The sequence below is a fragment of the Bufo bufo genome, chromosome 6 (genome assembly GCF_905171765.1).
Source record: "Bufo bufo chromosome 6, aBufBuf1.1, whole genome shotgun sequence".
Classification (NCBI taxonomy): domain Eukaryota; kingdom Metazoa; phylum Chordata; class Amphibia; order Anura; family Bufonidae; genus Bufo; species Bufo bufo.
In genome coordinates, this window is record NC_053394.1 from 105,207,227 (window position 1) to 105,275,595 (window position 68,369).

The 68,369-nt window shown below is 44.0% G+C and overlaps 1 protein-coding gene across 1 annotated transcript; it reads right to left on the bottom strand.

The window, feature by feature from the left end:
• Positions 1-5,122: 5,122 nt before the first annotated feature.
• LOC121005356 (hexokinase HKDC1-like) lies at positions 5,123-53,457 on the bottom strand. Its single transcript, XM_040438046.1, has 18 exons — positions 53,317-53,457; positions 48,659-48,821; positions 38,669-38,817; positions 38,070-38,186; positions 37,371-37,466; positions 37,056-37,155; positions 35,643-35,826; positions 34,057-34,212; positions 33,740-33,973; positions 31,007-31,311; positions 29,985-30,133; positions 28,992-29,111; positions 14,250-14,345; positions 11,741-11,840; positions 11,178-11,361; positions 10,368-10,523; positions 9,289-9,522; positions 5,123-5,692 (listed from the first exon to the last, which is right to left on the bottom strand). Exons 1-18 carry the CDS (start codon positions 53,377-53,379, stop codon positions 5,539-5,541), a joined length of 2,760 nt encoding a protein of 919 aa, XP_040293980.1. The 5' UTR covers positions 53,380-53,457; the 3' UTR covers positions 5,123-5,538.
• Between the last annotated feature and the right edge of the window lie 14,912 nt (positions 53,458-68,369).

Genomic DNA, 68,369 nt, shown 5'->3' on the forward strand with positions numbered 1-68,369 from the left:
TCCATGCTCTGGACACTACGCTGGCAGACACAGCAAACCTTCTTGCCACAGCTCACATTGATGTGCCATCCTGGATAAGCTGCACTACCTGAGCCACTTGAGCCACTTGTGACCAAAACATCAGCCAGGAAGCATAGGAACTGAGATGTGGTCTGTGTTCACCACCTGCAGAACCACTCCTTTATTGGGGATTTCTTGCTAATTGCCTATAATTTCCACATGTTGTCTATTCCATTTGCACAACAGCATGTGAAATTGATTGTCACTCAGTGTTGCTTCCTAAGTGGACAGTTTGATTTCACAGAAGTGTGATTGACTTGGAGTTACAATGTGTTGTTTAAGTGTTCCCTTTATTTTTTTGAGCAGTGTATATCAAAGGGCTCAATATACATAGCAATAAAGTATCTATGCGATATTATAACGGAACTGGACATCATTGTTTTAAAATTTTAAGCTTTTTATCATTTTTTATTTTTATTTTTTCATCTATTTAGTTGATCAACTAATATATTTTTATTGGGGTCCATGTATAGGAAGCAATTTCTGATGCAAAGTTAATGTTATGGTCTATTTATGTAATATAGGAATACATTTATTTTTTCATTTTGGTATAATCACCTGACTGGTTCATCCGTACACTACTAGATATTAGAGTGCCCCCCAACAGTTTCTTTTTTTACTATTTTTCCTATCGACTACGGGTGTGTCGTGGGGAGAACACCGTACCATTGTTTCTCAGGTTGGTTGAGCCACTGTTTTTCTATTCTTTTCATTTCTGAAACAGCTGATCATGATGGCACCTATGAGTGGGTCCCTATGTGATCATCTTGATCCACAAGGGGTTTTCCAAACCAGTTAAGATCTGACATTTACATGTTATAGAGTATTGCATAGCATACTCCCAGCATAGGCACTAGAATTAATTCGTGTATCATCCAGGGCTATGGTATCTCATCAAATATTATTAATAATATAAAACACATGTGCACTTACCTCCTCAGGCATGTGATGCCGTTTCGTGCACAGAGCTGCTGACTTACAGGTCACTCCCTGCTTTACTGCTACAGTTGTCTACTGGAAATCACATTTTGTCTGTGTCCCATGAGCTGCCTTGAAGTGACCTTATTAAATAAGCACAATTCCACTGTTCAGCCCTCTGCTTGGAATGGCATTTTTCTTTTTGTATAAAATAAATGACCTTGCAAATTATCCAAATTTCAGCCTCGCTGTGAATACATTTTATAACAACAAGATCCATGCCTGTGCTGAGGAACTCTACTGGGCCTACGTGTTCTCTTTTCTGACCTATGTAATATTTAGTGATGAAATCATTGAATAATTCTGGTGGCCAAACACGCAGAGAGGTATGAATGGTGATATCTATTGTCTATATGGGATTACATTTAGGCTACTTTCACACTAGCGTTTTAGTTTTCCGGTATTGAGATCCGTCATAGAGGCTCAATACCGGGGGAAAAAAACGCTTCAGTTTTGTCCCCATTCATTGTCAACAGGGACAAAACTGAACTGAACAGAACGAATTCTCCAAAATGCATTCCGTTCCATTTATTTTCGTTACCATACCGGAGAGCAAACCGCAACATGTTGTAGTTTACTTTCCGTCCTGGGATGCGGAGCAAGACGGAATGACCCCCAATGCAAGTCAATGGGGACGGATCCGTTGTCTCTGCCACAATCTGCCACAATAGAAGACGGATCCGTCCCCCATTGACTTTCAATGTATTTCATGATGGGTCCTTCATGGCAATGTTAAAGATAATACAACCGGATCCGTTCATAACGGATGCAGATGGTTGTATTATCAGTAACGGAAGCGTTTTTGCTAAACCCTGCCGGATCCAGTAAAAATGCTAGTGTGAAAGTAGCCTAAGGATGATGGAGTTTAGAATTAATCTGTGCCAGTTGGGTCACATCCATGATCAGCTCTGCCAAGTCCTGCACATTAGTTTCCTCCTCAATGACAATGCTGGCACTCAATGGAAAATCTGTTTTGTGATTATATTAATCTAACCTGTTAGCTTTACAGGCCTGACTTACACAAGGAAACCAAGACTGGTGGCCAAAGTACATACTAGAGAGTGTTTTATACATTGTGTGCATAATCTTACCATATTACTAGCTACTGATTATTGAAGGCAAATTAGATTCGTACGTCTGGTCCGTATATATCAGGGATGCTCAACCTGCGGCCCTCCAGATGTTGTAAAACTACAACTCCCACCATGCTCTGCTGTAGGCTGATAGGTGTAGGCTGTCCGGGAATGATGGGAGTTGTAGTTTTGCAACAGCTGGAGGGCCGCAGGTTGAGCATGACTGGTATATATAAACAGGTACAGTCTGTAGTCACAGTGCAAAAGTTAAGGCCTCCTTCACATATCTGTGTCCATGATGACACCTGTGACAAGATGGTCAGTAGTTCATCTGTGAAGATATTCGTGAAGAATATGTTTTTGGTCCATGTGTCCATTTATTGCCATCTGTGGGTCATCTGTATTACACAGATACTGTTAGGCTCAAAATTTTAGGTTTCCAGAGTATCTGCTAGAAACGATTGATTAAAACCAGGGACCAAACACGGAGGGCATCTGTGTTGTGTCTGTGGTTTTCACTGACCCATAGACTATAATGTGCATGAAGGATCCATAATTACAGATACAATGGTGAGTGCTTCCATGGTGTCATCACAGACCCACGGTCTGTGGAAAACTATTGATATGTGAATACTTACATTATGGATATGTAAGCGGTCCATGGAGACCATGTCTGTGAGTCACAGACGTGAGACAGAGGCCTAGCAGGTAATGATTTAAATTAGTAATTTTTAAAAGTTGTCATACCCCCAGTACCCCACACCACCTACATACAGTGTTGCTGATATCTAGCAGTAGGAACCTATGGAAATTTGTGAGCGGTTATCCTTGCTGGTGTTGCTTTTCTTATTCCTACACCACTTCTTGTGGTCAAATTTCCTTCACAGAGTAGATCATACTATTCTCATCTGGCCACTCTGTTAGAAATTTAGTATTGGGGCTCAGAAGCTCCAATCTACGTCTGACAGACACAATGTAGCTCAATCAATACATTCTTTTATTATTGCTGCAGCGAAGATGATATTTCTAACTCATAAGTGTGTTATTTCAGCTGCAATGTAGTCATCTGTCTGCTTAGCCCACTAATAGTATTGTCTGAATGAAGACTGATACATTATCCTGTTCTGCTGCTTACCCAAACTCGCCTTCATTGACACTGGCTGCATCCATTAAGACGATTATACTATGAGAATATATGTATTCTTCTTTAAAAGGATTTTCCAGGATTCATATATTGATGGCCTACGCTCATCAATCTGATCGGTGAGGGTCCAACTTCAGCGGTTCCTACAAATCAGCTGTACAGACTATATAGATATATAGATACACAATCTATGTGATTTCTCTACCTACCCCTGATGACTGCTCTGTGTGCACTTTCCTCCTAATCTACAGTCGTGGCCAAAAGTTTGAGAATAAGAGAATTACATAAATATTCGAAATTGGAAAAGTTGCTGCTTAAGTTTTTATAATAGCAATTTGCATATACTCCAGAATGTTATGAAGAGTGATCAGATGAATTGCATAGTCCTTCTTTGCCATGAAAATGAACTTAATCCCAAAAAAAACTTTCCACTGCATTTCATTGCTGTCATTAAAGGACCTGCTGAGATCATTTCAGTAATCGTCTTGTTAACTCAGGTGAGAATGTTGACGAGCACAAGGCTGGAGATCATTATGTCAGGCTGATTGGGTTAAAATGGCAGACTTGACATGTTAAAAGGAGGGTGATGCTTGAAATCATTGTTCTTCCATTGTTAACCATGGTGACCTGCAAAGAAACGCGTGCAGCCATCATTGCATTACATAAAAATGGCTTCACAGGCAAGGATATTGTGGCTACTAAGATTGCACCTCAATCAACAATTTATAGGATCATCAAGAACTTCAAGGAAAGAGGTTCAATTCTAGTTAAGAAGGCTTCAGGGCGTCCAAGAAAGTCCAGCAAGCGCCAGGATAGTCTCCTAAAGAGGATTCAGCTGCGGGATCGGAGTGCCACCAGTGCAGAGCTTGCTCAGGAATGGCAGCAGGCAGGTATGAGCGCATCTACACGCGTAGTGAGGCGAAGACCTTTGGAAGATGGCCTGGTGTCAAGAAGGGCAGCAAAGAAGCCACTTCTCTCCAAAAAACAACATCAGGGACAGATTGATCTTCTGCAGAAAGTTTGGTGAATGGACTGCTGAGGACTGGGGCAAAGTCATATTCTCCGATGAAGCCTCTTTCTGATTGTTTGGGGCATCTGGAAAAAGGCTTGTCCGGAGAAGAAAAGGTGAGCGCTACCATCAATCCTGTGTCATGCCAACAGTAAAGCATCCTGAGACCATTCATGTGTGGGGTTGCTTCTCATCCAAGGGAGTGGGCTCACTCACAATTTTGCCCAAAAACACAGCCATGAATAAAGAATGGTACCAAAACACCCTCCAACAGCAACTTCTTCAAACAATCCAAAAACAGTTTGTTGAAGAACAATGCATTTTCCAGCACGATGGAGCACTTAGTTATCACTTAGTCCCCGAGCCACTTAGTTATCACTTTTGCCTTATGGCACATAAGGCAAAAGTGATAACTAAGTGGCTCGGGGACCAAAACGTTGACATTTTGGGTCCATGGCCTGGAAACTCCCCAGATCTTAATCCCATTGAGAACTTGTGGTCAATCCTCATGAGGCGGGTGGACAAACAAAAAACCACTAATTCTGAAAAACTCCAAGAAGTGATTATGAAAGAATGGGTTGCTATCAGTCAGGAATTGGCCCAGAAGTTGATTGAGAGCATGCCCAGTCGAATTGCAGAGGTCCTGAAAAAGAAGGGCCAACACTGCAAATACTGACTCTTTGCATAAATGTCATGTAATTGTCGATAAAAGCCTTTGAAACGTATGAAGTGCGTGTAATTATATTTCACTACATCACAGAAACAACTGAAACAAAGATCTAAAAGCAGTTTAGCAGCAAACTTTGTGAAAACTAATATTTGTGTAATTCTCAAAACTTTTGGCCACGACTGTACAGTCTGATACAAGACAGTCTATGCCTTTGAAAACTTAGATGCTTCCTCCCAATCCACACACTGATCTGCTATGATATATCTTCTACCTCCTCCCTGGTGGTACCTTGAACACTAAGAGAAGGGAGCAGACAAGCAGAGAGAGATAACACAGCCAGGAATAGTTGATCTGTGTCAGAAAGCAGCAGGGCCAGTATGTGAGGGCGTTACACAGACTATACAGCATCAAAATGGTAGGTAATTTTTATTGAAAATTTAGCAAATAGAAAGCAAATGAACAATAAAAAAGTGGAACAGTGTTCATATATTTTTCATTATTATCCTTTACAATGTCCTAACAGTTCACACTAAACTTCAGAGCACCTGCAGAACCTCAATAGTTATTATTGTAACTCTTTGCCTTCTCTTTTGGTAACCTGTTTTTAATTCTTGCCTGGTTCCTCTTGACTGTGGAAACGTTTGGCCACTGCAGTGATTAGAGCTGCTCCCTTCCCACTGCCATCTTCAGATAGGATAAATGTCACATCACATTGTGGTGACAACTTCTTCACGGTTTCTTGTAGGATTCTAGAGAAACTAAAAAAAAAACAGAATAAACATATCAGAAAATGGTAAATGCTATTGAATCTGATGAATATTTGATATCTTGGGTAGTTGTACCAAAGTTAAAAGTTGTAGCCAAATCTATATGCACATCACAGAGCTCAGCTTCTCCACCCATCATATTCTACTCTCATGACAGCAAAAATCACGTAAAAAATGTGCTTTAGAGCAAATCTGTCACCAGTTTTATGGTGTCCTAACTAAAAGCAACATAAAATAGTGACAGATCTCCTTAGCAAAATACTAGCTCACTTTCTTTAATTGACCCTGCCATTTTGCTAAAATCTTGTATTGAACAGCTCCAGCGCATGCCAATGGATCCTGTATATTCATGAGTGTTTTAACGTGAATTTGAATATTTTAGAATAAATAGGGTTACTCAGACTAAGTGATAAAATATTTACTAAGTATATACAAATCACATCCAGAATAGTAAAGTAAATAATAATCAAATGGCCTACAACACAATGGGGGAGCTCACGCCGCCAATCTACCCACATAACACATAACCGATGCTCCATGGTAATACAAGAAAGACACCGTAACCTACAGCATCCTACCTGGATGCTATTTTCATTGGAGATGAGTTTTTTGTCTTTGAAATAATAACTAGAAGTAAATATTTTTATCACTTAGCCTGTGAAAGCCTACTTATTCTCAAATCTTTGAATTCATGTTAACACACAATGTCAGAAGCGGGATTTGAGTAACTAAATACACTTATTGTTAATAAGGTGATATATAGAGAGGGTAGTAGAGGTAGCACCACTCCGAATGGCATCACAGGGATTGTCACATTGGTTATGCAACTCTGCTACAAGCTGTGAGTGGGGCTGTTGTAGAAGGTCTGTAGAAACTAGCTGTCACAGAGGAAACAAGTGAACCCTAAATTCCACCTGCACCTCTGTCCCTACCTACTTGCATGACTGCCGTATAGTGGTGGACCACAACTGATAAACGTTCCCTGTTTAGTTACATGATGGGGCTTACCAGGAAAAATCAGAGGGAAAAAACAATAAACAAAGCAACAGGCAGGCACACAAATACTGAGGAAAACCCAGAACCAAAGTACTCATAGTCAAATGTACCAGATCAAAACCAAGAGGGAACAATGAAGCCAAATCAGAAAGCAGATCACTAACCAATATCAAGCCAAGGTCATACACGAGTGCTCAAGTCCAGGTCCAAATACGTCAGGGAGAAGTGAGTCCAAGAACCAAGCCAGGGTCAAACCAGGAGATGCAGGAAAGCCAAATCAGAATCCAAGAATAAGGGTCAAAAGGAGTAGCCAAAGTCAGAAGTAGGAGGTCAGAACAATCCACAATCCAAAGCACTGGTGAGGTATATAGAACCATTTACAATCCGTTTGTGACCAGCAGATTGCCTGTTTAAACATCCCACACTTTCTGGTCATGTGACATGCCCAGCATCACGTTACCTACGACATCAGGATACCTGACATGGGAGATCAGATTGTCTCTATGGCAACCGGACAGTACGGGGAGATTCGCATCTGCCGGCGCTGGTAGTGACACTAGCAGGGTTCTTTTCAGTTATAGAACCAAGCAGGGTTCGAGTAACAGTAATAATTTGAGTAGTGAGAGATTGCAGATTGTAGATATCAGAGCTCCTTTGATGCTAATGGTGTTTTGATAAGTAGATATGTAGCAGTGCAGTATCAAAAACTGTATGGCACTAGCAAGAGAAAAGCACCCATGTCCCTAGAACAATCATAATGGTACCTTTGTTGCCCTAATGCTGTGTGTTTCCAAGTAGGAAAGAGTTAAGTTCATAGCATTAGAGCCTGTTTTGAAATCGTAGAAGTAAATATTTTTATCACTTAGCCTGTGTAAGCCTATTTATTCTTCAATTTCACATTAAAACAATGAGCTCCTGGATTCCCCCTTCTGCTAATACATTTGGATAAAACTGTCAATCAGTGGCAGGAGGGCAGAGAAAGCCAGTAGCTCATGAATATCAGGACTCAGCATGTGTTGCAGCTGTTAGAACCTAGCAGCAAAAAACTGGTAACAGATTCCCTTTAAAGACTTTTCATGGCTGTTAGTGCCAAAACCATAGTTGTTCCTGGGACAGCCTGCTGAATCCAATCAGGACACTCTAAGGTGGTGGTGCTGCCTTAACAGATCTGTATACCTTCTGTTGCCATGTACTAAGGGCCTTGTGACTGTTTTCATGGTGGTTGTATAGATTCGTTATTCATTTGCACAAAAAAGACTGAAAGAATGGGCGCGAGTTGTTATTTGTATAAAATATATTATTGGTATGTGTCAGTTTTTAGACACAAATAAAGTAAGCCAACTAAGAGTTGGTGAAAGTAGGGAAAAGTGTCTGATGGTCCTATTAGACCACATGATTTTTGGGCCTATTATCCTTGTTAATAGAAACGTTTGTTCCTGATAACTTACCTGTATAATCGATCAGCCGGTCAACAAGCAAACTCTGGTTTGTCAGCTGATGGGCATCTTTCATCAGGAGGAAGGATGCCTGATTATTAGCAGCACATATCGATATGTAATCAGGGATGTGCTGCCGATAATTAACATAACGGAATGAGGGAGGAACGACTGTGGTAGTAATCGTTCCACCCACACTTAGTTTGCATTAGCCTGTGTAATTATCAGCCATCAGCCAAACATTGGGCAGTGTAATACAGACCTAAGCAAGGTGTGGCAAATCTATCATGCAGAATGAGGTAAGCTGCAATTCTCACATAATCCACTTGGAGTTATTACTGTTCATTGCATTATTCACTGAGCCTACTCCTCTTCAGTGAGTAGGCTCCATGTACTAATGTATCATTTAGTCAGACTCATATGTATAAAGGGAATCAGACACCAGTCTTATGCTGCCCTATTTGAAAACAACATAATCTGGTGACAGCCATCGTGAACAAAATGTTATGTCACTTTCTTGACTTGACCCATCCATTTTCCAAAAATCTGTATTGAGCAGCTCCAGTATGAGCCAAGCACTGAAGTCCACCCAGGACATTGCAGAAGCTCAGGAGTCCTCATATTTCTGAGCTCTGGGCTCTCCTCACGCCTTGGCAACTCTCTCCCTATAGCAATCAGTAGCAGGTATTGGGTAGAACCAGGAACTTGTGAATATGAGGGCTCTCATACATGCACAGTCCATTGAGCAGACTTCAACATTCAGTATTGGGGAAAACCATAACTTCACATAACCAATATTTTTGATTTATCTCTTTTGGCTGGGTTGAGCAAAATGCTGGGTCGCTTACTTGGACTGATGCAGTGTTTTTCAGATCACTGTCGCACCCTCTCCACTTTGATTGACAGAGCCAGGCAGTCAAAACGTCATCACTGCCTGGCCTTGTCAATCAAAGTGGAGAGGGGGTGACAATGCCAGAGAGAGCCCCCGTTGCTCCTAGAGGCTCATTTGCATATATTAAAACATTTTTCTCAGCGGTCACATATGAACATGGGGCCAACACAGGTGCCTTCAGCTGCTAGGCCCACGTGCAACAGGTCAGCCAGTTTCAGTGACAGATGCCCTTTAACTGATATAGTAATACTGTGATAACTTACTGAGGGTGTAACTTGTACAAAGTCCCATCAACACCGACTGTAGTTTTAAGATAGTCCAGACCACGGTTTTCTCGGATTTTATCCACAACGGCAGCCAAGCCAGCTCCACATAACTTTGCTGCTCTTGTTGACACTGCACCACAAACTTCTTTCACTATAATACTATCATCACATGTACTATCTAAACCAAGCTGTTGAAGGATCTTCCGGACCTGGAGGAGAGCTAGACGATCACTGTGTAAAGAAAAAAGTAGCGATCAGTGGTATATACACAATGTAAATACAAAAATGACATTCTAGGATGGATCCTTAGAGGCAGGTGAAGCAGGGGAAGTGGCTGCTTTGGCCCCAAACTCAGAAGGGCCCCCTCAGGAGGAAGACTAAAAGATTTTATTGTCAGGGCCCACTCAACATTGACATTATATACAGTGACACTGTAGGAAACGGAAGGATTAGCTGCCAGGCCTCGTCTGAGAGCGCGATCTTGACTAGCCTCAGGAGTGGGGGTTGCACAGGAGTTGGGAGTTGCGACAAAGTTGCTGGGGGAAGGGGGTCCGTTCAAAAATTTTCTATGGGGCCTGATCATTTCTAGTTACGCCACTGCGTAGAGGTGTTCCATGAACATACAAAAGTATGACTATGTGTGGACCACCGTTGCATTGCTACTGGAGCAGCGGGGGATTTAACTGTTGATTTTTTTTACTTTGTCATATTTCCTACAATTAGCCTAATTTTTTTAACTCCTGTAAAATCCATTAAAAAGCAAAAGTAAGCTGATGACAACCCTGTAGTGATATGCTGTATCCATGAAGAATTACTATTGGAACGCTTTTGCTAAGAGGCCAGCTATAGGAAATTGGACTATTTCACTATAATCCAAACAATTTGTCCTCCTAAGACACATAATGCCCTTCCCTTGTATCTAATTTAAAGGGGTTTTCTAGTTTCATGATATTGACGATCTATCTAGGCCATCAATATTATCAAACCAGACAACCTCTTTAATATTGCGTTTTAAGGTGCAGTTTTGTTTTATTCATATATGGAAAATTTAGTAGATATGTACAGACATGTATCACCTTTCTATTTGAGAGATAAATTTTGTTTCAAATATTCCTTTTGTCCTCAACCGTTCAGAAATCTGTCCTCGGAATAAGAGGCCACGTTTGGTTAGGTCAATCAGTATCTGTCTCACAATTTCTCCAAGGTACATTCCACTGGTCATCTTCTCATATCTGGTGGTACATAGGCATAGGTAGATTAGATATGTGCAAGTCCTTTACAAATTATTTAGTTATTGGTATTTTCTACAATTATCAAATGAAATATTTTTAAAATTCAGACATCATAAAGTACATGACAATCTTTCTCCCAGGGGCGTAGATATAGTGGAAGAAGGGGATGCGGCTGCTTTGGGGCCCAAACTCAAAAGGGGCCTATCTAGGAAGAGGACTAAAAGATTTTATTGTTAGGGCCACCTCTACAGTATTATACAATGGCATTACACACAGTGACAGTATATACACTGACATGACATAAAGTATATACTATACGTGCAGGAAACAGATGGAGTGGCTGCCAAGCCTCGTCTGAGAGAGTGATGCCCTTTCTGCTGCAGCTCTCTCTCTGTGTCACAGCATCTAATAGTAGATTGATGGGATGAATTATGTAGTCTAGGCCTCCCCCTCACAGCTATTATGAGACAATTAAAGAGTCAATTCTAACTCCACAACTGACTGCTTTGCAGCTGCTGGCCAATAAAACGGAAGAGCTTCTTCGGGTGACAATACAATGTTTACTTTTTGGACACAAAACATTTTGGAGAGATATGCTGAAACTAGCGGATAGGTAAGGTAGATGTTGCATCTTTCATTTTCAATCAATTTTACCTTTGTTTGCCAGAATTTAATGATTTTTCATCAACACGTATATCATATTGTGTCTGAATGTCGGATAAACAGTCATTATCCCCAAATCCTCCCCATTCTGTGTTAATACACATTTTCTCTTCATCTCCATCTATGAATTCAATGTTCTTCATTTCTTCCATATAACACACATTGCTCCCAGTACCTGCGGCAGAAACACGTACCTCAGATTATATACTTTTTCATGTTTTACTGTATAAAGCACCTGGATGTATGGTGCCACATAGAGTTCCACTGGGAACGGCATGTGCTTGAGAGAAGTTCTGTATTCTCCCCTAGAAACATGCATTTTAAAGATGAGAAAAGCACTCTCAAGCTCCATCCATTTTTGGAAACCAAGAAACGGCAAGGTACCGTAACTCTGTGGGCGGTTGGGTGGTATGACAAGTAGTGACGACCTGTTCTCCGTTCTTGTGATGGGTGGAAAGTGGCTTCCATACACGTTGATTTCAGATTAAAATAGAGCTTGCTTCCACACAACTATACAGCTGTTCTATTATATTCTGTTTCATATAAATAATTACCTGCAATGAGCCCAATCTCACAGTCTGGATCTTCATATCCACAGGTCATCATGGTTCCCACAGTGTCATTGACAATAGCCACAATGTCTAAGTCAAATTCCTTCAAAACAGGATAGAATATAGATGTTGGTGTACATAACATAATACATGATTTAGAAGCCAACACATGGAACATGTACTATTATAATGCGCAAGTCATGTTACGACCATGCTGAAGATATTATCCCCAGACACATCAGGATTTTACAACCTGATCATTTAAACCAAAATCCAAGCAGATCTATTGTGCAGCATCCTGGATGTCACAAGTGAGGAAACAATATATAATAAAAATACAAAAATTAATAAGAAATGTATCCTTCAAGAACATTTACTTATTTAATAAAAAATAGTCCAGCCATAAGGTCAGACTTAAACATGTAATTAAATGAGTGTGACTTACCCCTCCTTCTAACAAAGGGGCCGTGAGTACCCACAAAGACATAAACAACCAGATGACACTAATAAAAAAAATGGACGAGTTGGAACTAAAATTACAGAAGTTCAGACAGCTCCAAAACCCCAAATCCTTATTTTTATACCAAAACAGGTGGGTCACATAGATTTTACCAATTCAATGACCCACAATTACTGGGCTACGGAAAAAAACATCACTAACCTCTATAACCACATTGAGCAACCATCCAATCAGCTGACCATTACCAGCTAAGAAAAATCAGGAAAACCAACACCAAAAGGTGGGGAAAACACCAAAAAACCTAAGGAGAAATCGACATAAGTAATTATTCCACATGGAAGTGCAGTACTCCAGATCTGGGGGTATCTGCAAATGTTTGGTGTTTAATGTTATCTTATATTTGCACTGAACACCAGCAGGTGAGCTATTGTTGGCTTAGGGATGGGGCTAACACCCCATTCCTCCTCTCTTGGTAGGGTATTGTTAGGACAGTGCGTAAGTGGGTCATTTTGCTCCTTCTCCATGGGCCTTTGGGATCAGAGTGTGAGCTCATCTGTGAGACCACTACTGCAGAGAGACAAAAGGATAAAAAAAATACAGATATCTTCAAAGCTACAAAGTTAAAGCAGAGTGACCAGCTACCACAGCTATAAAGACCCTGCTGCAGGCGATGGACTACAGGTCAGACACCCATCACCTAGAACATATTCAGGTCAGGTCAACTTATAAAAGCCTGCAATACACACTGGACACCTACAGCCAAAAGTGCCAGCTATCAGCTGTTAATCAGAAGTTCGGGAGAGAAACATTAGCAAGATAGCATACCAGAAGTGCTGTTATCTGTTACTTTGCCAGCCATCATACCGTATAATCTGGGAAGAGAACTTGCACTGTATACAACTACTGCTGGATGTACTACAACTCTTATTTTGCACTTAGTAAAGAAAGAATTTTAGTCTTCTACTTCTTGCCTGATCCTTATACCAACTTTTCACTGCACAGATCCCAAGGGAGCAACGGTCTGAGGGAGTACAATAGGATACAACATCATCAGGGCCATTACCGCTCCCATCCTCGGCGCTGGCTCCTCAGGGGCTTGTTACGAATGCCTACTTAAGGTCTGGGATCATCCCATTATATATTGTTTTCACACAGACACAAAACATATTGCATTTTAATTTGTAGGAACACAATAAGGGCTCTTTCACACCTGCGTTATTGTCTTCCGGCATAGAGTTCCGTCGTCGGGGCTCTATGCCGGAAGAATCCTGATCAGGATTATCCTAATGCATTCTGAATGGAGAGAAATCCGTTCAGGATGCATCAGGATGTCTTCAGTTCAGCATGCTGCGCTTTTTGCTCCGGCCAAAAATCCTGAAGACTTGCCGCAAGGCCGGATCCGGGATTAATGCCCATTGAAAGGCATTGATCCGGATCCGCCCTTAAGCTAAACGTTGTTTCGGCGCATTGCCGGAGCCGACATTTAGCTTTTTCAGAGTGGTTACCATGGCTGCCGGGACGCTAAAGTCCTGACAGCCATGGTAAGTGTAGCGGGGAGCGGGGGAGCAGCATACTTACCGTCCGTGCGGCTCCCCGGGCGCTCCAGAGTGACGTCAGGGCGCCCCAAGCGCATGGATCACGTGATCACATGGATCACGTCATCCATGCGCATGGGGCGCTCTGACGTCATTCTGGAGCGCCCGGGGAGCCGCACGGACTGTAAGTATACCGCTCCCCCGCTCCCCGCTCCTACTATGGCAACCAGGACTTTAATAGCGTCCTGGGTGCCATAGTAACACTGAAAGCATTTGGAAGACGGCTCCGTCTTCAAATGCTTTCAGTACACTTGCGTTGTTACGGATCCGGCAGGCACCTCCGGCAACGGAAGTGCATGCCGGATCCCAACAACGCAAGTGTGAAAGAGGCCTAATTTGGATCATTACCTCCATGTTGGAAGGTGTTGATGTCCATAGATGTTTTTGCATAAACCCCACATAGCCACACATAAAACACATGATATCATGATCTTTCTTACAGTACAAAAATACTTACATTCCTTCTCTTAATGGCTTCTCTCAACATGTCTACTACATCCTGTCCTTCACAGTCAGTGGCTTTGAAACCTTTTGTCCATCCAACTAATGTCCCCTGTGAACACAGCATAACTCAGTGCATGGGCATATTACAATGAGTATTTGTTGCATACCAGTCTCTATACTCTGTTTTCTTTTCAGATCTAATAAATGTTTTGCCAGACTCCTAAAGGAATGGCTCCTAAAGTGCTGTAGACAATGCTGTAGCCATATATATATATATATATATATATATATATATTGTGACAGGACCAGGGGGAAAGTGGTGGAAGGAGTCTACATTTCACCTAGGTTCCTGTCCTATACGTTCTAAAAAGCAGCCAGGGAATTGACAGCAAGGAAAACTAGGTTTTCTCTTTGCAAGGGTTTTGTTAAAAACCTGGTTAGAAGGGCCTGGCTGCTTGGAGCAGGGAGAGTTGGGTGGGTCCCTGCTCCAATTAGCCACTCCAGGTATTCAGTGTAACTGTGGCTAATCACCTTGCAACCTGAGTGTGCTATAAAAGGGCAAACAGCTCACTAGCTGATCTCTCTGCTCCTGGGAAGAACCCTTATGTGTGAGTAAAAACAACAGTGTGTTTTGTTGATGGAGCTGGGCACAAGGCTCAGTTTCATGTAGTTAGGGACTACTACCTGTCTAGAAGTAGTGGCCAGACGGCCAGGTATTTCATTTGTTTTGAACTGTTTTGTTTAATTCTTTTTCTGCAAAAGTCAATAAAACTGGCTGAGGCCAGTTGCACCATACTTGCTTGGACTGGACTGTGTTTTATGTGCCTATAGCGCCCGTCTATCCCAGGAGACGGCGGTCCCGTGAGCTAATCCCGCTACATATGGTGGAGGCTGCGCTGGCACAAAAATCCAGCAAGTTTTATGTCCTGGGTTAAGTCTGCTGTTCTGAAAAAAAACAAACAGTGCAGATATGGAGGAAGTGCTGAAACAGCTGATCCAGGCTAACATACAGCTCCAAAAGGCGAATGCTAACCAGCAGGAAACCAATCGGTTGTTCATGGAGACTACGCAAGCTGGTTTCAGAGAACAGCAATCGCTTAATAAAAGTCTGGTGGAGCAGATAGCGGTGCTGGCTGAAAGGCCCCATGTCCAGGAGGAATCCATCTCTGTGGGGAGGAGAGTGCAAGCTTCCCTTCAAAAAATGGTAGCAGGGGATGATGTGGAGACCTACCTCACCATTTTTGAAAGAGCCGCTGAAAGAGAGAAACTCCCAGCCGAACAGTGGGTAGACACCCTTGCTCCTTTCCTGAGTGGGGAGCCACAGAAAGCCTACTATGATTTGAGTGAGCAGGATGCCAGACAGTACCCAAAACTGAAAGCAGAAATTCTCGCTCGCTTGGGTGTAACATCTGCGGTCAGAGCCCAGCGAGTGCACAACTGGACTTTCCAATTGGATAAACCAGCGAGGTCGCAAATGTATGATCTTTTTCACCTGGCTAAAAAATGGCTACAGCCAGAGGTATCTACAGCCACTCAGGTGGTAGAAAGAGTGGTCCTGGACCGGTTTGTTTGTGCTCTACCAGTTCGGATACAGCGCTGTGTGGGACAAGCGGACCCCAGGGATGTGGATCAGCTCGTCGCCCTAGTGGAGCGGTATCTGAACACCGAGGAGTATCTCCAAGACCTCTCTCCTACTTGGCCGGCCCCAGGGAGCCAGAAGTCTACTGATCGCGGTAAGACTGTTCCTAATCTAAAGGGGGCGAGGGAGGGCCGTAAAGTAGGAACTGAGACCGACCTATTAGCCAGACCTCTTAAGCCAGTTAGCCCTAGACAGCCTTGGGCGTTCAAAAACATTGTTTGCTGGCGATGTCAAGGACTGGGCCACGTGGCTGCCAACTGTCCTTTGGCTGAGCCTATGGAGTGTGACAGTGGGCGGAGGAGGTCATTGTTTGCGGGACCTGCCTACTCTGCCTTGCCGACCCCAGATATGGAGCGACAAACTTGCAGCTTGGTGATTGAAGGACACTCAGTTCAAGCTCTGTTGGACTCTGGTAGTCTAGTGACTCTTGTGCATGGCAGCCTGGTGGACACTAGGAAGCTGCAAAAGAGACAGATGGGGGTCATCTGCATACATGGGGATACAAAAGAGTACCCCACTGCTATAGTCTCTTTTGAAACCCCGTGCGGGAAAGTAACCCATGAAGTGGGGGTTGTAAACAGTCTGTTGCATACTGTCATTGTGGGGTGTGATTTTCCTCTGTTTTGGAAAATGTGGAATATGCTTGATAAGTGTTTAAGTGGGTCTGCTCTAGATCCCATTCCCCTGGCTGAGACTGAAAATGTGCAAACAGTAGGGGTGACCCAGAGTGAAACCGAGAATTTTCCCTTAGCAGTGCTTGCAGGTGATACTGATGATGTCCCGGAAATTGGTCTCCCTGACTTGCCAGTCTCCAATGATAACTTTGGGACAACTCAACTCAGGGACCCAACATTAACCCACGCATGGCAAAGTGTGAAAGTAGTCAATGGGGTACCTCAAGATACTGGGGTAGAGAAAATATTTCCCCATTTTTCTATAGAGAATGAACTCTTATATAGAGTTGATGAGCAAAATGGGCAGGTTGTGGAGCAACTTGTGGTCCCAAAATCGCATCGCCAAAAGGTGATGGATCTAGCCCATTCACATGTGCTAGGAGGGCACTTGGCCTATGAAAAAACCAAAGACCGGATTTTGCAGAGGTTTTATTGGCCCGGGGTACATAAAGAGATAAAAGAATACTGTGATTCATGCCCAGAGTGTCAATTACACAACCCGGTAGCGACCTTTAGGAGTCCGTTAGTACCACTCCCGATTATTGAAACTCCCTTTGAGAGGATTGCAATGGATTTGGTGGGACCTCTTGTTAAGTCTGCCAGAGGTCACCAATACATTTTGGTTGTCCTTGATTATGCTACCCGCTATCCTGAAGCAATACCTCTAAGGAAAACCTCTGCAAAAGTGATAGCCAAGGAGTTGTTCCAGATGTTTACTAGAGTGGGCATACCTAAAGAAGTACTCACTGACCAGGGGACACCCTTTATGTCAAAGGTTACAAAAGAGTTGTGTAAACTGTTGAAAATAACTCACTTGCGTACCTCAGTTTATCATCCCCAAACGGATGGATTAGTTGAAAGGTTCAACAAAACCTTAAAAGGGATGCTCAGAAAAGTGGTGGCACAGGATGGGAAAGACTGGGATTGTCTTTTACCATATCTTATGTTTTCTGTACGGGAGGTGCCTCAAGCATCTACCGGATTTTCTCCGTTCGAGCTAGTGTATGGTCGGCACCCTCGGGGTCTTTTGGATATTGCCAAAGAGACCTGGGAGAGTGAGGCTACACCCTACAAAAGTGTGATTGAACACTTGTCCCAAATGCAGGAAAGGATTGGAAAAGTAATGCCCATTGTAAAAGAACACTTGCTGCAGGCCCAGGAGAGTCAGTCCCGGGTTTACAACAGGTCGGCTAAAGTAAGAAACTTCAACCCTGGGGATAGGGTATTAATCCTTGTCCCCACAGTAGAAAGTAAATTTTTGGCCAAATGGCAAGGACCTTATGAAATAGTTGAGAAGGTCGGAGAGGTGAATTACCGGGTTCACCAACCAGGTAGACGTAAGCCCTACCAAATTTATCATGTGAACCTAATCAAACCCTGGAAGGACCGAGAGGTGTTAGCAGCTTACAGCAGTGGGAAAAAGGAATGTAGCTTTGAGATACCAGAGGTAAAAATTGCAGACACTTTGTCAGGATCTCAAACCCAAGAGGCAAAGGAGTTTGTAATAAAAAATAAAGATGTATTTTCTGAGCTACCTGGTCGAACAGATATAATTGAACATGATATTGTAACCGAACCAGGGGTCAGAGTCAACCAAAAGCCTTATAGAATACCTGAGGCTAGACGTAAAGCTGTCTCCCAAGAAGTCCAAACAATGCTTCAGTTAGGGGTTATAGAGGAGTCCCATAGTGACTGGTCTAGTCCTATAGTCTTGGTTCCCAAACCTGATGGCACCATACGTTTCTGTAATGACTTCAGGAAACTGAACACTGTCTCAAAGTTTGATGCTTACCCAATGCCTCGAGTGGATGAGCTGATTGATAGGCTTGGTAATGCTAGGTTCTTTACCACATTAGATCTTACAAAAGGTTACTGGCAAGTACCGTTGACCGAGGGGGCCAAAGAAAAAACTGCTTTTAGTGTCCCTGATGGCCATTTTCAGTATGTAGTCCTTCCCTTTGGTTTGCATGGGGCCCCGGCCACATTTCAGAGGATGATGGACAAAATTTTAAGACCACATCGTAGATACGCAGCTGCCTATTTAGATGATGTGATAATCCATAGCACGGATTGGGAAAGTCATCTACCCAGGGTAGAAGCCGTCCTGAATTCTATTAGGGAAGCAGGGTTAACAGCGAATCCAAAAAAATGTGCCATTGGGCAAGAAGAGGCAAAGTACTTGGGGTACATGATTGGGCGAGGAGTTATAGAACCTCAAATAAACAAAGTGGAAGCCATCCAGAGCTGGCCAAGGCCTTTGAACAAAAAACAAGTCAGAGCATTCCTAGGTTTAACTGGTTATTATAGGCGTTTTATTGAAAATTTTGCCAGCATTGCGAGCCCTTTAACAGACCTTACAAAAGGGAAGGATTCAACCATGGTCAAATGGACCACGGAAGCGGAACAGGCCTTTCAGAACCTGAAGCAGGCTCTATGTGCCCACCCAGTGTTAGTCACACCAGATTTTAAAAAGGAGTTCATTGTGCAAACAGATGCCTCGGATGTTGGTATAGGGGCTGTGTTGTCGCAAGTAAGGGCTGGGGAAGAGCATCCTGTAGTATACCTGAGTAAAAAGTTAAATGAACATGAAAAGAAATACTCCATTGTAGAAAAGGAGTGTTTGGCAGTTAAGTGGGCCATAGAAGCTCTCAGGTATTATTTGGTAGGGAGAACATTCAAACTGGTAACTGACCATGCCCCCCTTAAATGGATGTGCCAAAACCGTGAGAAAAACAGGCGAGTGACCCGATGGTTCATGTCTCTTCAAGATTATAGTTTTACAGTTGAACATAGGCCCGGGCGTCAGCTTGGAAACGCAGATGCCCTGTCCAGGATGTACTGTTTAAGGGCACAGAGTGTTCCTACCCCAAGGTCGAAACAGGGGGGGAGGATATGTGACAGGACCAGGGGGAAAGTGGTGGAAGGAGTCTACATTTCACCTAGGTTCCTGTCCTATACGTTCTAAAAAGCAGCCAGGGAATTGACAGCAAGGAAAACTAGGTTTTCTCTTTGCAAGGGTTTTGTTAAAAACCTGGTTAGAAGGGCCTGGCTGCTTGGAGCAGGGAGAGTTGGGTGGGTCCCTGCTCCAATTAGCCACTCCAGGTATTCAGTGTAACTGTGGCTAATCACCTTGCAACCTGAGTGTGCTATAAAAGGGCAAACAGCTCACTAGCTGATCTCTCTGCTCCTGGGAAGAACCCTTATGTGTGAGTAAAAACAACAGTGTGTTTTGTTGATGGAGCTGGGCACAAGGCTCAGTTTCATGTAGTTAGGGACTACTACCTGTCTAGAAGTAGTGGCCAGACGGCCAGGTATTTCATTTGTTTTGAACTGTTTTGTTTAATTCTTTTTCTGCAAAAGTCAATAAAACTGGCTGAGGCCAGTTGCACCATACTTGCTTGGACTGGACTGTGTTTTATGTGCCTATAGCGCCCGTCTATCCCAGGAGACGGCGGTCCCGTGAGCTAATCCCGCTACAATATATATATATATTTATATATATATACACTGTATATACACCCACCTAAAGAATTATTAGGAACACTATACTAATACGGTGTTGGACCCCCTTTTGCCTTCAGAACTGCCTTAATTCTACGTGGCATTGATTCAACAAGGTGCTGATAGCATTCCTTAGAAATGTTGGCCCATATTGATAGGATAGCATCTTGCAGTTGATGGAGATTTGAGGGATGCACATCCAGGGCACGAAGCTCCCGTTCCACCACATCCCAAAGATGCTCTATTGGGTTGAGATCTAGTGATTGTGGGGGCCATTTTAGTACAGTGAACTCATTGTCATGTTCAAGAAACCAATTTGAAATGATTCGAGCTTTGTGACATGGTGCATTATCCTGCTGGAAGTAGCCATCAGAGGATGGATACATGTTCTCATTCTGTTTACACCAAATTCGGACTCTACCATTTGAATGTCTCAACAGAAATCGAGACTCATCAGACTCATTTTTCCAGTCTTCAACAGTCCAATTTTGGTGAGCTCGTGCAAATTGTAGCCTCTTTTTCCTATTTGTAGTGGAGATGAGTGGTACCCGGTAGGGTCTTCTGCTGTTGTAGCCCATCCACCTCAAGGTTGTGCGTGTTGTGGCTTCACAAATGCTTTGCTGCATACCTCGGTTGTAACGAGTGGTTATTTCAGTCAACGTTGCTCTTCTATCAGCTTGAATCAGTCGGCCCATTCTCCTCTGACCTCTAGCATCCACAAGGCATTTTTGCCCACAGGACTGCCGCATACTGGATGTTTCTCCCTTTTCACACCATTATTTGTAAAGTTGTGCGTGAAAATCCCAGTAACTGAGCAGATTGTGAAATACTCAGACCGGCCCGTCTGGAACCAACAACCATGCCACGCTCAAAATTGCTTAAATCACCTTTCTTTCCCATTCTGACATTCAGTTTGGAGTTCAGGAGATTGTCTTGACCAGGACCACACCCCTAAATGCATTGAAGCAACTGCCATGTGATTGGTTGACTAGATAATTGCATTAATGAGAAATAGAACAGGTGTTCCTAATAATTCTTTAGGTGAGTGTATATATATATATATATTCAGACTACACATATGGAGGAGAGTTGTACTTATTATTTACCTGCTTTCTGTTAAAAGGAAGCAGAATCCTTATATAACATTACAAGCACTATACTTAGACACCAACTTTTAACGTTACATGCCTTATGGACTCACAGGGTACCTTGCAGAACCTGGGTTGGTAAAATGGATTTGTGTCATGCAGTAATCATCTTCAATTGACTGAATCATTACTGATGGCAAAGTATGCACGGATATATTGGAGGGTTGCATGGCTGACATGGAGAATGTAAAGTGGGCACCTGACAACCTACTGATTGAGACTCAAAGTCTACACCAGAGGTCCCCAATCTTTTAGAGGTTGCGTGTCTCTGTGACACATACGACAGGTAAGCTAAGTTGACTATGAAAAGAGAAACTACCTGCTACAGAGGGATCTGGATAGATTAGACGCTTGGGCAGAGAAGTGGCAGATGAGGTTTAACACTGATAAATGTAAGGTTATGCACATAGGAAGAAATAATACAAATATACCGTCTATACTAAATGGTAAAACACTGGGTAACACTGACATGGAAAAGGACCTAGGAATTTTAGTGAACAGCAAATTAAGCTGTAAAAAACAGTGTCAGGCAGCTGCTGCCAAGGCCAATAAGATAATGGGTTGCATCAAAAGGGGCATAAAAGCCAGTGATGACAACATAGTCCTACCGCTTTACAAATCACTAGTCAGGGGACTACAGTACCCTGAAAGATTATCAGCATTAGGGTTATTCACTTTAGAAAAAAGACGACTGAGGGGAGATATAATTACTATTGTAAGAAGGTACAAGGAATCATCATGGATGATAGGTACGTGTCACCGAGGTTCCTGGCCTCAGTGGAGTTAGAGAAGGTTTTTTTGTGTCAGCAGCAGTTGCTGTTTGACACCTTAATACTTGGTATGGCTGTATAGCTGATCCAGGACAGCTCTAACTGGGATTAGTGACACAGTGCTGCGTGGGTGACTATTCCCCATGTTCCAGGCCGGGTTTTGCCAGGCCTAAAAAACAGTCAGCACTGCCAGGTGAGGAGGATTACCTCAGTCTGAAAGTGGAGCTCAGGAGGTGTGTGTGCTGGGATCTGTGGCTTGTGCCGTGCTGGAGGGCTGAGACCAGTCTGTAAGGGAAACGGGCCCCCTAAAAGCCTGCTATGGACTGCTGGAGGCAGAACTGCCAACAAGGTGATTTTTGCTATCTGGACTTTCCATAGTGTGTGAACTAACACCAAGTGACGTTTTGTTTTTGCTTTATGTGTGAATAAACAAGGAAGTTTGATTTAAGAACTGGTATTTTCCTCTGTACTGCGTCCGCCCACCCTGTCTACCAGAGTGAATCCCCACAATTGGTGGAGGATGCAGGCAAGAGCAGTGAGGCTGGCTGCATTTTTCCAGGCACGGTTATATGTTGTACATTAAACTAGCTGTATTACAACCAGTGCCCCACGACAAAATGGAGGCTGTTGTGAAGGCCCTCATTGAGGCTAATCTGCAGCAGCGAGAGACAAACCTGCAGCAACGCGAGGCTAATAAGCAGCAGCAGGAGACTAACCAGTTGTTGCTACAACATGTGATGGCTTTGCAGACAGCAGGAGCAACCCCGAACGTCCACGATGCCCGGAAAGCAGTCCGTGCCGCGATTCCTAAGATGACCCCCGCAGACGACATCGAAACCTACCTGGCTATGTACGAGAAAGTGGCCATCAGGGAGAAGCTACCCCGAGACCAGTGGGCTGAGGTCCTCGCTCCGTTCCTGGCATCCGATTCCCAGCAAGTGTATTTCGACTTGCCGGACGATCAAGTGGCCGACTACCAAAAAGTAAAGGGTGAGATTTTGGCAAGACTGGGGGTGAATGTGTTGGTCTGGGCCCAGCGGGTACATCAGTGGGGGTTTAAGCCGGCGGAGCCTGCGAGACCCCAGTATTATGACTTATTCCACCTCTTGCAAAAGTGGCTACAGCCTGATGTGCTGAGTCCCACGGCTATGCTGGATAGACTATTGGCTGATATGTTCTGGAGGGCTCTGCCACCCCCTCTCCAGCTCTGGATCAGCCAGGTGTCTCCTGGCAATGCCCTGGAAATTATGGACCTGGTGGAGCGCTACGAGGCTACTAAGAATCTTACGACGGGTTATTTTGGGAGGGGGGCAGTCAAACCCCATAAATCTCCATCCCAGACCCGGCGACTTGTACCAACCAAACCCACCCGGGATGTACCCCCTACGAACCTGGCTCCGATAGTCTGCTGGCAATGTCAGAAGCCTGGCCATGTAAGAGCTGACTGTCCACATCAGGTGGAACCCATGGATACCAACTATGGCTACCGTCAGTCGTTATATGCCAGGAAGCTGTGTGCAGCAGGTACCCCAGAAACTCTAAACCACTTGTGCCGGGTGGAAGTGGGACACACTCCAGTGGAGGATCTGCTGGAGACAGGGAGTCTGGTGTCCCAAGTAAGGCTTCTTCTGGTACGGTCCACAGAGTATACTGGCCGGAAAGTCGGGGTCATGTGCATCCATGGAGATTTAAGAGACTATACCACCGCCCTGGTGTCTCTAACCACAGGGGCCAGCAGGTTGCCACAAATTTACACGATGAACCTATAATAGGGAGAGACTTCCCGGCACTGTGGCCTGCTACGAGAGTGACTGATACCTATGAGACAGGGGTAACCCCAGCAGAGTGGCCTGGCTCCAGGGGGAGACCAGAACCCTGGGAACCCGAGGCCGAAGGGCCAGCAGTAGGGATGACAGCCACTTCGGTGGAAGAGGGGGGGACAACCCCACTGAATGTAATGGTGGGAGATGTAGAGGACTTGCCACCGGGGTCTGAGCTGGCTGACCTTAATGTCTCTGGGGATAATTTTGGTACTGCACAACACCGAGACCCAACCCTACCACAACAACCAGGGGCAGAGTCGTGTTTCCACGTTTTGTGGTTCATCAGGATATGTTGTATCGGGTAAACTAACTGCGGGGTGAATATATTGAACAGTTGGTGGTGCCCCAGGCTTATCGCAAACTTGTGTTAGAGTTAGCCCACCAAGATGTTCTCAGGGGGCATCTGGGAATGCAGAAAACACAGGACCGGATACTACAATGGTTTTACTGGCCCAGTGTGTTTAGAGAGGTGGACGAATTCTGTAAGTCTTGCCCGAGCTGCCAGGCAACTAGCCCCCAGCAACTTTTTCGCAATCCGTTGGTACCTCTCCCGATCATCGAGGTACCGTTTGAGTGAATCGCAATGGACTTCGTAGGCCCAGTACCACTAAAGGACACCAACACATCCTGGTCATCCTAGATTACGCCACTCGGTACCCAGAGGCGGTGCCACTGCAACATACATCGGTTAAACTGATAGCTAAGGAGCTAATGGAAATGTTTTCCCGAGTGGGGCTACCTAAAGAGGTTCTGACTGACCAGGGGACCCCTTTTATGTCTAAGGTCATGAGGGAGCTCTGTAAGTTGCTGCATATCAAACAGTTATGGACGTCCGTTTTACATCCGCAAACAGACGGTCTGGTTGAAAGGTTTAATAAAACATTAAAAACCATGTTAAAAAGGGTGGTGTCTAAAGATGGGAAGGACTGGGACCTTCCTCTGCCCTATCTCATGTTCGCTGTGCGAGAGGTGCCCCAGGCCTATACTGGGTTCTCGCTCTTCGAATTGCTATATGGCAGACATCCTTGCGGTTTGTTGGACGTAGCCAAAGAGGCGTGGGAACAGCAACCCACTCCGCATAGAAGTGTCCTTGAGTATGTTACTAAGATGCAACAGCGGATAGAGACCATTTTGCCTCTTGTCAGGGAGCATATGGAGGCCGCTCAGCGAGCCCAGAGTCGGCTCTATAATCGGCAGGCTCGGGTCCGGATCTTTAACCCGGATAATCGGGTTTTGGTTCTGGTGTCGACCGTGGACAGTAAGTTCCTGGACAGGTGGCAGGGGCCCTACGAGATACTGTACTTGAAAAAATTGGAGAGGTAAATTACAAGGTACACCAGCCAGGGAGGCGAAAGCCGGAGCAGGTGTACCACATGAATCTACTCAAACCGTGGAAAGATAGGGAAACCTGTACTGAAGACAGCCCATGGCCAGGTTTTCTAGGGGAAGCGGTTTAGGCCCCTCTGTCTGAAGCAAGGGAAGTGGCTGCCACAGTGAAAATTGCTGACAGCCTCTCCTCTAAGCAGGCTCAGGAGGCCAGGAGGTTTATTAGCCGGAACACGGATGTGTTTTCGGATCTCCCTGGACGCACTTCCGCAATTCGGCATGACATTTTCACTGAGCCTCAGATGCAGATGATGCTGAGGCTAGATGTCATTGAGGAGTCTAAAAGTGAGTGGGCCAGTCCTATAGTGCTAATACTTAAGCCGGACGGGACACTTTGGTTCTGTAATGATTTTCGTAAACTGAGCGAGATTTCCAAATTCTATGCCTATCCCATGCCCCGGGTGAATGAGCTTATCGAGAGGTTAGGACAAGCCCGGTATTTTTCTGTTTTAGACCTCACGAAAGGGTACTGGCAGGTGCCCTTAACGGAGGCTGCCAAGTAGAAAACTGCCTTCATCACATCTGAAAGGCTGTATCAGTATATGGTGCTACGCTTTGGTCTGTATGGTGCCCCCGCCACTTTTCATCGGCTTATGGACATCGTGCTGCGTCCACATCGTCGGTACACTTCGGCTTACCTGGACGATACTGTCATCCACAGTACCAATTGGTAAAGTCACCTACCCAAAGTGCAGGCTGTAGTGGACTCCCTTCAGAAGGCGGGACTAACCGCTAACCCAAAAAAATGTGCGATAGGGTTAGAGGAGACTAAATACCTGGGGTATGTCATTGGGCGCGGAGTGATCAAACCCCAAGTAAACAAAATAGAGGCGATAAGAAATTGGCCCTGACCTGTCACCACTAAACAAGCAAAGTCATTCCTAGGTATGATAGGCTATTACATGAGATTTATTCCCCACTTTGCTACTGTAGCCGCGCCATTGACAGGGTTATTGAAGGGATGCAAGTCAATGATGGTTCACTGGAATGACTGGGCGGAAGAGGCTTTCTCCGCTTTGAAGTCGGCCCTGTGTGGGTCCCCGGTTTTGGTGACGCCCGACTTCAAGCGGGAATTCATAGTGCAGACAGACGCCTCCGAAGTAGGCCTTGGTGCTGTACTGTCTCAGGAAGTCAACGGGGAGGAGCATCCCGCTGTCTTCCTAAGCCGCAAACTCATCCCAGCCGAGAACAGGTAGAGTAGTGGAGAGAGAGTGCCTGGCTATCAAGTGGGCACTCGAGTCTCTCCGCTATTATTTGTTGGGGATAACATTCTGCCTGGTGACTGACCACTCCCCTCTCAAGTGGATGAGCCAGGCCAAAGAGAGAAATGCCCAGTCACCAGGTGGTTCCTGTCCTTACAAAACTTTAAGTTCTCTGTAGAACACAGGGCAGGCCGGTTTCAGGGAAACGCGGATGCCCTGTCCTGAGTATACTGTATGGCATGTGTTCACCCCCTCAGTGTTTAACAAAGGGGGGAAGTATGTAAGAAGGTACATGGAATCATCGTGGATGATAGGTACGTGTAACCAAGGTTCCTGGCCTCGGTGGAGTAAGAGACGGTTTTTATGTGTCAGCAGCAGTTGCTGTTTGACACCTTAATACTTAGTATGGCTGTATAGCTGATCCGGGGCAGCTCTTACTGGGAGTAGTCAAAGTGCTGGGTGGGTGACTACTCCCCATGTTCCAGGCCGGGTTTTGCCAGGCCTAAAAAACAGCCAGCACTGCCAGGTGAGGAGGATTACCTCAGTCTGACAAGGGAAACGGACCCCCTAAAAGCCTCCTATGGACTGCTGAAGGCAGAACTGCCAACAAGGTGATTTTTGCTATGTGGACTTTCCATTGTGTGTGAACTAACACCAAGACTGCAAAGTGACGTTTTGTTTTTGCTTTATGTGTGAATAAACACGGAAGTTTGATTTAAGAAATGGTCATTTGCATCTGTACTGCGTCCGCCCACCCTGTCTACCAGAGCGAATCCCCACACTATGTATAAATTTATCAGGGGTCAGTACAGAGATCTCTCCCATCATCTATTTATCCCCAGGACTGTGACTGTGACAAGGGGGCATACTCTGCGTCTAGAGGAAAAAAGGTTTGCACACAAACATAGAAAAGGATTCTTTACGGTAAGAGCAGTGAGACTATGGAACTCTCTGCCTGAGGAGGTGGTGATGGTGAGTTCACTAAAAGAGTTCAAGAGGGGCCTGGATGTATTTCTGGAGTGTAATAATATTACAGGCTATAGCTACTACAGCTGAGTTGTTGATCCAGGGAGTTATTCTGATTGCCTGATTGGAGTCGGGAAGGAATTTTTTTCCCCTTAAGTGGAGAAAATTGGCTTCTACCCCACAGGTTTTTTTTTTTGCTTTCCTCTGGATCAACTTGCAGGATAACAGGCCGAACTGGATCGACAGATGTCTTTTTTCCGCCTTATATACTATATGACTATGTTACCTATTAAATATTTAGTATCGTGATTAAACTTACCCTAGTGCAGTGGCATACCCGAGTAAAATTCCCATGGGCCTGCTGTGCAGATACCAGTTAAGCCCCCACAGTAATAATCCTCCATTATGAGGTGAGTCTCAATCCATATTTAGCTCCCCCACCACACTCCACTCCCTAAAATTCCCCCTGAAACAAAAAAAAAAAACTTACTGCAAGGCCACTGAGCAGTACTCATGCAGTAAAGTTTGTGTTTGTAATGTAATGTTTGTAATTTATTTTACATTCTATGCACTGTTACACCAGCATAATGCTTATGGGTGGCACTGGGAATGGAACTAACCCCTCCATTCCACTCCGCCCCCCTTGATAGGAGTGGGCTTGCCCGAATTCCTGTAAGGAGGAGGAGTTAGCTTGGCAAGCCTGGAGTGAGGAAGCATGTCCATCTGCTCCTGCTCCAAGGGCCTTAGGGACTAGAAATCCAGCTTTTCCTTCTGTGAGGACCACTAATCCAGGGAGATTGCATGGTCCCAGGCCACAGATATTCTGCAAGCTAAAGCTTTTACAATTAGCAGAGTGATCAGCACTATAGTTATACAGACTCCACTGCAAGTGAGGAGAAACATGTTAAGACACCCATCACCACAGTTCAGGACAGGAAAACTCACAAGCCTGCATTTCACAAGTGCACACCTATACTCACAAGTTCCAACTTATTTCTATTAGCAAGAGAATCAGGAGAGAAATACTTCTGGTTAGTGTATTCATAGTGCCAACTGCTGCCACCATATCTCATCATCTGGGAAATGAAATTGCACTTTGTACAAACAACTGCTGGATGTACTACAACTTAGGCTTTGCATTTAGTAAAGAGAGACTTTTGTTCTTTTATGCACCATCTTTTCACTGCACCAATCCCCAGGGAGCGACAGCCTGAGGGAGTACACTGTGATGCAACATCTCATTAAGCCACTCAGAGACTGTAGACTGGCGCAATGCACAGTCTGGTTTAGGCCTTGAGGAGGCACAGCCTACGAGACAGTCTGGCATGTCCTCTGATGACTAATCAGTGCATGCGCATCCGTTGCTCCTTTGGGCTGCAGGCCTGAGCCAGTCTGTGTGCAGTGCACAACATGCGACTGAATGAATAGCATTGTCTGTAACAGTGTCACAGCGGCTCCCTTGCAGTTTGGCACCCGGGGCAACTACACCCACCACACACATGCTATGCCACTGCCCTAGTGTTACTTACAGTTATAAGGTTTAGTACCAAGTTCTAGCAATACCATGACCTTCCTAATGCTACTACAGCACCATAGTACCAACAGGTAAGTAATAGAACATGTAAGACAAAACTAGATAACCATACCTTGTCAATACGATCTTGTTTACATGGGAAGGAAAATGTAAATCCCAGGGGCAGTGGGGCACCTTTAATTCCCATGTAGTCTAGGAATTCTGCGATACATTCCACAATGTGGTCAAACAGCTGGAATACAATAGGATGAAAGACATAGTAAGGCATCCATTACATTCAGGGCTGGCCTAAGGGGTGTTCCACCTGTGCCGTTACACTACTGATGTCATTGTGCCAGATTATCGGGGTACCTGGAGCTAGTACCTCAGTTCCACACTTGGTTTCTGAATCTATAGAAAGGCAACTGCACATGATTCATTCCTTGCTTTGTTGGGTGTCATTTAATCAACTGTCTGGCACTGCCTTTTGAACACTTATGACAATGTTTGCAGGTACTGTACTATTGTTATTTGGGCACTGTATGGTATATCTAAGAGGGGGCATCTACAAAAAGAGGTATCTCCCAAGGAAGAGAACCATATTGCCAGCACCACCTCTTGGAAGTGACTCTCTATGAGTCAAAATCCAACTTTCCAACAAGCCACGGGATTTGACAAGGCAATATAGCCGATCCATCCATTGACACGTATCTGGCTTGGCTATATTCCCTTGTCAAATCCCAAGGTTTGTTGTAAAGTTGGATTTTTACTCATAGGGAGTCAGTTCCAAGAGGTGGCACTGGCGAGATAGTTCTCTTCCTTGGGAGATACGTACCTCTTTGCATATTTGTTTCCCATGGAGATTTGCCAATAAATCTCCATACAGGACTGGTCTATTTAAGGAGATTCAGCACCTTGCCTAGGGTGTATCTACAGAAGCTTCTGCACACGTCAACATCCAAACTAAGGCCAGCCCTTGTTACATCAACCTTGGGTATTAACTGACCTTTTTAAACATTTAAAACCTAAAATATACAGTCACCTCCAATATTCCATTCTCTACCTTATATTACAGATTTTGAGATAATTTTAGTATGGGACATGCTGTTGCCATGTGAACACTTACCTCTTCCCCAGTGCCTTGCATTATTTCTAGTGGGATAGCAAAGATCTTGTTGTACATCCTTACATAACGTCTTCTCCCACTCCTGATTTTGACTAGCAAAACCCGAAAATTTGTTCCTCCTAAGTCCAGAGCTAGAAATTTTCCATGCTCTACAATACAGATTGGAAATTTTAGATGATCAACCTATATTATGTATAGATTGACTTTAGTCTCTAACACTACCCAGGAGGAGGAATTGTACTATGCCTTTCTAATGGATGAGATGATTTTCTTATATAGAGCCCCGAATCTTCTGCTACTACCTGCAACCATTACAAGACTGTACTATCTGCATACAGATTTATATAGCTCCCTCCCTTTAAAACTTGTTGAAAGTAAAAGTGGAGGTCTTGCCTGCGGCAATCAATCAGGGTGGCGCTTTCATTTTCCAAAAGACCTTTCAAATATGAGGTGTAGAATCTGATTGGTTTTCATCAGTTACAAAATACGGTGGATTTACTAAGTTAAATGCAACAAAATTCTGGGTCAATTTGGTGTACATGCCTTGCTCCAGATTTATTATGTATTTTAGACACTGCTGAACCTTAACAGATATTGCCTATAAAGGGTTGTGGTTCAGAGGAAAAAATAATTTAAATTGGAAAGCATGATCAGACTAGGGTTACTTGGCCTCACCACAGGAAATTATTTTCAGGGCTCAACCCCTTTATCAACAACAGTCTAAAAGCTTTTGAATCTAAGAAATAGATCCAAGTGTCAAATGATTAGCTCCAAAGGCATCTCCAAATAGACCTTTAGGGCCCACTATGGATTCAGAGATTGGGTCCATTGGAGGATCCTCTGGAACTTTGGTTCGCCAGTCCAACCCTGGTGGAAAATATGCCAATCAAGAGGTTACAAAGTGATACATTTGTCACATGTTCTGCCTGACTGCTCTAGATTTAGGCTGTCTAAATGTATTGCAATAGTAACAATCTGCCCCAATGTGTCTAGTCCATCAAAAAGATTAAAACACAAAGTACCTGTCCCATCTGGTGTTCCATAAACATAAGTTGGTAACATTTTCACAGTTGCGGAGTCATGAGTTTCTTTCTTAAGTCCATATTTTAACTCTGTGATCATCCTTAATTTAATATCTGCAAGTTTCTCATCTGAAATATGAAGCAGATCTAGAACCTCATCAATCTGCTTGTGTTGGGAGAACAACCTACAAGCCACGGCTGTTACCATAGCCGCTCCTTTACCACTGCCGCTTTCTGAGAGAAGGAATCGCACATCACAATTAGGAACCAGTCTCCTTACAACCTTGTGTAGTCGTTTAGCATACCTAAAAAAGAAATGATTCTGATAAAGTAAAGGTCAAAGGACATTTGAACAATACCTATCTTTCCTACATTATCTTTTCAAGAAATCAATGTCATGAATGATCTGGAGTCTTTTCCTTGGATACTTGCTTAATCTCCTTAAAGAGACCAGTCCTATATGGAGACTTTTTGGCAATGCTCCATGGGAAACAAATATGCAAAAAGGTGTCTAACAAGGAAGAGAACCATCTAGCGAGTGCCACCTCTTGGAAGTGGCTCCCTATGAGTCAAAATCTGAGATTCTAACAAACATTTGACAAGGGAATATAGCCTTTCTACTTAATAAGAGTACAGAGTTCTGTAACTAAAGACTAATAGACATGACTTACTGCTCCGGGAAGTTCTGGATTATCAGACTTTTACAGTGTATTTATTATGATATACACCAATTAATCATAACATTAAACTACTGACAGATGAAGTGAATAACACTGATTATCTGGTGACAATGGCACCTTGTCAGGGGCGAGGATATATTAGGCAGAAAGTGCAAAAAGTCATTTCTGGAATTTGATGTGTTGGAAGCAGGAAAGGGGGAAAGAAGGGTGGTATTACACTGCCCGATCATTGGGCAGTGCGATGGCGGTTGGAGGATAACACGCTCGTTTGTACCAACCTGATTACACAGGCCGATGCATACTGAATCGTGAGTCGTTCCTTTCTCATTTTGGTCTATTCATTATCAGCAGAACATCCCTTACACATTTGCTGCCGATAATTGGGCATCTTTTATCTTAGTGAAAGATGCAGATCAGCTGATGAATGAGCATTTGCTTGCTCATCAGCTGATCGTTTATACAAGCCTATTATTGGGATATGTTGGCTAATCTCTCAATTTTAAAATCAGTTTGAGGGTTAAGTAAGTTGGCTAATCTCTCAATTTTAAAATCAGTTTGAGGGTTTAGTAAGACCGCAGAGTGCACCGGTCTTTGCTATTATTTTGTTATATTGCTATATTGATTATCACATCCACATAATTGCTATCTTGTGTAGGATGTCTATTGTGGTACTGGTGGTTCGCTGCGGGCATCCTCCACTGTATGCATTTTTGCTGGGGATCGTCATTAGCAACGGGCCACAAATGCAGGATTTGCTCCCCTATATATATGCACAACCGCATGTGGGTTTGAGCACTTCCTGCTTGTTTAATACCACGCCATTCTTTTCAGTTTGTATTATTGGGAATAAAAGTTTGTACTCCCAGTAATTGGCCCAAAATCGTGCAGTGTAATAGGGCCTTTCAGGTCTGAGTGACTTTGCTAAGGACCAAATTTTGATGTCAAGTCAACAGGGCCAGAAAACTTACAAAGCAGAAGGTCTTGTAGGGTGTTTCCAGTATGCATTGGTTCTTAACTCAAAGTGGTCCAAACAAGCACAACCGGTGAACAAGGCAGACTAGTCAGACTGCCCATGCAGACCCCTGTCTAATACTGAAAGCACCAACAATGAGTACATGAGCATCAGAGTTGAACTACCTGGAAGATGGTTACCTGGGTTCACAAAATGTTTTCTTTTGCATCATGGGGATGGTGCTTGTATTAAGTGCTTACCTGGGTAAGAGATATGTAGCCTTGCAGAGACAATGTGAAGGTCTGGGCAACGTTCTGCTGGGAAACTGTAGGTCCTGGCATCCATGTGAATGTTACTTTGACAGGCCACACTAACTTAATCATTGTTGCAGACCAGACCCCTACATGGCAACAATATTCCCTAATAGCTTCTTTCTACAGAATAATGTGCTCTGCCCTACTGCAAAAATTGTTCAGGAATGGTTCAAAGAACATGACAAAAACTTGAAGGTGCTCTTTGTCTCTTTCTCTGCCTGAGAAATAGGTGTATCTAGTGTGCTAGTCCCTGCAAAGCTGTTGTGTTTCATTAGTCTGCCTGTGTACTGACTTCTGCCTTATTCCTGGATTCTGACCTTCTGTCGCCTGAACTAACTTATTTCTTGGATTCACACACACTCTGACCACCCTGACCTTGGCCTGTTACTGACTAAGTGTTTGGCTGTTCCGTCAGTGCTTTGCATCAGTGTCTCTGACTCCCATGGGTCTGACTCCCAGGGGTTAAAGGGTGAATACCATAATAACACCCTTAGGTTTAGCTCAAAGTCAAACTGGTTGGTTGACACAGTGGTTCTACACCTACTGACCATTACACAATGCTGACTTCTTCTTTTTTTTTTAAACAGTGCCACACCTGTCCACAGTTTTTATGTTGCATTGCAGCTCCAATTCACTCACTTCAATGGAATGGAATTGCAATACCATGGACAGATGTGAGCCTGTTTCTGGAAGAAAGCAGCCATGTTTTTTCCATCCTGGACAACCTCTTTAAAGGATCTACTGCTAGTTGCGGTGTCCATTCCACCATATATGATTAGCTACTTACTGGGGATGTGTTCTATAAACTGTGCCATCCATTCCAACAGTTATCCTCATCCTATCCAACTTCTTGTTTTCACGAAGTCGTGTCAGGATGGCAGCCAGGGCAGCTGCACACAAGTTGGCCGATCGGAATGATACTATAGTGGCGACATGCTGGACAGCAATGCAGTCATCTTCTGACGGTTCCATCCCAAGGTCAAGTAATATTTGTCTAGTGTTATATAGCCCTTCATTATATCTGCAATAGAAAACCAATAACAGAAGTATACACAGGAATCGTTTCTATATGTGTAGTAAATTCATATGTGAATCCATCCTTACTTTTCCATGGAGGCCACTTGACTTGTTTCTATCTTTCCCTTGGTACGGAGAGCATTAGAGACCTTGCCACCGAACAGAAGACCTTTCTTTGCCATCTTTAACAGAATGAGTCGGACGAGTTCTCCCATGTACAAGCCACTGATCATCTTCTCAAATCTATCATAAAAACAAGACACAGTGATGTTTTTTTTTATTTTTTTATAAACAATCAAACTAATATTCAAAATCCTATAAATGACAGATGTCAGACTCTAAGAAGTTAATACACCTGTCAGCAAATTGATTAAATAAAATTTAGACTGTCCTTAAAAAATAGGTGAAAATTGGAGTATCTCAGGATTCCTGATAATACCCAGGGGTCACCACATAAACTCAAATATTCTCTATTGAGTAATAGCAGATATCTCTATTAAGTAATAACAGAGTATCACACTTACTTCACTGGGGAGGAGGGCATAGGATAAAGCTATATATGGTGCAATTGAAAACGGATCCGTCCCCGACTTAGACTTTTTTTTGAATGAATAATGCAAATGGATCCGTTATGAACGGATACAAGCGTTTGCATTATCGGTGCGGATACGTCTGTGCAGATCCAAGACGGATCCGCACCAAATGTGAAAGTAGCCTTAGACTCTGCATGGCCAAGCATGGGAGTCAGCAAGGTAACCTGCGACTACAGACTTTGCTGTATGTGTATATACAGTTAAGACACGTGTTATGCTTAACCATGTCCTGTTACATCAATCCTATCAAGTGTGATAGAGTATCACACATGATAGGCATAGGTACAGTGGCTCAGCAGACTGTATCACTTGTACTGTATGCTGAGCCGCTGTACCTAATCCTGTCATATGTGAAGCTGTCTGATGAGCCGCTGTATCTAATCCCATTATGCTTGATACTGTCTGCAAAGTTGCTGTACCTAAATATGTCATATGTGAAACTGTCTGATGAGCTGCTGTATCTAATCCTGTCATGTGTGATACAGTCTGACTGCATCTCATACTATCATATGTGATACTATCTCATGAGTTGCTGTATCCAAGCTGATCATGTGTGATAATAGCTGCTGTATAAGTCTTTCATATGTGGTACAGGATAGTACAGTAATATTGTATTTTGTGATACAAAAAATCTCTTTGGCCTTCAGATATCTTTAGAAATGCCAAGTCCGCCCCGCTAGCTACTGAGGCATACCAGGCACCTAAAAAAATGTAAGATTGTGAAGACTATGTTCTAGGTTATAAATATAATTTGGGTGGTAGTCCTACTCCTGGCATCCCCACCAAAGGATAAGCCATCAACTTCAAAGCATTGTTACAGTATATAAGTAAAGAACAAGAGGATATATCCTCATCCATCTCTGACTGCTGTCCCAAATTCTATCCTGGCAGAAGACATTTTGGACTAAGGAAGTGTTTATGAATGAGAATTGTAGACAGTAAGGATACACGATCCTTTCAAGGTGGCAGACCGCTTTGCCTATGGGACCTGGTACAGAAGCATGACTTGTACATGTTATATGTCTTTAATCTCTTATTGTAAATTAAATTATTGTTCTCATGAATATAAAATATACTTACAATTGCTTGCCAGGGTTCACTGATCCTAAATCTATTTCATTATCAAAACCTGTTCTGATGTCATCTAAGGCACCGTCATCTCCAAAAGCTCCCCACTCTGTATTAATGCACATCCGCCCTTCATCCCCTTCCACCAGGTCAATGTTACTCAGATTCTCCATGTAACAGGCATTTGTACCGCTCCCTACACAGCGGGAAGACAGATATGCCAGTCATATACAGGTTATTGACTTCCTAATATACAGTCATTACCAGTTTCAAGCCAGGGTGACTCAGGTTATAGAATAGCAGAGTGATATTAAAGATTGACTGGCAATGGAGAGGGCACATCTCCACTCACCATATACGGTGCCACAATAAATAAATATAACCCACCCTATTGGAAACCATGCACACAGCAATGCCATGTGTACAGATCTTGTACAGCAGTGAACAAATATCCCACATGCTTATGTATGTCCATCCTTAAAGAGGACTTGTCACCTATCCTGACATGTATGTTTTAGCAATTACCGGTACTTGCATTCCCCATATAACACCAATTCTGGAGCATCTATTCTTATGTCTGTATGTTGTGCTATTCCTTTAGTTATGAATTAATTCCTAGCAGTTTGCAATGAAGGGCCAGAAGAGTGTTACCAGTTGGAGGGGGGGGGGTGTCCCTGCACAGTCTGACACTATCCAATCAGTGCTTCCAGTGTCAAACTGTGCAGGGACACCCCCAGCTGGACCTTCATTGAAAACGGCTAGTAATTCATTCATAACTTCTATCAGGAATAATAAAGGAATGGCACACCACAGAGACATAAGAATAGATTATCCAGATACATGGGGGATGCAAGTAGTTACTCAAACAGACATGTCAGGGGAGGTTACAGGTCATCTGTAATCACAAATGTATATGGCCAAAGCAGTTCCTTGACATTTGGGCACAGACCAAAGAGGTTGTCCCTGCAGAGACATTGACAGCATATCAATAGAATATAGCACCAATGTCCAATCGGCAGAGGTACAACCATGGTAGCCGCTTCTCCTCCCTTCATATCGCTAAAAAGAAGTGGAAGCAACTCTTAGAAAGCAGCTATAAAGATCTGACTATAGGGCCTCCAAAATAATCAGAGTCAACAGGAGACAAAATGGCCTAGCACTTTCCCAGCACCACTTTGGTCTAGTGGTTGGAGGGGATTACAGCCGGTCAGATCCCTCTCAATTGGACATTATTAGGAAAAATATGGTAGAAGCATAAGTACTTTCACATCATGGATACCAGTCACCTCCCCCATAGGCTCAGTCTGCAAAGTAATACAGAGCAGGAGTCAGGAACGCTGGATGATAATAGAGCTGTAATATTAATGAGCACAGTTGTATTTCATATCCTACAATACTGGAGTAAAACGGATTAAATTCTTTTACCTACAATGACGCCAACTTCGCACAACTGGTCATCATATCCACAGGTCATCATGGTGCCTACTGTGTCATTCACCAAAGCCAGGACATCCACATTGGTGTACTGACAAGAGAACAGTTTTCACAATCAAACAGAAACTTGGCAGAGCATTGTATAAAATGTACAGCATTGTATCATAGGCATCCCCATAGCCGAATGGTTCTTGTAGGAGGCTGTAGAACTGTAGATCATCCCAAATCTTATTCATCACTTTGAACAACTTTGTCAGAAGAATATTGATCTACTCATCACTATAAGAAGTGGGTTTTGGAACATACCTTTTTCTTCTTCAGCGTTTTCCTCAGTGTATTTACTACATCAGTTTGGTGAACTCCTCTTACTTTATAGTCTTTTGTCCATGATATCAAGACGCCCTACAAAAAATCATAAAGTATGAAGTCAGACTAAGACCTCATGCACACGATTGAGTACATGTCCTAAACTTGTCTCCAAAATGCGGACTGCAGAACCATTGAAGTCGATGGGTCAACAAAAAAATATAGATGGCACATGGACCACTTCCATATTTTGCAGATCCACGGTTTGCAGACTTCAAAATGCTTATGGTCGTGTGCATGAGGCCTTAATTAAGGGTTGGAACTTTTCCAAGCACATCTGTTCCAGCACTGACGGTCCCTTCCCAGCTGCTTCTGGTCCACTGTGGACCAGAAGGGTGATATCTTGTTCGTTGTCATGTGCACCACAGCAGTGATGTGTCTCCAAGTGCCTTGTGACCACTGACACCAGCGAATGACTGCAGTGGTCTATGTTACAAAAGACAGGATGTCACAATTCTGGTCCACAGGAGACCAGAAGTGAGGACATAAGCACCGAAACGCAAATGTTAGGAAGAGGTAAGTGTCTTTTTTTACTTTATTGTAAGCACCTTACGTAAGTTTGAGTTAAGTGTCAGACAACCCTTTTAATCAAATTGGCTCTGCTTGGTAACTAAAAAAAACCCTCAATAAATATCTCACCTCATCAAGTCGGGTCTGCTTGCAAGGAAATGAGAAGGTGAAACCGAGTGGAAGCTTTTCTGTTATCTGTCTTTTCTTCATGAAATCACCCAGACAGTTCGCAACATAATCAAAGAGCTGGAAATGCAATGAAATGGTCACTATGTGAATTTGAATGTTCATATAAAGAGTGGTAACTGTATAGACATATAGGGGGTCATTTATTAACACCAGCGTTTTAAACGCTGGTCCTAATAACCCCATGCGCTGGCGGTGGATCCGCCGCTCAATACATGACTTTGGTGCATCCAACACCGATCTAAATGTAAGACAGCTAACTTGCTGGCTTAAATTTAGACCATTTTCTAGGCCTAAAACAGGCATAGAAAATGATGAATGAGACGGGCTTGGCAGTCTGCCCCCTTCCTCACCCACACCACGCCCTCTTTTTTTGACCTGGTGTGAACGGGGAAAAGTCACAGATTACAGCGCAAATAACCTTTGCACCACAATCTGCGACAGATATATGGCATATATCTGATGGTAAATGACCTCCATAGTTCACACATTATACACAAAATAGTGCTTTGTAAATGACTGTACATGTGGGTCAGACTTACTTCAGCTTTGCTTCCATTTATTATTTCACTGGGGGTTGGATAAAACTGACTGTCCATCTGAACATTCTGTGTTCCATCTTCAGATACTTTCACCCTAAGAACTTTGAATTTTGAACCACCGAGATCGAGGGCAAGAAAGTCCCCCTTTTCTATATGGCAAAAGATAAAGGAAGATTATTACTAAAGATATCGCTGGGACTGAGTAGGAGCATAAATAAGATATTAAGAAGAGGGTAAAAGTTGAAGGAGTGACAACTGCCTATAAAACAAATACGTTGCGAGGATCCGAGGCTGTGGGTCGTATTAACCACCTAGGCAGGATAACGATGCATCTGTCTTTAATCTTTCGTCCACAGTTATACAGTAAATGCAGATAGATGGCCCAGACAAGCTGCACCTCTGGACACGGGTGGACACCCTCTGAGACCCAATCCACGATATTCCAAGCTGGGACCTCTAGTTTCGCTGCCCCATACCAGGCTCTACCCACTGTCTCCCAATGTTTTAGGTTGGCTCATAGCTTTAGTATCACCCGCTGGTGTGTTTTGCAGTCACAGCCAAAGCTTATCCAGACCACGAACACCACGACTGAAGCGGATAGATCCAACTCCATCCTTTAACAACCCCATCATCCTCTATTTAATGTCCTAAGTACCCCATTGCCACCCCCAGGTTTGAGCTCGTCCCCCTGAGAACACCTCCGTTAATGCTAACTGTGCATTGGAGAATGTATTTCCCTGAGGCCGAGCCCCTCACCCGAGGCTACACGTGAGACCCCCTGTGGGGACTGCACTACTTGGTCTACCGTCACCATCCACATAATGGAAGCAGTAGCTGGGAGAACAATGTCTTAATTGAGGCCCTAACAAGGCTAGTGGAATGATTGCTTTACTCTAATTACTAATCTCATGCATGGACTTATGTGGACGTAATGACCGGCCAGCACATCTCACCTCATGGCTCCAGAGTCTGGATGAGCAAGGCATATGTATGTATGCATGGACTGTGTCTACCACAGCACCCCTCCCAATCCACTAACAAAGTTTATTATGTACCCTAAAATACCAGAAAAGTTATATATCTGATAATCCACAACAAAAAAACTCAACGTAACCAGTGCTCCATGCTGGAAAAAGTTAGCATCGCTTAGAGCTGTGGATTCCACTCTGGGTCCATTAGTCCAGTAATCTTTAGTCCACAGCCAACTTTTCACATACGTATTAGTACTTTTTGAGCTTCCAGGGCTCACAATGCATATGACAGGTCAGTCCTTTGACCTCATCATTGAACTGCAATTCAGGTCAATATGGACTTTCAAAAACCCAAGTGGCGACCTATGAGAATACTTTTGAAGTGTGAAACCCATGCAACAATGGACAGAACATACAACTCTATAGGAAAAAATGCTGCAAAATAAAGATGCTTTCAAAAAAGAAGTGTTAGGCCTGTTTCAAACTAGCGTTAAAACAATCTGGGAGGCTGTTTTGGCAGATAAACGGAGCACCACCAGACCCCATTGACTATATGGAACCTGGCTGGGATCTGGCCTGTTTCCAGCATTAGAGCCAGGAATCGGCTGGAGAAAAGAATGGTGCTTGCCCCAGTTTTTGTCTGGCCCAATCCGGGCACTAATATGGGAAACATGTTGGATCCCCGCCCAGTCCTATTATAGTCAATGGGCTCTGGCTTGGAAAGGCAGTATCCAGCTATGTGGGATATGATGAACTCTGGAAGGCAAATGTGAAACTAGCCTTAGTAATTAAAATTAAAATGTATTCTGCAGAAGAACAATAACCCTATACATACAGCCAGTGTCATTAAAGGGGTTGTCTCACTCAGGGCCGGCCTTAGGTGTTCAGGCGCCCTGTGCGAGCTAACCTTGTGGCGCCCATCCCCCCCCCCAAAAAAAAAAAACACTGCTTGTTGCTGGCATCATGGCATAGGCTGACTGACTATCCAACCAAGTAGTTACCAGCCCACACACCCCAAAGGCCGGTGTAATGTCATACTTCCCTACTTCGTGAGATTTCCCTACCCTCGTCACTTCCGGTCGCACCGGACATGACGTGAGGAGGTGTGCAGCGCCGCGCAGGCGCACAACGACAGGTTAGGGAAATTTCACAGCAGAGTACGCATGCGCCAGGAGCCTCGCCGGCGGTTAGGGTAGGGAAAAACTATGGGCCAATGCGCAGGCGCAGTGATCGGATGGATGTTCTCAGCTGAACACCGGCCGACACTGCGCATGCAACGGGAGCCTCACCAGCGGTTAGGGAAGGGAAAAATTACGTACGGGCCAGTGCTTTTTCCCTACCCTAACCGCTGGTGAGGCTCCCAGTGCATGCGCAGTGTCGGCCGGTGTCCAGCTGAGAAAATTAGTTTCCAATGTAGTATTAATAACTAAACAATTAAATAATAAACATATTGCATTGTCTACTTACCACCAGGACAATAAGATGATCTGGTCTCTGGCTGCAGTCTGGCTCTGCGGACTCCCTTGTCACTCTCTTCTCCCCCCCCTCCCCCCCCCTTCCCTTGTCACTCTCATTATTCCCCCCCTCTCCCTTGTCACTCTCATTATTCCCCCCCCTCCCTTGTCACTCTCATTATTCCACCCCCCCTCCCTTGTCACTCTCATTATTCCACCCCCCCCCCTTGTCACTCTCATTATTCCCCCCCTCTCCCTTGTCACTCTCATTATCCCCCCCCTCTCCCTTGTCACTCTCATTATCCCCCCCTCGTCACTCTCATTATTCCACCCCCCCTCCCTTGTCACTCTCATTATTCCCCCCCCCTCCCTTGTCACTCTCATTATTCCCCCCCCTCCCTCCCCCTTGTCACTCTTATTATTTCCCCCCCTCCCTCCCCCTTGTCACTCTCATTATTTCCCCTCCCTCCCCCCTTGTCACTCTCATTATTTCCCCCCCTTGTCACTCTCATTATTCCCCCCCCCTTGTCACTCTCATTATTTCCCCTCCCTCCCCCCTTGTTGTCACTCTCATTATTTCCCCTCCCCCTTGTCACTCTCATTATTCCCCCCCCCCTGTCACTCTCATTATTTTCCCCCCTTGTCACTCTCATTATTCCCCCCCCTCCCCCTTGTCACTCTCATTATTTCCCCCCCCTCCCCCTTGTCACTCTCATTATTTCCCCCCCCTCCCCCTTGTCACTCTCATTATTTCCCCCCCCTCCCCCTTGTCACTCTCATTATTCCCCCCCCCCTCCCCACTCTCATTATTTCCTCCCCCCTTGTCACTCTCATTATTTCCTCCCCCCCTCCCCCCTTGTCACTCTCATTATTTCCCCCCCCCCTCCCCCCTTTTCACTCTCATTATTTCCTCCCCCCTCCCCCCTTGTCACTCTCATTCTACTCCCACCTCCACCTCTAGTGTAGCGTGGCCGAGCTCTGTTCGATCCGCGGTACAGGAGCATTTGTTTCCTGTACCCGGCCGGACTGACAGGAAGTGCACACTAAGTGAGCACTTCCTGTCAGTCCGGCCGGGTACAGGAAACAAAAGCTCCTGTACTGCGGATCGAACAGAGCTCGGCCACGCTACATTAACAGCACACAGCCGGCGCAGGCAGGATTCTTTAGAGCGGCAAGCGCTCAGCCTCAGCCGCTCAGGCGGCGCAGCATGAGGGGCGCTGCCGGCCGCCCGAACTTATATAAGCAACTTTTTTTTAATTTATTTTATTTTAAACCGCAACGGGCGCCGGGCGCCCCCTGCTAAATACAGGGTAGGGGGAGATGGAGGGGGCGGGGGGCCCGCCCCCCGAGGGAGAACACAAGTGCCGCCTCGCCTGCCGCATATTACATTGCGAGCGGTCGGCCAACCGGCGCCCCTGTTGCTATGGCGCCCTGTGCGGCCGCACAGCCCGCACACCCCAAAGGCCGGCCCTGGTCTCACTTCAGCAAGTAGCATTTATTCTGTAGAGGAAGTTAATACAAGTTACTAATGTATTGTGATTTTCCATAGTGCCTCCTTTGCTGACTGGATTCATTTTTTAATCACATTATAAACTTCTTATTTCCATGGTTACGACCACCCTGCAATCCATCAGTAGTGGCCATGCTTGCACACTATAGGAAAAAGCGCTGACATCTCTGGTGGCCGGGACCATGGGAGCGCTCATAGGCACATGGAACAACCTCCTGCTGAGTTCATTCAAAAACTGTGTGTAAGTATACCTAGAAGAACTGAGGATGTTTTGAAGGCAAAGGGTGCTCACACCAAAGAGTGATCAGATTTAAATTTTTCTTTTGTTCATTCACTTTGCATTTTGTTCATTGATAAAAAAAATAAACTATTAACACTTCTATTTTTTAAACTATTCTTACTTTGCAACATTCTATCCACATCCGTCTAAACCTTTTGTACAGTAGTACTGTATATTGCATTTGCCTCCAGGACCCAGGTGTCACGCTAGGGAAAAGTAGAGAGGAAGCGCGCCCCCCTGACTGCCACCCCCAACTCTGTCCCTGCCTACTTGCACTACCCGCCCTAGGCGACGGGGCGCAACTGGGCGGCGGTCCCTGACCTACGTAAGCGCAGAGCGGAGAGGACAGAGACAGAGAAGGATACGAACAGCTGAGGCAGAGAACGGCAAACGCGTGCCGAATCCGGACGGTGGGACAGGGAGGCAAACAAAGGCGGAGGTACCCCCTGGTGGGGAAGGCAAAAGCGGGTCAACTAGCCGAGGTCAGTCCGTGAGGTCGCGTCAGTACAAAGGGAGAGGCAGGAGACTAATCAGAGAACGAGCCAAGGTCAAATCCAGGAGGTAGTGACAATACTAAGGGAGCAGGCAGTAGGCAGGTCAGAAGACGGACAAAGGTCAAATCCAAGAGGTCAAACAATGCAGTAACGCAGGTACAGTACAGACCAAAAGTTTGGATACACCTTCTCATTCAAAGAGTTTTCTTTATTTTCATGACTATGAAAATTGTAGATTCACACTGAAGGCATCAAAACTATGAATTAACACATGTGGAATTATATACATAACAAACAAGTGTGAAACAACTGAAAATATGTAATATTCTAGGTTCTTCAAAGTAACCACCTTTTGCTTTGATTACTGCTTTGCACACTCTTGGCATTCTCTTGATGAGCTTCAAGAGGTAGTCCCCTGAAATGGTTTTCACTTCACAGGTGTGCCCTGTCAGGTTTAATAAGTGGGATTTCTTGCCTTATAAATATATTCCTACTGAATAGACTGTTAGAATTTGTATTATGGCAAGAAAAAAGCAGCTAAGTAAAGAAAAACGAGTGGCCATCATTACTTTAAGAAATGAAGGTCAGTCAGTCAGTCAGCCGAAAAATTGGGAAAACTTTGAAAGTAAGGGCTATTTGACCATGAAGGAGAGTGATGGGGTGCTGCGCCAGATGACCTGGCCTCCACAGTCACCGGACCTGAACCCAATCGAGATGGTTTGGGGTGAGCTGGACCGCAGAGTGAAGGCAAAAGGGCCAACAAGTGCTAAGCATCTCTGGGAACTCCTTCAAGACTGTTGGAAGACCATTTCAGGTGACTACCTCTTGAAGCTCATCAAGAGCCTCTTGAAGCTCATCAAGAGAATGCCAAGAGTGTGCAAAGCAGTAATCAAAGCAAAAGGTGGCTACTTTGAAGAACCTAGAATATGACATATTTTCAGTTGTTTCACACTTGTTTGTTATGTATATAATTCCACATGTGTTAATTCATAGTTTTGATGCCTTCATAGTCATGAAAATAAAGAAAACTCTTTGAATGAGAAGGTGTGTCCAAACTTTTGGTCTGTACTGTATGTACTCAGCCTAAGTGACGCAATCACAGGAACCTGTGGCCAGCAGGTTGCCTGTTTAAATAGTGGAGGAAAGGGATCATGTGACGTGGCCAGCATCACATGACACATCCTCACTGCCTGCAGCCGAGCGCCTAGCTCGGCGCTCAGCCCTTCTTGGTTCCTATGGTGACGGGTAACGCCGACTACTCCTGCAGGAGGAGTGCGGCTGGGCGCGCCGCGTCCCCTGTCACCATGACAACGCGGAGACGCCGGGAAACAGGAAGCGCAGCAGGACGCAGCGAGCGTCCGTGCTGCAGTGAGATCGGGGAACGCCGGCGGCGCTGGGGAACAGAAGCCTGCCGCCCCGGGTCCCATAACACCAGGCCAATGTATCTTAATTAATAGGGGGACAATTCTATAAAAAATTATTATATGTATTAACAACCTATATGTCAATATTCTGTGTAATTTTTTTAATGAAAAATTGGAGAATAGTTTTACATTTTTTGTGAAGTCACTCCATGTATAAGGGCACAAAGAGGTCGGCATCAATCAAATCGATATCTATAACATTTGATGCGTTATATACCCCTTAAATAGCCCACCACCAATTGACGACATCACATTACCATGGTGATTACTACATAAAATTGTCCATGAAAAAAATAATCAACAACGATGTATTCCACCAGCCTGGACTTAATGGATCCAATTTAGGTTCAATGCTGTAACTGTTCATAGACTCAGTAAATATAATGTACTATGATAAAACATCATTATAGAGGCCTAGTTGATCCATATATTAAAAGTAATTAAAAAATGTATGAATTTTTTTTAAATTCATAATCACGATTAAGAACCATCGGCTCCAAAGTATGGATCCTATGGATCCAAAAAGCGTCTAGTTTTTTTTTAAATAACACACTGTTCTTCTTGGCTGGGGCACTTGCTCTGTGATCTGGAATCGCAATTCCGATATCCTATGTCTGCAACATTTAAAATGATAAGATACTGGGAGGTGTAGATTTTTCTGTCTCATCGTAGGCTTATACTTTAAAAATATATATTTTAAAATGCCTTTGTGGCTGTAGGTGAGACATCCATGCGTTTGAAGGATCCATTTCCTAAGCATAAGTCTACGATTAGATAGAAGAATCTACTCCTACCAGTACCTTTTATCATTATGAGCATTGCGGACATAGAATATCGCAATTGCGGTTGCAGATCATAGAGTAAGTGCCGCAGCCTTAGGAGAGGAGGTAACAGTGTGCTACTTAAAAAAAAAAATTAGAAGCCTTTTGGATCCATAGACTGCAAACTATGGGAATATGAATTAAATAGTTTTCTTAGAATTGTATTTATTAGTTTTCAAATATGGACCAAATAGGCCTCTATAATGATGTTTTATAATAGTACATTAGATTTATTCATTCTATCAACAGGTACAGCATTGAATCTACATTGGATCCATTAAGTCCAGGCTAATAAATCATTGTTGGTGATTTCTTTCATGGACAATTGTACAGTCGTGGCCAAAAGTTTTGAGAATGACACAAATATTAGTTTTCACAAAGTTTGCTGCTAAACTGCTTTTAGATCTTTGTTTCAGTTGTTTCTGTGATGTAGTGAAATATAATTACACGCACTTCATACGTTTCAAAGGCTTTTATCGACAATTACATGACATTTATGCAAAGAGTCAGTATTTGCAGTGTTGGCCCTTCTTTTTCAGGACCTCTGCAATTCGACTGGGCATGCTCTCAATCAACTTCTGGGCCAATTCCTGACTGATAGCAGCCCATTCTTTCATAATCACTTCTTGGAGTTTGTCAGAATTAGTAGGTTTTTGTTTGTCCACCCGCCTCTTGAGTATTGACCACAAGTTCTCAATGGGATTAAGATCTGGGGAGTTTCCAGGCCATGGACCCAAAGTGTCAACGTTTTGGTTCCTGAGCCACTTAGTTATCACTTTTGCCTTATGGCACGGTGTTCCATCGTGCTGGAAAATGCATTGTTCTTCACCAAACTGTTGTTGGATTGTTGGAAGAAGTTGCTGTTGGAGGGTGTTTTGGTACCATTCTTTATTCATGGCTGTGTTTTTGGGCAAAATTGTGAGTGAGCCCACTCCCTTGGATGAGAAGCAACCCCACACATGAATGGTCTCAGGATGCTTTACTGTTGGCATGACACAGGACTGATGGTAGCGCTCACCTTTTCTTCTCCGGACAAGCCTTTTTCCAGATGCCCCAAACAATCGGAAAGAGGCTTCATCGGAGAATATGACTTTGCCCCAGTCCTCAGCAGTCCATTCACCATACTTTCTGCAGAAGATCAATCTGTCCCTGATGTTTTTTTTGGAGAGAAGTGGCTTCTTTGCTGGCCTTCTTGACACCAGGCCATCTTCCAAAAGTCTTCGCCTCACTGTGCGTGCAGATGCGCTCACACCTGCCTGCTGCCATTCCTGAGCAAGCTCTGCACTGGTGGCACTCCGATCCCGCAGCTGAATCCTCTTTAGGAGACGATCCTGTCGCTTGCTGGACTTTCTTAGACGCCCTGAAGCTTTCTTAACAAGAATTGAACCTCTTTCCTTGAAGTTCTTGATAATCCTATAAATTGTTGATTGAGGTGCAATCTTAGTAGCCACAAAATCGTTGCCTGTGAAGCCATTTTTATGCAACGCAATGATGGCTGCACGCGTTTCTTTGCAGGTCACCATGGTTAACAATGGAAGAACAATGATTTCAAGCATCACCCTCCTTTTAATATGTCAAGTCTGCCATTTTAACCCAATCAGCCTGACATAATGATCTCCAGCCTTGTGCTCGTCAACATTCTCACCTGCGTTAACAAGACGATTACTGAAATGATCTCAGCAGGTCCTTTAAGGACAGCAATGAAATGCAGTGGAAAGTTTTTTTTTTTTGGGATTAAGTTAATTTTCATGGCAAAGAAGGACTATGCAATTCATCTGATCACTCTTCATAACATTCTGGAGTATATGCTATTTTTAAAACTTAAGCAGCAACTTTTCCAATATTTATGTAATTCTCAAAACTTTTGGCCACGACTGTATATAGTAATCACCATGGTCATCAATTGGTAGTGGGCTATTTAAAGGGTGTATTTTCACTTCTGGGAATTTGTATGTTTGAAAAAGGCACGTGTCTGAGCCAAAACGTGTCACATGTTATACATATTGATGCAATAACAAAGTCACAAGCTCCATGGAATCGAGTGCTGGTCCATTTGTACCTTTGGATTTGGGATGTCTTCCCTAGATCACAGTTTGCACTCCATGGATACTAGTTCCTGTTCAGTGTCTTCAAAGGGGTTGTCCCATCTGGCACATTTATGGCATATCTACAGGATATGCCATAAATGTCTGATATTTTAGCCCAGCAGAGAGTATCACTTAGTAAAGGGAAGAGTGAGGAGTGATGACTCAATAAGAGTACCGCAAATTCCATAATCAATGTACTGCTCCTCCTCTGTGGGCATGTTTTCTAGGCCTATCAAGAGTACATCAAGCTGCCATTTGGTCAGTCATTCCGATCCTCCACCTATTATTCCAGTGAGGATTACCTAGCAGATTAATCCATCCCTTTAAAACTTCTTTTGAGAAATGTTATCTTCCTGAGACTAATGCTACAGAAAGACATATTGTTGTATTTCATGTTCAATGTCGTAGTACTAACAAAATAAAAAAAGAACAGCCAAAAATATAAATGTTTTATGTGAATATTGACTTAAAAAAATACCCTTTTATTGTGGAAGTGTCCAGGGTTATCCGGATTTTCATATTGATGGCCTATCCTCAGGATAAGTCATCAATATGAGATTCACAGGGGTCTGGCACTCCACCAATCAACTGTATGAAGAAGCCACAGAGCTCTGTGAGTGCTTAGGCCTCTTCCTAGGCCATGTGACATCATGTTCATTGGTCAAATGGCCTAGGCACAGCTCAGACCCATTCAAGTGAATGAAGCTGAGCTGTAATACCAAGCACAGCCACTACCAAATGGATGGCACTGTGCTTGGTAAGTTGCAAGATCATGGCTTCCTTAAAACAACTGATTGGCGTGGGTCCTGGGAGTTGGTCCCCCACCGATCTCATATTGATGACCTATCCTGAGGATAGACCATGATTATGATAATCCTGGAAAACTCCTTTAAGGTTGTTATGATATCATGTTATATCATACCTGCTATTTGTATGGTGAACCACTTACCAGATCCATCAGGAGTTGACCTGACATATGTTGGTAACATCTTGACTGAAGCGGTTGAGTTGGTATCTTTCTTCAGGCCTTTATCCATCTCTGCTTGGAAACGTGCCATAATATTCATCAGAGTTTCATCTGACAGACGCATATGGTACAAGAATCGATCAACCTGTACGTGTACAGTTAAACGACGTTAAAATATTTAATCAATAAATTCTCATCAGGGCATAGCAGCTACAAGGGGTGCACAAGGCTCGACCTTTCATAACATTTTCAATGCCTCATGTGAGTTAGGGCTTAGGGCGCTTTCACACAGTCAATGTTTGATAAGGGATTTCCATCAGTGATTGTGAACAAAAACCAGGGGCATCCAAACATCATTTGTTCTATGGACCTCAGGAAAACAGAATAAAGGAGCGTTCACTACTTTGTTGTGTTTTGCACAGAGAACATGCCCATTCCATTCAATGGGTCAGTGGAAACCACAGATAGAACACAGATGCTTTTGATGTTTTTCCCTAATGCATTGCATAAAAAAATTGATAAAACGTTCGTAAAAACAATACTTAATAAAAACAATAACTAAAAAAAAAAAAGGTACAAAAATAAATAAATAAATACATAAAACTGGTCAACCACAAACAAAGTTCTAATTAGTGATTTATTGAAACATGTATGAACAGTGATCCGGATCTATTTTGTTCTGGGAAAATCATGAAAATATCCTGATAATTGATTCCAGTGTTTGTACACTTATAATTCACACAAACATTAACATCACAGACTACTGCAAATATTCAGTATTTTAGGGATGACCAGTACATACATAAAGAACTTAAGAGAACAATGACCAGAAATTATCAAAATTATCAGAAATTAAAAACAAGAACATTTTCTCTAGTCACTAAGCTCAAGCTGAAGCCCTCTAAGTGTGAAACTTTATAGAAGATACCAGGGTGATGATGTGCAAAAAGTACATACTTGTTTTAACAGCATACACTATTGATATTAGATTGGATTGAGGCGTGGAGAACTTGGAGACCAAGTCAACACTTTGTCATGTTCCTCAAGCTGTTTCTGAACAATTTTTGCTGTGTGGCATAGGGCTTTATCTTTCTGAAAGACACTACTGCCAATGAAATACCACTGCTATGATGGGGTGTATTTGGTCTACAACAAAGTTGAGGTAAGACTATAGGACCTAAGGTTACAATGTAGAACATTACCTAGAAGATTACACTGCCTCGCTGGTTTGCCTTTGTCTTTTAGTGCAACCTGGTGACATGTCTTCCAAGGTAAGTGCTGCATACACACCAAGTCATCCATAAGATATAGGAGAAAATGTAATTCCTCAAACCTTCAGTGCCCATGACCCTGTTGCCAGTTCCTGGTTGTACTTTTTTTTTACTAACCACTGTGCACCAGAACATCCCAGAACACCTGCTGTTTTGGAGACAGTCGTTTTGCCATTGCAACTTGGTCTTTGTCAAAGTCATTCAGATCCTTGTCCTTATCTACATTTAATAATTCCAACACATCATCTTCAAGAAGTGACTGTTCCTAATCCCTGACTTCTAATACGAGATGATCAATGTTATTCACTTCACTCGTCAGTGGTTTTAATGTTAAGGCAGTGGTGTAAAGTCTATATTGGGAAAGGAATGTGATCTAGAAAGACTTCTTGGCGCTGACAAGCGCATCATAGTAACTTCAAAACCCATGCATCATGACGACACAAGTGTACGTTATGTTTTCTTACAGTCCACCCAAATAGAGCTACTGACCATGAACAACATTTTATAGCCCCCAATCTAGGTAGCTTCTAGTGTTTAAGAAAGCTCCCAACAAGGAGGCAGAAACATTGTTGACTTCATTTGCTACCAGGAATTTTTATAGCCCCCAATCTAGGTAGTTTCTAATGTTTAAGAAAGGCCCCAACAAGGAGACAGAAACATTGTTCGATTTATTTGCTACCAGGAATTTTCAACCACTTTCAGTTGACATGACACTTCCTGCCTTCTGTTTACCTAGAAAGGGACAATAGATGTTGATGTGTCTGGAACTTGTTCTACCAGTTTAACTATGCAAATATTTATTTTCTCTTTTTCTCTTCAGGTACGGCCACGCAGTCAGGTTTCCTGGTGCAGTTTTGGAAGCCAAAATCAGGAGTGGTTCATAAAAGGAGAGAAAGTATAAAGAACAGATACGACTTCTCTTTTTTTTTAATTCACTCCTGTCTTTGGCTTCCAAAACTGCATAAGGAAACTTCACTGTGTGGCCGTACCCTAAATGTTTGCCAACAAAACAAGAGTTTTTTTCTTTTATTTAAAGGGGTATTCACATTTGGACATTTATGGCACATGGATAGAATATGCCATAAATGTCTGATGGATGTTAGTCCCACCTCTGGGACCTGCTTTTATCTCTAGAACAGGGCCCCACCACAAACAGAGATGCCAATGCACATACGCGGCTTTCTTCATTCACTGCTATGCAACCTCTACAAATAGTCAAGCTATTTTTGGAAACCTCAGAGCAGTGAGTGAAGTGGATGCTGCACACGTGCAACCGTGGGAGGATTGGAAAAAATATATATAAAAGTTGACCCATGTTATAGAGGATCCAATTTTAGTAGGTGGGACCAGCAATACCGTAGTGCAGCAAGAAATACTGCTCCAGGAGAACCAAATACACAGTGCCACCACCTGTGGAAGGCAATACAGTTGAATGCAGGAGGGCACTTTCTTCTGCCAGCCAGGTGTATAAGTTCCAGATTTCTGGGCACTGGCCCACTGGGAAATTTCCCTGTAGTGTCTATGGTCAGGCCGCCTCTGTGTACAGCCTCTCTATTCACTGCTATGGGACTGCTGAACATAGCGAAGCCAGTGCAGCATCCTCTTCACTGTGGCCCTGTTCTTAATATTGCAGTGGGTCCCAGAGGTGGGACCTGCACCTATTAGACATTTATGGCATATCCTATCAATATGTCATAAATGCCCAGATGGGAATATCCCTTTAATGCTGAGTGAATCATCTTAAAGAGGTTGTCGGGGTTCAGAGCTGAACCCAGACATACCCCCATTTTCACCCAGGCAGCCCCCCTGACCTGAGCATCGAAGCAGTTCATGCTCCGATGCTCTCCTTTGCCCTGCACTGAATCGCGCAGGTCAAAGGCATTTTCTGGAGTTCTGGTGACGAACCTGTAAAAATGCTAGGGCAGCGCTAAAGCCAGCCCATCAGACCCGGTGACGTCACCGAACACACTGCTGGGCGGAAGCCTCTGCCCGGCAGTGCGTTATGGTAAATAAAAGAGCCCTTGTCCTGCACGATCCTGTGGGGCTATCTGGGTGAAATTATGGGTATGTCCGGGTTCAGCTCTGAATCCAGACAACCCCTTTAAGCATCATGTTAATACACAAGATGCATTACAAAACGTGAACTTATTTAAGTTAGAGACCCCCCACACTTATATTTTGGCGCTTAATTTTGATTCTCTCTGGTGCAGTATAAGGGCTCATGCACACGAACGTATTTTCTTTCCATGTCCGTTCCGGTTTTTTTTGTGGACCGTATGCGGAACCATGCACTTCAATGGGTCTGCAAAAGAAACGGAAGTTACTCCGTGTGCATTCCGTTTCCTTATGTCCGTATTTCCGTTCAGCAAAAAAATAGAGCATGTCCTATTATTCTCCTGATTACGGACAAGGATTATACTGTTCTATTAGGGGCCAGCTGTTCCGTTCCGCAAAATACGGAATGCACATGGACGTCATCCGTATTTTTTGCGGAATCCGTTTTTTGCGGACTGCAAAATACATGCGGTCATGGGCATGAGCCCTAAAAATGCTGGAGAGAAGCTGATGTTCTGAAGTGTTCTGTGGGAACATTTTTGCCTCTGGTGGCATTGATTGTGAGACCAGATGTCGTCCTTTGCTGGACATAAAACCATTGGTTGCAGCATTTTGCTTTCAGCATGTGAACGCCGTAGCGGCATACAACGTCAATAGTCAGGCATAAAAGCACGTCAGGCATAAAAGCAGTGAGTTCTCCATTAAAACATTTTAAAATGAGCTGACTACAAACAAATAAAGGCTGTCTGCAAAAAATACGGATGACGTCCGTGTGCATTCCGTATTTTGCGGAACGGAACAGCTGGCCCCTAATAGAACAGTGCAATCCTTGTCCGTAATGCAGACAATAATAGGACAACGTTCTATTTTTTTGCTGAACTGACATATGGAAACGGAATGCACATGGCGTAAATCCTTTTTTTTTTTTGCGGACCTATTGAAATGAATGGTACCGCATACGGTCTGCAAAAAAAAATGGAACCGACAAGGAAAGAAAATACGTTTGTTTGCATGAGCCCTAACCTACACTATTCATACCACAACTAAGTCCACCCCAACTGAGCACCCACACCCTCAGCTAGCCCCAAAATGAGGCACAACTATGACGATTAGGTATTTCAATTGCCATTTTCTGAAAGACCTGATGTCCTGAGTGAAGGTATATGTGGGCTGTATCGGGACCACATTCAGGACATACTATAGCACCACAATTCATAAGTCTGAGATCAAAACCATTCAGTCACTAATCCCAGTTCTGCCCCATGAACTGATAAATAGGTTGACACATTAAGAAAATGAAAGGACGCTGCTTACCTTCTTTATCTGATCTTCTTTTAGTTTTGTGAACCAGAACGACACTAAATGTACCGCAAACATTTTAGACCAAAGAGTATAAAGGAATAGTCTAGTAAAAAACTCTAAAGTAAAGTTCTAATGTAGAAGGGTCCACATCCGTTTGCTACAAGAGGACTATGAAAATTGTGAAGACAGAGGCTGCAGTGATTAGCTCTGCTGGTTCAATCATTAACGCTCTTTTCTGGGTTTATTGCTGGGACTAGATATTGATTAAGCTGTGGGGAATGAGTCATATGCACAGACACATTCTCATGGTCCATGTGTGACAACTCTAGGCCGAGCATGCATGTCCATTCCAAGGGGAAATTGCCATGTACTATATTTCTGACGCTGCTTATCTCTACTAGAACAAAACATTTCACAGGTTATAAGATTTTGAAAGGATAAGGCTATATTCACATATTTTTATTTATTTATACACCTGCATAACCGAAACGGGACGGATCAGTTATTCAGCCCATAGACTTCTATTATAACGGAATGCCTCTAAAGGCTCTCCGTCATGCATTCCGTCATAGAATTGTGCTATTGTTCGTGGTAACGGAATCCATAACGCAATTCTGCTTTTACCAGTAAACTAATCACAAATGAATTTCAAAATATGAAATTCTCTCATCTCTAGTTAGGGGTTTCTGTTCACCCATCAGGAAACATCCCAGCATACTGCATGCTCTGAATGGAAAACGATGCATGAACAGAACCTTATTTAGTAGAATTATTTTAAAGGGGTTATCCCATGATTAATGTAAAAAATTTAAATCAGACCTCATATAGCACATGATCATCTCTTTCTAATAAATTTTGAACCAGCCCTGTACCTCACATGGATCCAGAGATCTCCTCATTCATTTCTCCAATTGCTTTGCTCAATTTAATTCAAGATGGCAGCTCAAGGGGCATGCACTCTCAGGGTGTGTGCTTTCTACTGCAGCTGGTGGCAGTTGAAGGATGGAACTGAGCGCGTGCGTCCGCCTCAGTGAGATGGACAGAGAAATTAGAAAAAGAGCAAACCAGCAGGTGGCGCTATACAGATAGATTTCATTGAATAACTCAGCGCCTATACTAAATGTTTAATTACTTGTAATTACAAAAGTATTCAGATCGAGCTGCTGGTTTGAAAAATGTAGAATATTTTTCGTAGGACAACCCATTTAATATGGCATTAATGGGACCTGGTATGTGCCAGGTTATCCAATACTCTGGACTATCAGACAGTCATGGGACTTGATATAAATCATCTATTGGGCAATTTTCACACTTAGTATTTGCTCTGTATTTTTATTGGTATTGTAAGCCAAAGCCAGGAGTCTGTCAATAACCCAAGAAGCACAAATCTTTCCAGCATACTTTTCCACTGTAGGTCCCACTCCTGGTTTTGTCTTACAGATACTGATGAAAAACACTGACCGTGGCCATGTAACAATTGCCTAAGGGTAGAAAAACATCAGCTTAGGGGCACATTGATATGACTGTGATTTTGGTCTGTGTCTGATCCGCATTTTTTGGAGATCCTATGCAGACCCACTCATTTTTAAGGGGCTGCAAAAAATGAGAACAGCACATGGTTGTCATCCATGTGTGACCACATCTGTGTGGCTGAGCTGCAAATGATAGAACATGTCCTATTCTTGTCTCTTTTGTGAACAAGAATAAGCAATTTTTTTTAATGGGGCTGACAAAAAGTGCTAGATGCACATTGACCACCTCCAAAAATGTAAATTTTTATACAGCGTGTGTGTTTTGTTTCAGTTTTTTTCATCTGTGACATGGACGCAGCACACCACCGAATAAATGATTAGGATAATGGTGGTGTGTTGAATGTGTACTTTTTAGTGTTCTGTACCCATAGTTCTGTAAGAAATACAGGTTTTGGGAGGGGGCGTGGCCTGAGCATGCTGCCCTGAGGACGCACTCTGCTGAGCTCCTAGACCCTGGGCCTTCTAGTCTCACCCCTGGACGTTTTTACCCGGATTTTTGAACCGGAGGGAGGATGGTCAGACGTTCTGGACGCAGGGGCTTTTCTTTTCTGGCGCCAGAACCCCATATTGCGCGGTACTTCAGCCAAGCTCTGGCTTCTGCCGCCGGACGACGGATCCCAAGATGTCGCTGACTGAAGAGCGCGCCACCACACCGACAGCCCCGTCAAACCCTGCTCTACACAGCAGCTCCTCAACTCCAGAGCTGACGACATCTCGACTTCCAGCACCAGTTGCACCGGCAATCGTGCCCCTCTCATGCACACCCCATGCAGACACAATGACGGAGGCCGAAGCCTCGCTGGAGATGGTGAGTGTCATGCTACATGCGGATCTCTTAAATCCTCCTGCGCCCAAATCGTCCATACCAGCGACTCATAAGGATACTGCTGGGGACATAACCGCACCGCCTAAGGACGGGCCGCCCGTACAGTCAGGCCAACAGGGCACCCTCTCCCCTACTGCACGGGACTTTGTACCTGATACTTACCGCAGGCCCCATACTGTGCCCAACACCATCTTGGACCCCTCGTCTACCCCTGCAATCTTCCAGACCCATGCTTATTCTGATGGCTCTAAAACCTCATCCTCAGCCTCCTCTTTGGGCAGCAGGCACTCCAAACGCCCGAAATTAAAGGACATCTGGTCCCTCCTTAGTAACGTTCCTACCAAGCAAGACATGGAAGCTATTATTTTATGAGTTGAATCCAAGCAAGACCAGGCCATTGCAGCCGTCAAGTCAGACCTGAGCAATGTTGCTACTCAGCTACCTGCACAAGTACAGGCCACCTCTGCTCTAGACTCTCGCCTTACTGCAGTTGAAGAAAATATAGTGACACAGAGGGAGTTGAACAGACACATACTTCTACAAGTTGATGATCAAGAAAATAAAGGTCGCCATAACAATATCAAACTACGTGGGATACCAGAGTAGGTACCTGCTTCTGACCTACCTAAAGCTGTTACCTGTATTTTCAATACCCTACTCTCCAGACCACCAGATGCAGTGGTAGAAATGTACATACAGGGAGTGCAGAATTATTAGGCAAGTTGAATTTTTGAGGATTAATTTTATTATTGAACAACAACCATGTTCTCAATGAACCCAAAAAACTCATTAATATCAAAGCTGAATATTTTTGGAAGTAGTTTTTAGTTTGTTTTTAGTTTTAGCTATTTTAGGGGGATATCTGTGTGTGCAGGTGACTATTACTGTGGCATAATTATTAGGCAACTTAAAAAAAAACAAATATATACCCATTTCAATTATTTATTTTTACCAGTGAAACCAATATAACATCTCAACATTCACAAATATACATTTCTGACATTCAAAAACAAATCAGTGACCAATATAGCCACCTTTCTTTGCAAGGACACTCAAAAGCCTGCCATCCATGGATTCTGTCAGTGTTTTGATCTGTTCACCATCAACATTGCGTGCAGCAGCAACCACAGCCTCCCAGACACTGTTCAGAGAGGTGTACTGTTTTCCCTCCTTGTAAATCTCACATTTGATGATGGACCACAGGTTCTCAATGGGGTTCAGATCAGGTGAACAAGGAGGCCATGTCATTAGATTTTCTTCTTTTATACCCTTTCTTGCCAGCTACGCTGTGGAGTACTTGGACGCGTGTGATGGAGCATTGTCCTGCATGAAAATCATGTTTTTCTTGAAGGATGCAGACTTCTTCCTGTACCACTGCTTGAAGAAGGTGTCTTCCAGAAACTGGCAGTAGGACTGGGAGTTGAGCTTGACTCCATCCTCAACCCGAAAAGGCCCCACAAGCTCATCTTTGATGATACCAGCCCAAACCAGTACTCCACCTCCACCTTGCTGGCGTCTGAGTCGGACTGGAGCTCTCTGCCCTTTACCAATCCAGCCACGGGCCCATCCATCTGCCCCATCAAGACTCACTCTCATTTCATCAGTCCATAAAACCTTAGAAAAATCAGTCTTGAGATATTTCTTGGCCCAGTCTTGACGTTTCAGCTTGTGTGTCTTGTTCAGTGGTGGTCGTCTTTCAGCCTTTCTTACCTTGGCCATGTCTCTGAGTATTGCACACCTTGTGCTTTTGGGCACTCAGTGATGTTGCAGCTCTGAAATATGGCCAAACTGGTGGCAAGTGGCATCTTGGCAGCTGCACGCTTGACTTTTCTCAGTTAATGGGCAGTTATTTTGCGCCTTGGTTTTTCCACACGCTTCTTGCGACCCTGTTGACTATTTTGAATGAAACGCTTGATTGTTCGATGATCACGCTTCAGAAGCTTTGCAATTTAAGAGTGCTGCATCCCTCTGCAAGATATCTCACTATTTTTGACTTTTCTGAGCCTGTCAAGTCCTTCTTTTGACCCATTTTGCCAAAGGAAAGGAAGTTGCCTAATAATTATGCACACCTAATATAGGGTGTTGATGTCATTAGACCACACCCCTTCTCATTACAGAGATGCACATCACCTAATATGCTTAATTGGTAGTAGGCTTTCGAGCCTATACAGCTTGGAGTAAGACAACATGCATAAAGAGGATGATGTGGTCAAAATACTCATTTGCCTAATAATTCTGCACGCAGTGTAGAGTGCTGGGTCCCAGACGCAAAGAGAACCAGGCTCCCAGAGATGTCTTATGCAGGGTTCACTTCTTCAGGGAGAAAGAGGAGATCTTACAACGGCATGGAGACATGGAACTACAATGTTTGCGGGGGCCCAAATCCAACTCCTACCGGATGTCTCGAGGCACACCTTGATGATGAAACGCACCCTCAAACCTATCCTACAATTGATCACTGAAGCTAGAGCCACTTATCGATGGGGACACTCGTTTCACCTGATCATCCGCAAAAATGGACTATCCTTTGCTTTACATTCTCCAGACCAATCAGAGGATTTGGATAGGTTCTTGGAACTTACCACTCTCTCTCTACCGAACTGTCTGGATGTCCCTATTCTTATGCCTCAGATGTCTGTCCCTCCCACACGACCCATGGACAGGTCTCTACGCAGACTCTCCCCAGGGAGACAGTCACCTAACAAAGATTCCCACATGGAGCCGGCACCGGCGACCGGGTACTGTGGCTGATTAGTTTAGTCTTGACCCAAGATGTCCCCCCCAGAAAAGATCCCAGTCAACCTGGGACTCTTACAATTCTCTAGCAGAGTGGGGAACTATCAGTCCCCCATTTCGTCTTGTTGCAATCTATCCTCATAGATGTCTTGTCCTCAGCCAGGGGTTCCACACTGTTTAGGTATACCTGGCCCAGGGAAGGGATAGCAGTTATATTTGCTCTCCCTCTCCCCACATAGTAACGCGACTCTTGGTTGGCTCATCTGTGGGCTTGCAGAGATTTGCTAAGTGGTGTTTATTCCACAAGTTTTTGGGTTCTTGTTATTTTACCCGCTCCGGATTAGCTGGACCGGGTATTTGGCTTTCAAAAAGCTATCCTATAGAGTTCTTCAAAAAACTCTATCCCCGTCTGTCATCTTCCTTGCCCTCTCGTTCTACTCCCTAACCCGCCCTTCCACTCTTCCCCCTCCCCCCTTTTTTTTGTGTTATTCTCTTTCTCCCCTATTATAGACTGAAAGAATGTCTACCGTCAACTTTGCGTCCATTAATGCAAATGGACTGAATACTCCATAAAAAAGGTCCTCCATCCTCCGACTTCTATGGAGAAAGAAGTTACAGATTGCATTCATACAGGAAACACACTTCCATAAGGGAGCACTGCCCTCTTACAAATCCCCCAGATATCCAGATTCTTACCATAGTTGCTACTCTGTATCAAAATCTAGGGGTGTAAGCATACTAATCTCCAGATCTACCCCCTGGTAACTGGTAGACTTTCAGACTGATGATAATGGTAGATACCTTTTCACAAAAGGCCATCTAGCAGGACAACTTTACACTCTAGCCAATGTGTACCTCCCCAACACCAATCAACACAAGGTTCTAGCGGGAATACTATCGTAATTAGATGGTTTTGCGGAAGGTGTGCTCTTGCTCAGATGGGATCTAAATGTCGCCATAGACCCGCAGGTAGACGTATCTAGAGGGGCTTCACACTTGGCCTATTCTTATCTCCATCATATCAGATGTCTTCTACACTCCCACCAACTGCAAGATGTATGGAGGCGTCCGGGACTACACCCATTACTCTGCGGCAAGAGATGTCTACTCCAGGTTAGACTACTTCCTGATAAGACATTTAGCGGTTCCTCTTTTAGCTTCCTCCTCGATCGACACAATGACCTTCTCTGATCATGCTATGCTCCATGCTTCTTTGAGAATCCTGCCTCCAGCACCCAAATCCTGGCAGTGGCGATTGAATAAGTATCTAATACAGGATCTGGTGATCCCTTAAGATATCCACAAGGTGTGCTGTTCCTTTCATATTGAATTTCTGCACTGTATTATTTCTTGTTTTACCTATGTTGTTTAAGTCTATTGTTCTCTGCTGCCATCTGCTGGCCGGAATTTGTATGCTGCACGCTTCGTTCGTTGTCTATAAAGTTTTCTCTGGGCGTGGTTTTAGCAGCCTTGGGCCTGGTCACTTCCTGTAGCCTTTTTTAGTGCTGCATTCTTTGTGACTGGAGACACACACCTTGGCTTGTGAAGGCATCAGTTTTTGACCAGCAGTAGCCTCAGCAGTTAGCCTCAGAAAAGACATCCACATGACAGCATCTACTGCATTCCTGTATTGTATCACTGTATGTCACTGCTCTGGATCAAATAACCCCACGTTTGATTGCATCCTCATGTCTACGTCTGGATCCATCTAACCTGAGCATCTGCCGGTCCGGTCTGCTCCACTGCTTGGATACGAAGGTAGGACAGTCACAAAGCCATTATCAGTTACACCTTCAATCGCCTTCATGTGGGGACAGAACACAAGGTTCTGTCCAGTTACTTAGTGGAAAACCAGGTGGAGAACACTTCCCCCCTTACAGTATGGGCGGCTCATAAATCTGTGATCAGAGGGGCTCTCATTAACCACCTCAGCCCCCAGTGCTTAAACACCCTGAAAGACCAGGCCACTTTTTACACTTCTGACCTACACTACTTTCACCGTTTATTGCTCGGTCATGCAACTTACCACCCAAATGAATTTTACCTTCTTTTCTTCTCACTAATAGAGCTTTCATTTGGTGGTATTTCATTGCTGCTGACATTTTTACTTTTTTTGTTATTAATCGAAATTTAGCGATTTTTTAGCAAAAAAAATGACATTTTTCACTTTCAGTTGTAAAATTTTGCAAAAAAAAACGACATCCATATATAAATTTTGCTCTAAATTTATTGTTCTACATGTCTTTGATAAAAAAAAAATGTTTGGGTAAAAAAAAAAATGGTTTGGGTAAAAGTTATAGCGTTTACAAACTATGGTACAAAAATGTGAATTTCCGCTTTTTGAAGCAGCTCTGACTTTCTGAGCACCTGTCATGTTTCCTGAGGTTCTACAATGCCCAGACAGTACAAACACCCACAAATGACCCCATTTCGGAAAGTACACACCCTAAGGTATTCGCTGATGGGCATAGTGAGTTCATAGAACTTTTTATTTTTTGTCACAAGTTAGCGGAAAATGATGATTTTTTTTTTCTTTTTTTTTTTTCTTACAAAGTCTCATATTCCACTAACTTGTGACAAAAAATAAAAACTTCCATGACTCACTATGCCCATCAGCGAATACCTTGGGGTCTCTTCTTTCCAAAATGGGGTCACTTGTGGGGTGGTTATACTGCCCTGGCATTCTAGGGGCCCAAATGTGTGGTAAGGAGTTTGAAATCAAATTCTGTAAAAAATGACCTGTGAAATCCGAAAGGTGCTCTTTGGAATATGGGGCCCCTTTGCCCACCTAGGCTGCAAAAAAGTGTCACACATCTGGTATCTCCGTACTCAGGAGAAGGTGGGGAATGTGTTTTGGGGTGTCATTTTTATATACCCATGCTGGGTGAGAGAAATATCTTGGTCAAATGCCAACTTTGTATAAAAAAATGGGAAAAGTTGTCTTTGCCAAGATATTTCTCTCACCCAGCATGGGTATATGTAAAATGACACCCCAAAACACATTCCCCAACTTCTCCTGAGTACGGAGATACCAGATGTGTGACACTTTTTTGCAGCCTAGGTGGGCAAAGGGGCCCATATTCCAAAGAGCACCTTTCGGATTCACAGGTCATTTTTACAGAATTTGATTTCAAACTCCTTACCACACATTTGGGCCCCTAGAATGCCAGGGCAGTATAACTACCCCACAAGTGACCCCATTTTGGAAAGAAGACACCCCAAGGTATTCGCTGATGGGCATAGTGAGTTCATGGAAGTTTTTATTTTTTGTCACAAGTTAGTGGAATATGAGACTTTGTATTAAAAAAAAAAAAAAAAAAAAAATCAGCATTTTCCACTAACTTGTGACAAAAAATAAAAAATTCTAGGAACTCGCCATGCCCCTCACGGAATACCTTGGGGTGTCTTCTTTCCAAAATGGGGTCACTTGTGGGGTAGTTATACTGCCCTGGCATTTTCCAGGGGCCCTAATGTGTGGTAAGTAGGTAAATGACCTGTGAAATCCTAAAGGTGCTCTTTGGAATATGGGCCCCTTTGCCCACCTAGGCTGCAAAAAAGTGTCACACATGTGGTATCGCCGTATTCAGGAGAAGTTGGGGAATGTGTTTTGGGTGTCATTTTACATATACCCTTGCTGGGTGAGAGAAATATCTTGACAAAAGACAACTTTTCCCCATTTTTTTATACAAAGTTGGCATTTGACCAAGATATTTCTCTCACCCAGCATGGGTATATGTAAAATGACACCCCAAAACACATTCCCCAACTTCTCCTGAGTACGGCGATACCAGATGTGTGACACTTTTTTGCAGCCTAGATGCGCAAAGGTGCCCAAATTCCTTTTAGGAGGGCATTTTAGACATTTGGATACCAGACTTCTTCTCACGCTTTGGGGCCCCTAGAATGCCAGGGCAGTATAAATACCCCACATGTGACCCCATTTTGGAAAGAAGACACCCCAAGGTATTCAATGAGGGGCATGGCGAGTTCATAGAATTTTTTTTTTTTTGCACAAGTTAGCGGAAATTGATATTTTTAATTTTTTTCTCACAAAGTCTCCCGTTCCGCTAACTTGGGACAAAAATTTCAATCTTTCATGGACTCAATATGCCCCTCACGGAATACCTGGGGGTGTCTTCTTTCCGAAATGGGGTCACATGTGGGGTATTTATACTGCCCTGGCATTCTAGGGGCCCTAAAGCGTGAGAAGAAGTCTGGAATATAAATGTCTAAAAAATTTTACGCATTTGGATTCCGTGAGGGGTATGGGGAGTTCATGTGAGATTTTATTTTTTAACACAAGTTAGTGGAATATGAGACTTTGTAAAAAAAAAAAAAAAAAATTCCGCTAACTTGGGCCAAAAAAAATCTGAATGGAGCCTTACAGAGGGGTGATCAATGACAGGGGGGGTGATCAATGACAGGGGGGGTGATCAATGACAGGGGGGTGATCAATGACAGGGGGGTGATCAGGGAGTCTATATGGGGTGATAACCACAGTCATTGATCACGCCCCTGTAAGGCTTCATTCAGACGTCCGGATGCGTTTTGCGGATCCGATCCATCTATCAGTGGATCCGTAAAAATCAGCGGACGTCTGAATGGAGCTTTACAGGGGGGTAATCAATGACAGGGGGGTAATCAATGACAGGGGGGTGATCAGGGAGTCTATATGGGGTGATCACCACAGTCATTGATCACGCCCCTGTAAGGCTTCATTCAGACGTCTGGATGCGTTTTGCGGATCCGATCCATCTATCAGTGGATCCGTAAAAATCATGCGGACGTCTGAATGGAGCTTTACAGGGGGGTGATCAATGACAGGGGGGGTGATCAATGACAGGGGGGAGATCAGGGAGTCTATATGGGGTGATCAGGGGTGATCAGGGGCCTAATAAGGGGTTAATAAGTGACGGGAGGGGGGGGTGTAGTGTAGTGTAGTGGTGCTTGGTGCTACTTTACTGAGCTACCTGTGTCCTCTGGTGGTCGATCCAAACAAAGGGGACCACCAGAGGACCAGGTAGCAGGTATATTAGACGCTGTTATCAAAACAGCGTCTAATATACCTGTTAGGGGTTTAAAAAAAACACATCTCCAGCCTGCCAGCGAACGATCGCCACTGGCAGGCTGGAGATCAACTCTCTTACCTTCCGTTCCTGTGAGCGCGCGCGCCTGTGTGCGCGCGTTCACAGGAAATCTCGCGTCTCGCGAGATGACGCGTATATGCGTCCAGGCGGAATGAATCAACCACCTCCAGGACGCGTCTGTGCGTACAGCGGTCCGGAGGTGGTTAAGCATGGAGCCAGGCGGAAAAAAGAAAGAGTAGAGGAAATCTCCCAACTTCTTGCGGAGGTTTCCCGCCTTGAGCTTGTTCACAAACAATCAGCCCAGTCGGCTAAGGCAGCCCTTTTGATAGCTCGCAGGAAGCTGAAAGACAAATTAAACATACGCACCAAAACCTTATTAACCACTGGTTGAATATGGCAATAAATGTAGCAGGACCCTAGCTCGATCTTTGTGGGAACAGAGAGCGAGAAACTATGTCCCCGAATCTCCACCTCAAAGGGCAGTAACCTTATTGACCCAGATAAAATAACTGAGGTTTTTGCCCAATACTACAAATCCCTGTATAACCTCCTTAACCCCCCATTATGCGCAATATTTATCTCAATCGGGTCTCCCAAAAATCCCACAAGAGGCACTTTCGGATCTAGGCAGGCCCATTTCGGAAGAAGGACTTTCGGAAGCCTTAAAAACCATACAATCAAGCAAAGCCCCTGGTCCAGATGGACTACCTGCATCTTATTATAAGAAGCACTTACCTCTACTGCAGGCTCCACTCATTAAGGCCCTTAACACGGTAGCGACAGGAACCCCTCTTTCCAAAGACATGACTCATGCGCACATCACAGTTATACATAAGGAGGGAAAGGATCCAGCAGCCTGTGCGAGTTATCGCCCAATCTCATTACTTAATGTAGACCTCAAGCTTTTTGCCTAAATCTTAGCCATGCACCTAGCTCCACTATTATCAAGCCTGATCCACTCTGACCAAGTGGGCTTTATCCTATCCAGGGAGGCCCGAGACAATACCACCAAAGTACTGAACCTGATTCACCAAGCTAAACTATAGCACGTACCATTCTGCCTTTTGTCCACAGATGCTTGAAAGGCTTTTGATAGAGTGAGCTGGCAGTGGATATTTGAAGTCCTAAACCATATAGGCATAGACGGCTCAATGATGGCCTGGATCCGCTCCTTATATACCAGCCCCTCCGTGGCAACGAAGGTGAATGGGATTTTATCACCACGTTTGAAATACGAAACGGGACCAGACAAGGTTGCCCCCTATCGTCCTTGATTTTCGTACTCTCCTTAGAGCCTTTACACCGAACAATACGGTTGAACCCTAATATCACGGGTCTTGCAGTAGGGGGACAGGAATATAAAATTGCGGCATATGCAGATAACCTGATGTTTACAATCACAAAGCCTATGACATCTTTCCAGAATCTGATTACCGAATTCAATACTTACCAGACGATGACTAATCTAAAAATTAAGTTAAAAAAATCAGAGGCCTTAAATATTTCGCTATTTCCAGCTTCTTGGAGTCCAACTTAAGGACCTCTTTCCCGTTCCGATGGTCAGCTGGAGCGGTTAAATATTTAGGAACTTGGATTCCGAAAGAATTTAGTGAAATCTACAGTAGAAACTATACCCCCTTGCTAGGTCGGATTAAAGGAGACCTCATGAAATGGGCAAAGGGTATGTACACATGGTTTGGCCGTTGCACCATTTTTAAAATGAATGTCCTCCCGCGCCTACTGTACCTATTCCAGACTCTCCCAATTTAACTACCTCCCAATTTCTTTGTCAAAATACACAGAGTCCTATTCAACTTTATTTGGGAGGGCAAGAGTCCGAGGCTGGCCCGCTCTCTGCTTCATATCCCGAAGGAACGTGGGGGACTGGGGATCCCAGACCTTATAAAATATTATGCAGCTACCATGCTTCAGTGGGTGATGGACTGGTGAGGACACGCTCCCTTTAAACAATGGGTCACCATTGAACAGCATTGCTCTCAAACCCCTCTAGCGCTCTTGCCTTGGGCAATGGTGCGGACACCAACCGCGTTTTCCGCTCACCCCACCATAGGCCCCATCTTATTCCAATTCCACAAGTATGCTGCCGTGAACACACTATCCCCTTCACCCTCCCCATTGTTCCCAATCATGGGTTACCCAGACTTCCTAGTCAGCTGTTCTGCAGGGCCATACCTACAATGGCGTCTGAGTGGTAAGTGCAGGGCCCCTTTCTTCAAAACTGCAGGGAGATGGCTCACACATTCCGAATTAAAAAAAACTATCAGACCCGTGTGCCCTGGGGCATTGGAGGGCTAGACAAATATCTCACTTCCTCTCCTCGATCCCCTCGTCTCCGGGCTTCGACAGATCCTTGACTTCTTTCGAAAAGGTCTGTATCGGCTCAGGAGTCTACCGACACTCTCTTTCAGAGTTTTATAGAGCGTTGGTAGCTCCGGATCCGGACTTCCGCCCTCCATATATTGATAAATGGAGATCTGATCTTGGGACATACATTCTCCCCGACCAATGGCCAAAGCTATTCCACATAACGCATAAATCATCCATCGCCTGTAAATTTCAAGAAGCAGGTTTCAAAATAGTCTCTAGAGGGTACTATGTCCCGACCCGCCTACAGAAAATGTTCTCCTCAGTATCTTCACTATGCTGGAGATGTGAGTCGGCACCAGGCACACTGATTCATATCTTTTGGCACTGTAGTAGAATCAGACAATTTTGGGAGTCGGTACATAAAACCATGACACAGATCTTCTCCTTTCCCATTCCGAATTCTCCGAGCTTCTTTTTATTACTCCTTTCGGACCTACCCAACTGCCTATTATACAAATCAATATTGCGTCACCTAGTAAACGCTGCGAGGGCCTGTATCCTAGCCAGATGGAAATCACCTTCCCCACCTGCTATACACCTTTGGGTCAACAAGGTAGAGGACATTCGGAGAATGGAGGAACTAACAGCCACCATGAAAAACTCTCATGAGGCATTTGTCTCGGCATGGACTCTGTGGTTCACCTTCCAGGACACACCAGAATACCACCCTCTGTTAACATAATGGAGACCTTCTTTCTTACTTTACTCATCCCTCTTCCGCTCTCCCCTACCTTTTTTTTTCTCTCCTTTCCCTTTCCCCACAACCCTCCCCTTATATTGCTGTTTGTCTCTCTCCTACTGTCTGTCTGATTATACGGTATTTAAGATAAGATTGATCGTTTGAAGCACTGTTAGACTATATCATATGGACAACGCACAATTGCGCTGAAACTGATTTCTCACAGAGGACTCTTCACACAGGTCTATATTTGACATGTTTTATTTCAATGATGATGAAGATATTGAGTTGCTGACAACTCACCTTACAGATATATGTCTGATATGTTTTATTGTAATGAAGAGACTCGTGTTCTTGTCTTTATTGAAATTGCTTAAATAAAGAATGAAAAAAAAAAAAAAAAAGAAATACAGGTTTTGGAAATAATACATGCATCATGTTGCATTATATTTTTATAGATTATGAGGGATTTATTTGTGTGAATCAGAGACGGGTAGGTGACTGTACGCCTTAAGGTACTTTCACACTTGCGTTGTTTGATTCCGGCAGGCACTTCCGTTGCCTGAACTACCTGCCTGATCAGGCAAACTGTATGCAAACGCATGTCATTATTTCTGACTGATCAGGCATTTTTCAGACTGATCAGGATCCTGATCAGTCAGAAAAATGCATTGCAATACCGGATCCGTTTTTCCGGTGTCATCTGGCAAAACAGATCCGGTATTTATTTTTTTCACATTTTTAACCACCTCCGGACCGCTGTACGCACAGACGCGTCCTGGAGGTGGTTGTTTCATTCCGAGTGGACGCACCGGCGCGTCCTCACGCGAGATTTCGGTCTCAGCCGGCCCGCGCATGCGCATCGCGGGCCGGCAAAAGTTCGAGGAGAATTGCATCAGCAACCTGCCAGCCAATGATCGTCGCTGGCAGGTTGCTGATTTTTAAAAAATCGAATCACAAGCCATATAACAGATCATATTAGTAAATATGATCTGTTATATGGCTTCTCTGCTCCTGTGCTGGTCCTTTTCGTCGGTTGGATCCAGCACAGGAGCAGACTGAACTGTGAGTACACCAAACACTACACCTTAGCCCCAGATCACCCCCCTGCCCCCCCATTAACCCTTTGATCACCCCTTTGATCGCCCCTGTCAATCACTAGTGAAAGGAAAAAAAGTGATCAGTGTAAACTGTCACTTTTTTTTTTTCACTGGTATTGACTGATAGGTTTTAGGGATAGTTTAGGCCCCTTGGTTAGGTAGTTAGCGTCAGTTAGCGCCCACCCCACCGCACCGCAGTCACTTTTATTCGCTGATTAGCGTATCGCTAATCAGCATTTGTACTTTTATAGTATCTGTAAGTGATCAAAACTGATCACGGTCAGATCTATAATAGTATTAGTGTCACCTTAGCTCGCCCTCCACCCAAAACGCAGTGTTTGCCCGATCAGGCCTGATCGGTCGCCCACACGTTGCTTCACCCACACCCGCCCCACCGCAGTGACAAAAAATTATTATTTTTTGATCACTGCACATTCACTTTACACGCACTGCGGCGATAAAAAAATCAGTTTTGATATTTTTTATCAACCGCAGCGGCCTCCGGTACTTCGCTAGCCTCCCCTTTGTAAGACAGGTTTGCTTTTTTTCTTGGGTAGTCTCAGGGAATACCCCTAAATTTAGTAGTCCAAAATGTCAAACAGGGGGTATTCTTCTGAAGAGGCCTACAGGATTCTGACCCAGTCGGATGAGGAGTGGGAACCCTCATCTGACGAATCTAGCGGGTCAGAATATGAACCTGTGGAAAGCAGTGGCTCT

Bases quoted from the DNA above. Each gene is read 5' to 3' on its own strand.
- LOC121005356 (XM_040438046.1), bottom strand. From the start codon at position 53,379: ATGTTTGCGGTACATTTAGTGTCGTTCTGGTTCACAAAACTAAAAGAA. The intron at 37,467-38,069 runs GTGAGATATTTA...GATTTTTTGTAG, and splicing joins AGCAGACCCGACTTGATGAG to GGCGTCTTGATATCATGGAC. The intron at 11,841-14,249 runs GTAAGTATTTTT...CCTGTTTTGAAG, and splicing joins AAGCCATTAAGAGAAGGAAT to GAATTTGACTTAGACATTGT.